At 53.2% G+C, this 61,923-nt stretch overlaps 2 protein-coding genes across 4 annotated transcripts; both read right to left on the reverse strand.

Annotated features, from left to right (window-relative positions):
* Nucleotides 1-19,106: 19,106 nt before the first annotated feature.
* On the reverse strand, nt 19,107-26,912 carry Lhx3 (LIM homeobox 3). Of its 3 annotated transcripts, none has more exons than XM_020183541.2 (6): nt 26,825-26,912; nt 22,929-23,100; nt 21,657-21,859; nt 20,670-20,821; nt 20,320-20,488; nt 19,107-19,525 (listed from the first exon to the last, which is right to left on the reverse strand). In XM_020183541.2, exons 1-6 carry the CDS (start codon nt 26,910-26,912, stop codon nt 19,107-19,109), a joined length of 1,203 nt encoding a protein of 400 aa, XP_020039130.2. The 3 variants fall into 3 exon arrangements, with proteins under 3 accessions (XP_020039130.2, XP_020039129.2, XP_073908719.1); XM_020183540.2 differs by lacking the exon at nt 26,825-26,912 and adding an exon at nt 25,064-25,157; XM_074052618.1 differs by lacking the exon at nt 26,825-26,912 and adding an exon at nt 24,228-24,234.
* A 1,276-nt stretch (nt 26,913-28,188) lies between these two features.
* Nucleotides 28,189-59,883, reverse strand: Qsox2 (quiescin sulfhydryl oxidase 2). The gene is made up of 12 exons (XM_020183533.2): nt 59,547-59,883; nt 47,930-48,030; nt 46,237-46,285; nt 45,491-45,596; nt 45,155-45,245; nt 43,162-43,307; nt 41,133-41,267; nt 40,828-40,957; nt 38,280-38,402; nt 36,022-36,172; nt 32,076-32,264; nt 28,189-30,869 (listed from the first exon to the last, which is right to left on the reverse strand). The coding sequence occupies exons 1-12, from the start codon at nt 59,842-59,844 to the stop codon at nt 30,322-30,324; spliced, it is 2,067 nt and encodes a 688-aa protein (XP_020039122.2). The 5' UTR covers nt 59,845-59,883; the 3' UTR covers nt 28,189-30,321.
* Nucleotides 59,884-61,923: the final 2,040 nt, after the last annotated feature.

Consider the following 61,923-nt stretch of genomic DNA (forward strand, 5'->3'; position numbering starts at 1 on the left):
TGAGATGAGGTTTGCAGGGGGATTAGGGTGGCTCTACTCTAAGGACAAATGTCCTTAAAGAGATAGGCAGAGGGAGATCTCAGACAAAGGCATGAAGAGAGATGGCTATGAGGTGACAGAGACAGAGGTTGGTGTGATGTGGCCACAAGTCAAGGGATGCTGGAACCACAAGGCACTGGAAGAGGCAGGTAGGACGCTCCCATGGAGCCTCCAAAGAAGCATGGTCCTGCCACAGCTGGATTTCTGACTTCTGACCTCCAGAGCTGTGAGGGTAATTTCCTTTTGTTTTAAACCACAATTGGACTAATCGTGGTGGCTGTTCTGGGTCCTCCTATACAGACCTGAGTGTGATTATGAAGCCCAGAGTTTGTGTTTCTCGTCCTCCTCTGCCCAGCTCTGCCCTGTGACTCACCCAGCTCTGCCTGAACTTCAACCCCCTCCACTGTCCCCAGACTTTTCACTGTGTCCCAGTGGGGCCCAGGATCCACACACAGGCGTGCACCATGCTCAAGCAATTCCAGAAGGTGAGCCACAAGGAAGGGGTCCAGAGAGGTAAGGGCAGGCAGCTGACCCCATGTCAAGGAGGCCTGGGGAAGGAGTCTCTTCAGGTATAAAGGCTGGGGCCTCAAGAAGGAGCCAAGTCACTGGGTAGGAATGAGGGCTGGAGGGACTGGGGCGGAGTGGGTGATGAACAAGAGCTGGTGTTCAGGGAGTGGGAAGTGCACAGCAAGGTACATCTGCTGCCAGCTGCTTGCTAGTTGTGAGTCCTGTGCTGGGTGGCCTGCTCAGATACTGCCCCAGGCAGGCAAGATAACGAGTGTGAACAGGTGCTTGTGAAAGCTAGGGAGGGGCCTTCCTGGGTTGCCTCTCTGAGTGTGTTCCTGGTAGAAGGACCCTCCCTTGTCTGGGCAGCTCAGGGGTGGAGGGGTGCCCTCAGCTTCCCGGAGTCTGAGCCCAAGGACCTCCTGGCCTTTGTCTGGCCTCTTCCTGCCTCCCTTCCCTCCCTGAGCTCAACACAGACTTGGAGAGAGGGCACAGAGGTGTGTCTTTGCTTTGACCGTGTGAGAATTCATGCCAAGATCACCTGTGACAACAAACGTCCTTCAGCCTTTGGTCCCTCCCACATTGGCCCTCCCCATCCCAGGGTGACCCGCGATGGCCCCCAACCATTCGGGAACAAAACTAAAGAGGGTAAATAGATGGAACTTCCGAGGGGCTGCAGGAGGGGCTCTGCTGAATGCAATCAGCCAAAAAGGCCTGAGAGCTTTGGAACCGATTTGACTCATCAGTGTAATGGCTTTGCAACCTGAGTCTGCGGAAGCTGGGGTTCGGGCTTTTGTCTCCTGTGCCAGTGCCTAAGCCCCTGGCCGGCAGGAATGTGGGCTTCGCACCCCAGCCCAATCCCCTGCCTGAAACCGGAGCACCAGGCCGGGCAGTGTTGACTTTGGCTCCTGGACCCAGGCCCCGGCTTCCTCAGAACGCGGGACGCGGCTCTGCAGAGCAGTTATCTTGGCACTTTCCCTGGGATCGAGTGTTAACTAGGGCCATAAATCTTTTTGTTCCAAAATGTAGACCTCACGCCTTCTGCTTCCTGACACTGATTTGCACTTCTGAGATGAGAGGGGCCCAGTGTTGAGTTTAAAATCCTAAACGATTTTGTGAAAGTGCTGTTGTGCTTGCGTTGCCTCACCAGTGGCACTGTCTACGGAAAGCCGGCAAATGGTCCCGCCAGACATGGGCTTTCCTTGCTCATAGAGGGCATCAGGTGATACCCACTGCCCAGGACAGCTTGGCCAGGAGTGGGGCTGGAAGGGAGACCAGGAGCCTGGAAATTGCATCCGGTCTTCTCTGTTCTCTGTAGGTTCTGATGTCCTTAGGTCCTTGCTTCAGAGTTTGTCCACAGCAGCCAAGCGCTAACTGCACTGGTGGCACCGTGCCAGCTCCCTGAGTGGAGCGTCTTTGTTTCAGAGATTAAGAACTGAGGATCTGAGAGCAGCCGGGGGGTCCCACTCACAACATATGCCACTTTCTGATGCAGTCTTGAGGCTACCCCACAGCAGGGCCTCACCAGCACAGTTCTGGCCACTGCCCTTTACTATGGTATGTCTGAAGCTTCTGAACAAGAGCCAAAATGTCCACGGGTGATGAAGGATCTGGAGTGGACCAAGGACCTGTCTGAGGAGCAGGTCATCACAGAGGGTCCAACTCTGTGCAGAAGACAGGTGTCCTCTCTGCCCTTGGCCGCTTGACCTTCCCAAAGACACCAGCAAGCCAGCCTGCTGCTTGCAGCAGGAAGGCAGCTGGTGGGGGCGCACCCCAGGGCCTGGCTGGCCCCTACCTCTGCTTCCCAGCCACTCGTTTTGCACAAACAGTGACCTAAAGTTGAGCCAAGATCTCCAACCTTTTCATGGAGAAAGATTTAATTTATTGGGAGCACAGAGCCACAAATCATAGGCCTGGAGATTTATCGCCTCCAGGGGTGGAACTGACCCCGGAGAGAAGGCAGCCTTCCTGAGCAAGACCCACTCCTTTAATAAAGTTGAAAATGTGAAATACGCCCATCCCACGCTGGGCAGGCGCCATGGGCAGCAGGAAGGGGTGTGTGGAGGAAAGAACAGGACAGAACTCGTCATCTCATTAGAGGGAGAGAGAGGCAGCAGGTGGCTCCCAGGCCACAGCCCTGCATTTGGGATTGAAGAGCCCTGAGTTCTCGGCAGCTGAAGCTGTGGGGGGGCAGGGAGGTGGGGAGTGCTGGTACAGCAGAGCTTCCCAACCTCAACTTCAAGGGGGCCTCTGCCCAGCCTGGGGCAGTGGCAGAGCTCAGACAGCAGCCACCCACCAGCAAAACACCTGGAAACACTCCCAGGGAGGAGGTGACAATGAGAGAAGGTGAGGGGTGGAATCTCGTGTTCAGGTGGCAGTGGAGGAACAGGAATAAGGATAAAGGGTGCAGTTTTCACAGTTACTGAGGTTGGTATTGACTGTCTTCACACAACCAACCAGGCCCTGCACTAGGCTCTTCACCCATGTTTTGCCCTTCCTGTCCTGCCAGATTGCAGGGGGAGGAGGGAGGGAGGGGGCGGGTTGTGTTCTCCTACACTTCTTTTTATAGACAAGGAAGGAGTCCCAGGTTTGGAACTGCGACCCAGGTCACCTGAGGGTGACTCCAAGCCTGCAAGCTTGTGCCTTGCCTGCCTTCCTGGGTCCCTGCAGGTGCCACAATGCAGCTTAAAACTATCTAGCAGGCTCACTCACCTATGGGTCAGCCCTGACCACTGAGGGCCAGGCTTTTCTCACGTCCAGGAAAGCCTGATGCCTTGGAGAGAGGCGAGATAGCTGGTGGGTGGTGGAGGCCTCTATATGGGGAGGAGGGACCCCCCTTCCTGGGCATGACAGAGAGTGCAGGGGTTGTGCTTGTGATCTACCCCTGTTGGACACTTGCGCTGGGTCCCAGGGGAAACAGCAATGCCCAGAAGACAGGTACAAGCCGGGCCTGAGCTGACATTTTCTCAAACCACAGATGGAACTGAGCAGCTGAGGCAGAGCTGCCCACCTCCATTCCAGGCTTGACCCTCCCTCCCCCCTACCCCACGGACTGCCCTCTGAGGAGCTCCAGACTTGGAGGGATCCTTCAGCTGTTTCTACCACTGTCCATGGCAGTCTGGGGAAGATGATATACTTCAGAAGAAAAACCAGTCCCTGCCCTGGTCAGCCCGTAGCTCACCGCTCGGAAAATGTTGGCCTTAGACCCAGGCAGAAAACAGCAGTTCTGGTGAGGGGCCTGCATGTGTATTTCCCGGCAGAATCTTGAGGGATCAGGGCAGTGTCTGAGCTGACCCCTTGGGAGGTTCCAGAATCAGAGACTGGGCCTGGAGTCCAGGTTCTCAGACAGTCAGGAACAGAGGACAAATAGTGAAACCTCTTCAGTTGTACCTGGGGAAACTGATCCAGATGGGGGAAGTTGAGGGTCTACCAATGGCCCCAGCCAGTTTCCAACAGACAGAACCCTTGCTGACTGGGAAGGCCCAAGTATCCTGAAGAGACCCTCTGGGGCCCTGGACATGGCCTCCTGGTTCTCTCTCACCCACCCTGCTGTGAGGACTGCAGGCTGCTGTGGGACTTGCAGTCTGGTCTTTGTCCTACTCTCTAGGTGGGATGTTTGCTGCTTGCTGTGGCATCAGAGCTGACAGTAAGGCTCTTTCCACAGTCTGAGCCAATTTCCACATGACAGTCTCTTGCCCCATGACCCCAGAGTGCTTTCTTGCAAGTTTATCTAACCAACAGCTTTGACGGCATCTCTCGGACATCCCAGGACGGGGCCACCGTGAGCCGCTCTAGAGTGGACATTCAGGCAAGACATTCTCCAGTAGGAAAATGGAAGGAATGTTTCCAGGAGAAAGGGAGCCAAGGGAAGGCTGGAGAGGAGCAGGAGGTATGCGTGTAATTGCCAGCGAGTACATGTGCACACGTGTATGTGTGTGACTGGGCACGATGGGACTGTGTACATGTGTGCCCACCCTGTGTGGGCAGCTCCTTGAGTGGGTGGGTGTATGTGTGCAAGGACACACACAGGTGTGCTCGCCTTCTGGGGTCTGCTGTGTCAGGCCTAGTGCTCTGGGAGTCCAGAGTTCAGAGTCCCTGGGAAGGATATAACTTGGCAGCTCCGTCCCAAGTCATCTGCTGGCCCCTGGCCCAGACCAGCTCTCTCTAGGCCTACTTTGCTCCTACCCGCAGCTGTTCAGGCCCTGGCAGAGCAGGCTCCCTGGCCCCTGACTTCCTCCCTCTCCCCTGGGCCTGCCTACCCCCAGCAGAGGCTGCTCTCCCTATAGCTCTGGGACCACCCACTTGTCCAGCCCTTACCCCCCCCAACCACTCTACTTAATGTCTTTCTCATCAGGAGTTTTAAATTATAAGCCTAAATGAGGTCTATAAATTTGACTTCATAAAATCCCACGCACGTCATTTTCCAACAGAAACGGCTCTCTAAGAAATATTTTCCTTGCGACCCCCTCCGCCCCCCCTCCCATGCAATATAACATTTACCCTAATATTAAAATGGCAGGTGTTCTATAAATCGTGAGTCTTCGCAGTCTTCATTGATTTCCTGCAGCCTCCGGCCCAGCGTGGAAGCCATGTGTGAATATCAGTCTATTCGATTGAGATTCATACCCTATTTGGGGGTCAAAGAGCGAGACCTTCTGAGCTTGAACTTCTATCAGCCCAAAGCTGATCGATACATGGAGATATATTGGGAGCCGCCTGCTCACACAGATTAAGTGGCCATAAGTACAAGACGCGGGGCCACCCGTACCTGCTGGGAGTGGGGATCTAATACTAACACCTGGTCAGGGTCTGGGGCTCTCCTGGGGCCCTGAAGGGAGAGAGAGGTGTGGGCCAAAACACAGGACAAGATTGACTGAGGACCTGGATTCAGCCAATGAGGGGCTTCCTGTTCCCCTTGTCCTGCTGGAGGGCATGGAAATAGGAAGGACAGCTACCAAAGACTGGGGAAGTGGCAAACATACAGGAAAGGTGCAACATTTAGTCACAAAGGACGATTTAAATTCTAGCTAGGGTCCTCTGTCTTGGGTTTCAGGATCCCTGAGGCCTGTCCTGCTGTCTGTCGGGCTACCTACTTCCTGAGCCTTTGCCTCTCACTGGGCGCTCTTCCCCAGGGCTGCAACCTGCACTCCTCCTTCTAGATCCATTCTAGATCCATCCAAAACCTCCAGCCTGGTTGCTCCCAAAGGTTGCTGGCCCCTAGGGGTGAGGAAAGGTCTCTTCTGGTCCTACTTGGTTCCAGCTCATTCTGTCTGGCCCCCCAGCACCTGGGGGCAGCCCAGGGCTTCTCCTCCCCCCACACACATCCTTCACCCAGCATTTCCTGAGCACCTACTATTTCCAGGCCTGGGCAGGAAGTCTGCAGAAGCCAGGCCCTGAGCTTGACAGAGGCTGAAGCAGCAGCTCCCCCACCCCGACCCCAGAAAGCTCCTATTCCCATCCCAAATCTTATGAAGAGCACCAGAGGGTCAGAGCTCATGGACCCCTGCCTCTCTTGGCACGTGTGTCGGGGTCCCTACTTCTGCAGGCGTGTCCTTGCTGCGCCCTTGTGGTGGCCCCCACTCCCCGCTCCTCATAGATCACTGCCCGCCCCTGCACGAGGCCCTGCTGGTCTGCCGGCCTCTGACGCGTAATGCATGTGCTCTGTTAAGTTATTAGGGAGATAAATAATTTGAACTCTGGCCTTTTACCTTTTCCCCCAGCAGGCGGCCGCCCACCCAGCCCACCTCGGCCGCCCCACTGGAGTCATTTCATTAGGCATCCGTGGCAGCTGGCAGAGGCCAGCCTGAGGAGCCGGGGAACAGAATTTCTTTATGGAGATGGGAAGCAGGAATATGAAAATTTAAGCCGGAGCGGATGTAATTTAACTTTGCATTATTTATCGGGGACACAAATCCTTTCTAATATTGTCGGATTTGGAGGCCGGGGCAGGGTCGCTGGGCATATAGGGTGACCGAAGGCTTGGGTCTTACCGCATCAGCCCATGGAGAGCCGATGGAAAGGCCGGGGCTCTGCTGGGCATGGGGGTGCTGCAGACAACCCCCCAGACTGTGAGGCCAGAGGGGGATATCCATCCCCCGGCTGGAGGGGAAGGTTGTCAGGTTTCAGGGACAGAGGGACCCCAGCCCTGGGCTCGCCCTGCCCTCAGCTGGCTGGCTCAGGATCACTGATTCTGCCGTCCTGTGTGCCGGCACAAAGCGTCCCTGTCTACCATACTGGCTGGGCCCCCTGTGGCCCAGTTATCTCCGGTTAGGGGCCACCCGTCTGGAGTGTCCTGGGGCCATCGTAAGTATCACAAACTCACAGCTTAAAGAACTCAAGAGCATTCTTGGTCCCAGAGACCACAGGTCTGGATCAGCTGTGCCAGGCTGGTTCCTCCAAGGGCTCAGAGGGAGAATCAGTCCAAGCGTCTGCCAGCTTCAGGAGCTGTAGCAATCCTGGTGTGGACCACCCCACCTCTGCCTCCGTGGCCACATGGTCTTCCTGGCATGACCCCAGATTTCCCTCCTCCCAGGAAACCATCACTGGATTAGGTCTGCCCCACCCAGGACGGCCTCAACTTACCTCTGTAGATAGGCACGGCCCCATTTGCAAAGTCCTGTTTGTGGGAAGCAGAATTAGGACTTGAACATACCCTTGGGTGTGGCTGTGCGGATGGGGATACAGTTCAGCCCACGATAGGAGGGACAGGGGAGGAAAAGCTGCCTCTCATACCCATGGGATACTCAGAGCACAAAGCTGCGAAACTATAGGTTAATTTGGCAACTGTCAGTATTCTATGCTCTTTTATATTAAAAAAGATTATTCAGCACAGTTAGCTTGGTATTTGAAATAACCAATTAAAATTCTAAGGTATCGCACACCTACAGTCTTAGCACTCAGGAGGCTGACAGGAGGATTTTGAATTTGAGGACAGTATGGACTATGTAGCAAGATCCTGTCTCAAAAACAAACAAACCAAAAATATAAACCCAACCATCCAAAAGGAAAAAGAAAAAAAAAACCTTCTGGATGTTTGCTAAGCTCTTAAGCTTCATTTACAAAGTACGATAAATTTAGCAGATTTTAAGAACAATGTTAAGCAGGCACCTGTAATCCTCACTACTTGGGAGGCTGAGATCCGGAGGATCGAGGTTCGAGGCCAGCCTGGGCAAATAGTTCATGACACTCCATGTCCAAGATAAACAAAATGGACTGAAGGCATGGCTTAAGCGCTAGAGCACCTGCTTTGTGAGTTCGAAGCCTTGAGATCAAACCTCAGTCTCACAAAAATAAATTAAAAAAAAAATAAAAACATGTTAAGGAAATTTTACAAGTCAATTCAATTCCTTTAAACATATAAGCTTAATATTTTGTTTCCTTTTAAATTACTTCAGTTGTTAGACTTAACAAAGAAAAAGTCCCAAAAAGGTATGGTGAGCTACTCAGAAGGTCAAATCGACCCTTTCACTAACCACTTAACTGGAATCGCAATGGGCAACTGACATGAACCCAGGCCCACCAGAAAAGAGCAAATAAGCAGATTTCTTTAACACAAAATTGGTTCTAAATTTTTAAAAATTCTCTTTTAGTTAAATTATACCTGCTCTGAAAGAAAGTTGCTTGGGTGTTACTTTTCTAAAATATTATTATGGGGGGGCTTCTCATGATGGAGACTAGGAGGGACTGACCACCAGGCCAGGTACCATAGAGGCAGTCCATGGGAGGTCCGGCTGCCCCTCTAATACCTTCTCCTCATCCCTGACCTCTACCGATGCTGTCCCTCACTGGAGAGCCATGGCTTACTCCATCCTGGATTTCCTCAGGTCCTCTAACCACAGGAAAGTGCTCATGACTTCTGACAGCAGTTCACAGGTAGCAGAGACCCAGGTGGCAGTGTGATGGGCTCAGGAGGAGCCTGGAGACAGCTGAGGGCTCCCTGGGGCATGGGAGGATGAGGGCAGCAGGCCCTCTGCCATCTCAGCCTCCTGCCCTCCACAGCTGCCCCCCTGGACCCCAGGCCCATTAACCCTCCTCCCTCCTAACCTGCTTGAGACAGCTCCGTTTAAACATTCCTCAGGGGGTTTGTCAGGACCAGGACAGGAGGCGGGCCTGGCCAGGCTTGGGGGGCGGGCTGACCCTCCTAGACCCTCCTGCTGCTTCCACCCGCCTGTGGCCTACACACAAAGAGCCAGATGGATGGCCAGATGCAGAATGGAGGATGCAGTGGAGTAGTGGGATGGGTGTGGGGATGCACACACAGGCCAGGCAACTGATCAGTGCCTGCTCCTCAGCACAGGGACTGGCCACAGCTCTGCAGGCTAGCCAGGCCTCACCTGCCTCACAGGTGACTGAGCCCACCCCTAGAGTCAGCTCCCTAGATCATTGAGTGCCCCCACTTGCCCATTGCCTCATGGGCACAAAGGGGCAGCCATGTGCCTGGGTCCTGGGCTGAGGGACCCAATAGTGGGCACCATCCAGGGCGTCCTATAAGGGCAGTGTTCAGGTCCTCTCTGGGGTAGAGGTGAGATCTGGCTGGCCAGAGGACAAGTGGGCATCATCGCCAAGAGATGGGGACAATGATCGATGAACGTTAGCTGCTGCGCTCTGAGCAGTTATGGTGAGACGTGGTTTGGGAGTCAGTATTACCAAAGTTCCTGAGGATCTGGGATGCCTCATGGTCTTCTTCTTTTGTCCTGAACTCCACCTTTTGTGAGTCTCCCTCCTCCCTCCCACTGCCTTCCAGTGTCCCCAGCCCCACATGTAGCTTTAAAATGTGATCACGTGGTAATACCACGTTCAAAATTGCCTACTAACCCCACATCCAGGCCCACACCACAACCACACAGTTCTCCACCTCCATGCCTGCCCCCAGGCCCCAGCTATCATCGCTCACAGCTAACAGCTGGCTTCCTCCTCCTGCTCGCGCTGGGACAGTTCACTCCCCACAGTGCTGGGCATGGCTGTCTGCCGTGAGACCCTGGGAGCCTTACCCACTGGCACAAGCATCCAGCCCCTCACTCAGCATCAGACAGGCCGACCTGGGCCCCCTGCCCTCCCAAGCTGCTTCCCCTAGGCCCTCAGCCTGGGCTATGCTGCACCTGAGCTCCCAGAAGGAAACCTCTTCCAGATGGAGCCTGGCTGGTTCCTTCTCGCCACTCCAGTGCAGTCCTTCTGGAGTAGCCCCTGGGTCACTCCAGCTCCACCTCTGATCCTTGAAGGGACTCAGTGGCCTTGTTTGAGATCACATCCAGGGCTGAGAAATGCATTTGTCCACAGAACCTACCAGCAGACGACAGGAGAGTTCTATGCTTCTCCGGTCTCACAAGCATTTCCATGTGATCTCTTCGAAGATCTGCATCCTGCAGCCTTTCCTCCTTTGTCCTAAGAATCCCCGGACAGCATTCGTTTCCTAACCTTTTCTTGTGAGAAACGCAAAGTCTACGGAGAAGCTGGTGGGAGGGTGAGCAGCCCGCCGGCCCTGGTTCTCTTTATTTCAGTCTGTGCCTGTCTTTTCAACAGATGTCTCTGGACAGTAAGAGGATCTTCCTTGACCACACCAGCAAGGCCATCAACAGACAGCTTGTGCTCAGAGCTGATGTCCAGCCCCCTTCAAGCTCTCCTGAGCTTCGGGAGCCCCCGGTGGTAGCCTCAGACCAGAGGGTCTTGGTGTGGGGTCCTGATCCTGCCCTCAGTTTCTATCTCTTCAGGTGGTCCCTGAGCTCCTTGGGGAAGCCAGCTGGACTCAGACCACATCATCCCACAGGGCCTTGCAGGGCCAGGACCCCTGTGAGGAGTCCCTGACCTGTAGTTTGAGAAATCCTGAGTCACCCACCGGGAATGGGCAGGGGCAGGAAGGATGACTGGGCTGGGAGCCAGTAAGATGCCATGGACAGGGTCTCCAGCCTGCCCAGATGCCCCATCAGAGGTAAGAGTCGTGTACTAGGGTTGAGGAGTCACTTTGGCAAGGGAACATTCTAGCAAGGCAGAGAAAGGCTACCTGAAGAAGGCCCTCTTCTGAGGATTTTTCTTTTGGTGCGGAAGGTGCCATGGGGAGAGAGATGCTGATCTTTTGGGGTTTGGGGGTGAGGCGTGTCCTGTACTCCAGACTGTGGGAAAGGGACACCATCTTGACCAGCTGACCCATCCTGGCCAGCTCGGACTTGGTCCATGTCTGCCAGGAGCCAGGAACTGACAGGCACCTCTGGAGGGCCACTCATGGCCCCAAGGAAATATGGTCACACTGGAGGGAGGAAGCAGGTCTCAGATAAACCTAACCTGTGTGAAGCGAGCAGTCCGGACTGACCACAGAACCCTAGAAGGTCTGTGAAGAATGTCAAGTGCATGGGAAGGAGCTGATTACTTTTGTAACAAATGAAGCCCATGGGTGTGAATTACAAAGCCTGAGCATGGCCTCCCTCTTCTGTCTGGGCCAAGATGGCAGTGACCAGGCCAGCCAGCCCCCTACACCCTGACACGGGGACATGGGACTGGAAGGGTGGGAACCCCAGGGGGAGGTTTCTATCCTGAGTCCCCTAGAGAGTTGGGGGGGTAAAGAGGTAGAAGAACCATCACCTACCCACTAACTTTCAAATGCCTGGTGGGGCCTGGGGGTTCAGTGACCCTACCAGCCAGTGACCTCATCTTTCAGCTTGGATGTCGCCCCTCCCCCGCAGCCTTGCCAACAGGTGGCTCCACCCCTCCCTTCCACCAGGCAGCCCCTGAAGGACACAGGTTATGACCCATGACAGCCCAGGCTTGGGGGAAAGGTGCCCACAGTAAAGCTCGCTGTTATCCATCTCTGCCTGTGCCTGTGGCCATATATCCTGATCCCACCCCACCCACTCCATTTTAACTAATAGGACACTTAGTTTAATGAGGCGAGTTTGCATAAGAGAACCCTGCTAATTAAATTTTAAACCTTGTCATTCCCAGGATTAGCTTGAGCTCGGAACAAAGTATTTGAGGGTGGGAGAAGCAGCCAACCACCTCCCCCTCAAAGGCCTGCATCACCTGGCAAGGGTCCACCTGGCTCCTATCAGACCTGCTGGGGGTCTTGGGTACAAGCCTCTAGTGGAGGGATGGCGAAGTGGCTTAGGCGGTAAAGCCTTTGCCTAGCAAGTGTGAAGCCTTCAGTTCAAACCCCATGTACTGCAAAAAGATAAATAAATTATGATATACTTTACAGGCCTGTTTCCAGGGCCCTGCCCCGAAGCCAGGATAGTCAAGAGGGGAGCTCACTACATCCCAAGCCCCGTGCCCAGATCAGCCAGCCGCTGACTCCTTCTACGGAGCTACAGCCCTGGCCTGGAGAGTTTGTAAGAGGAACGAGGGCCTGGCAAGGAGCAGGATTGTGGGGGCCAGGAAAGCTCCGCTGCCCTTCCTGCCCCCCACCCCGCTCAGAGCAGGTGGCCGCCAAGCTGAGTCTCCAGAGGGTGGGTGTGTACACTGGGGCATGGAGGACACAGCTCTGGCTTCAGGCAGACTGAAGCAGCCTTGTTCCTCAGGAAAAGAAAGAGGGCAGGGAGGGAGACCGAAGAGAGACCGAAGAGGGCGTGTGTCAGTTTCACCATCCCCCCAACATCATAGGTCTCAACCTCTGACCTTTCTGGGGTCAAACGAGGCTGGTGGCCAGGGTGGGCCAGCCTGGAGACAATGGCCAGAGGCTTCTTGTAGAGTCTTTATGGGAACAGTACAGAGCCACTTTACAGATGACCACCAGGCCCTGGGGACCAATGGGTCCTGGGGCTTGGAAGCACATCCTGCCCTGTTCCCCAGGGCGGCCTCTCCCCTGCCCAAGCACCAGTTCGGGGCCACCGTGAGACAGCTATTCACGTCCCTTCTATGCTCAGCAAGAGAGGAGTCCTTGGGGCTCAGGCACCCTGCCATCTCCCCAGGCCCCAGGCCAGGCCCCCAAGAGGTCCACCTTGGGAGAGGACAGGGCAGTATCCGTCCTGTTGCCCACCTGGGAACGGAGGCTCCGGGGATCTCTGAGAAGCATCTGGAGCTGACGGGTCAGGACTCTCCCTCAGGCTGCCAGGATCAGTCACATGAGTTCCTGTTTACCCACCTACCCAGCCCTGGGGCAGGCACCCTCCCGGCAGCCGCAGCGGGGAGGGAGTGGGTCCGCCATTTAAAAACAGAGATGGGTGGATGGAGTGGCTCAAGAGGTGTGAGGCCCAGAGTTCAAAATAAATAAGTAAAAATAAAAATAAAAACAGAGATGAAACTTACATAAAATGAACCACTTTAACGTGAATTGACCAGCCACCTCCTCTGTCCTTGGGCCCTCTTGGGTCCCTCCCCACCCTGCTCATCCGTGTCTGTGTGCATGCATTTCCTTTTCTGGACACAGTATGTCTCTGAGTCTTACAATCGGTGCCATTTGCACCTGGTCTTTCCTGCTGCCGCTGGGAGCGCTTCCTCCTGTGTACACCCCCTGTGTGGACCAGCCACCTTCTGCTCATCCATTTATTGATTGATGGTCATGTGCCATTCCCACCTTTTAGCTACAGTGGGCAATTCAGCGTGAGCATTCATGTACAGGGAGGTATGTGCTCCGGGTGTCTGCTCTCAGGTTTTTTGTTTTGTTTTGTTTTTGTGCCTGCCTGGGAGTAGAATTTGGATCAGATGGTAATTCTTTGTCTCTGTTTTTAAGGAACCTCTACACCGTGCCCTCCACCTCCCATCCCCGCCTCACAGCACCGTTTCACATTCCCAGCAAGGTTTCCAATTTCTCCACATTGTCTCTAGCTTGTGGGATTTGAAAAATTTATTGCGTTCACTTGGTTTTGTTTTGCAAGTGCAAACGCCACTGAGCTATCCCCAGCCGGACTGACGCTGGAGTTTTTAACGACAGCTGTCCCCTGTGTATGGAGGGTGTCCTCAGGGTGTGGTTCTGATTTGCATTTCTCTTTCATGTGCCTTTGCTCAGGATTGATTCTCTGCTACAGATGAGGAAAATGAAGCTCAGAGGTGCTGAGTGACTGCCGGGTCTCACAGCTGGACAAAGGTGAACTGGGATTGGACACAACAGCCAGACCACTGTGGGGCGTGGGAGGGTGAACAGAGTTTTCTCCCTCCAGCCCTGAGGTTCTAGAAGGATGTCTCACCCAACAACACACCCTACGTTCTCCATGGCCTTCATCTTCTACCCTCCTCCCCAAGGGAAAGACGGCAGAGGGCATGGCCCATCTCTGAGTACCGGGCTTCCCCACCCATGACCACTGGGTCATACACAACCTAGACTGGAATGCTCCACTCAGAATCCCCAACCACGCCAGCACCTGCAGAGTGTGACAGAAGTTAATTAGGAAGGAAGCCCTGGGCCCAGAAAGCTCACGCTCGTGCACCTGCACCTGCGGTCCTGGGAGAGTATGGGTGGTATGTGTGACGTGTTTGACCTCGATGAGTGCACACGTGAAAGTGTGCTTGTGTTCATGACCCATTCTGGAGCTGTGCCCCAGCATGCCCTGCCCCATCCTGCCACTGTAACTCTGTTTTTTTTGTTTTTTTGCGGTACTGGGGTTTGAACTCAGAGCCTACAACTTGAGCCACTCCATCAGCCCTTTTTTGTGATGGGTTTTTTTCGAGATAGGGTCTCACAAACTGTTTGCCTGGTCTGGCTTTGAACCTCGATCCTTCTGATCTCCTGAGTAGTTAGGATTACAGGCGTGAGCCACCAGTGCCAGCACCCCTGAACTCTGGAAAAGAAATTGTACTTGCTGCTCTTTGACAGCTCGGAGAGGCTGAATCACTCGCCACCTTTCCAAGGTCACACAGGGCAGCCAGTAAACAACGTGGGTGGGTGAGAAGGTATTGGGTCAATTGACCTCAATCTTGTGCACCCCTCTCCCCGGTGCCTGGCTCTACCGGGTCCCTAATAACAGACTTGTGGCATCAGTGGGGGCTGCCCACCCATCTCCTGGGCTTTCCAGATTCCATCCAGCCCCAGCTCCAAAGATGCCTGTGGCACATACGTCCTGCAGCCGTGAAGAGATGCCTCACCAGGATGGTTGTGGGAAATACACAGAACTGAATGGCTATGCCAGAGTCCTCCAGGGGCAGCTGCGCTCCTGCTGTGCACACTCCCACGTGGATGGCTGACTCTGGGGACCACAGAATCCGGAGTTTTCTCCCAGGTTTGGCCGTGGATTCCACCCTTACGTCCCGAATGCACAGCTGGCTCTTGATAGCCTGCCTACCTTTGAATGCCAAGAGGAGTCTCCGCTGGTCAGGAGGGAATATTTTTATGGTAAAAAATGAGCTGCAGTTGCGTTGGCTCCAGAGGGTGGGAGCCGTCACCCGAGGTCCCCAGGCAGACTGATGAAAGTTCTGCTTATGAAGTCGCTGCTCCCCCATTAATTAGGGGGGAGGGGGCCTCCTACACCACTGCGCACCTCACCCACGGCCAAAAGCTTGTCAACATTTTCCACAAAGAATGAAAATGTAAATAACTTTCAGATTATTCAATGTCACCAAGGTATGGAAAAAGGTCGCCACACTCAGTTGCCATTTATCTCGTTGTGGATTCAGAGAGCTTTTTTCTATTAAATTTCTTTAAATTAATGTTTTATGTTGCTCAGAGTAATTTGAACAATTATGGGCTTAAAGAATTGATCATTACAGCCTCTGGGATTTCGTGCTCCAGACTGATACTTTGAAAGACCCACTGATTTATCAGGCTTGCTGCTGCGTGCGTCAGGCAAGCCCGGCCTTTGGACCCCCAGCACCTCCAGTGCAGCCTGTGGGGGAGGAAAGCTGGTCCTGTGCAGATGGTGAGGAGGGAGACCAGCAGGAGGGGAGGCTTGCGTCCCCAGGCAGCCCCTGACTGGCGGTGGGGGGTTCCTATGCCACAGAAACCCCCATGTGAATTTTACATATAAGAGAAAAAGAGCCCTTTTGTGTGTTTGTCATGATTCGTTTTTATCTTTTGGATACTTTCATTTAATGATGTCATACAGTCCTAGACTCAAAGGTAACAAGTTACATGCTCCACGTTCCTCTGAGCTTCCTACCCCAGAGTCCGAGGTCGCCCTTGCTGGCCCCAGCAGGTGGTACAGGGCTGACCCTTGCCACTCCTGGGTGGGAAAACAAGGGCTGGGACAAACGCCCCCTGACCAGTACCTGCACCGCAGCTCCTCACTCCCCGCTTCCCGGAGCTCAGCTGCCTTGGCTAGCAGCAGCACTGGCCAGCAGGGCCCCCTACTGGGTTGTCCTCCCCAGGGGTGGCCCCTCCCCCAGCAGGGTCAGAGGCCCAGAGACCCCCGGCTGCCACACACTCCCGCAGTAAGTCATCCCATGTGATCCCTGGAGACTGTGAACCCAGAACCACGGGGCGCCAATCTTCCCCCTCCCCTTCACCTCTCCCCATCCTGAGGTCTGAAGGCAGCTCACAGCTCGAGGTCTCTTTCCGCAGAAGTCTGGAGCTTCACTGGAGTTGGAGCTGCATTCCAGGAACTGAGACTGGGTTCAGGCCATCAGACTGACCTGAGTCCAAAGAGGTCAGGACTGGAGTTTCAGATCTGAGCTGAGTCTCAGTCGCCAGCCTCCTTTAAGGAGAACGCAAGATTGGTTCCTCTCTGTTTGTATAGGGAAACTGAGGCCAGTGAGGTTATGCAAACAAGCACTCTCAGGGTGGTTGAGGATCTGACATAGGTGGAGCCTGGGGGGCCAGGCTGGTCACCCTCACTGAGCCCCAGACAGGGTCTAGGATGCCGCTCACCTCCAGCCTTTTGCTACTCCCACTCTCTCAGGTTATCGATAAAGCCAGCAGGAGCAAGCTGGCCCAGCACTGCAGACAGGCAAAGAGTCCTGAGGGGACACTTAGCACTTCATTAACCTGTCAGTGCCTAAAAGGTCCCTGGCAGCCTGGGGGAGGGGGAACGGCCAGCCACAGGGTCGTGGCTTGAGGATTTGTTCCTCCTTGGGAGCTACACACAGACCAGCCTGCACCCACCCGTGGATCCTCCTGCTCCTTCACCAAATCCTGAATTCGACTCAGGCTCCAAGATGCTTTCCCCTTGGCCACCCATCACCTTAGTAAAGAATTTGAAGTCATCCCTTCAGAATCCCCTCTGCACACACACCCCAGCCCCCCAACCCCCGCCAATCCAGGACGACCACCTTGCCCAGTTCAATGCCAGAGGCTTCCACTTCTGTGCCGCACTGCACCGCCCATCCCTGGGTACCTCTCTCCTTGGAGACCCACTGGCCCTTACTTCTTCCAGGGTGGCCTTGGTAAGCTACCCTCTCCAATTCTGGGGCTGCCCCAAGGGTCTTGAGTGACACCAGAGACTGCACTGGCCTAGGGGCTATGTGCACTACCTTCTTTCCAGCCATGCGCTGGGGAGGGGGGCTGGGCGTAACTCCCTCTTCCTTCGCCCCAGAACAAACTGTTTCCCTCTCTGGGCCTCAGTCTCTCTCTAAGACACCAAGGTGTCTTGCTCAGTCAGCATAGCCTGGACATCAGCCTTTCTCTGAGACATCTCTCAGCGCTTTGGCTAATTCCATCACTGCCAGGACCCAGGGCTCCCTCCCCCAGCCTGGATGGACTGGGACCTTCCCGCCTGTCCTTCTCCTCTCCTTTCTGGGATCTTGGCACTCTCGTGTGTAGGAGGGGAGGGGAGGGGAGGGGAGTCAAGGCAGCTGTGGGTCTCAGACAACGGTGGGCCTGACAGCACACTCCCTCCTGGCCACAGCTAGTCCCAACCAACCTCCCTCCCTACAAAGACCGCAGGCCCTGGGGACACTTGGGGCAGAGAAGGCGGAAGGCCAGTCCCAGGCAGTTTCCCTTGGCTACACCCTGCAAGGCTCCCCACTCTCTCTATAGGGGAACAGAGGCCATGAAGATCTCCTGTGAAATCCCCTTGCCTATCCCTCCCACCAGCCAACCCTGCCTCCTCCTCAACAGAGAATCAGGAACCCCTCACTCTGCACCAGAGAAACTCTCAGAAACCCAGCCCTCCCTCTGAAGGGGAAGACTGAGGAAGGGGAGGGTCTGGCTTACCTGTTCCTCCACAGAGCGGAGCGGAGCGCTCACTTGGGGTAAGAGGGAGTACGCCTGACCCTTGCTTTAGGTCTCTCCTTCAAGGGAGCCAACACCCATCTTCTCTTTGCAGTGAAGAAGGGAGGAAAGCAGGGCAGAGGGCTGAGTCCCTGTCCCTGGGGCTGCAGGTTACCAAGCCAGCTAGGACTGGGATCCAAGTTAGAAAGACCACATGCCAGGACTGCTACCTAGCTGATGCAAGAGCTCCAGTTCTGGCCCTCCTCTGTCCACTCCTTGCCCAGCTGGGCAGCTCTCTAGACATCACAGGAACAGAGGGCAGAGGCCCCAGCACACCCCCTCTATGCATGGATGGTCTGTCCCTACTCCTCCTTTCAGGGCTCAGGAGATTGGCCAAGACCAGGGTGAAGGGAGCCCAAATTCTCATTCACGCCGGGTGCCAGTCCTGGCAATGAATAGCAGCCCCTCCAAGCAAAGCCTCTCAGAAAGTTTTCCAACCCCCTACCCACTGCAATGCCCTGGATACAACACCCCCCCACAGCTTCACTGAAGACACAGGCCTTCCAGCAACTGTAACGGACAAATTTATTGAAGTCACCAGAGAATAAATAAAAGTCACAGGACATTCACAGAACCAACAAGTAGCCAGATCCCAGTTTTCGGAATGACTCTGACTTACAGCCTGCCCTTGTGTCTGGGGCCCGCTGCAGGATCCTCCAGGTCCAGAGCCTGGAGGAAGAAGAGCCCTGCCTGCCCAGCCTCTGGTGGGGAGACTTCTCCCTCCGTCCTCCCCTCAGCACTGAAGGACAGGCTGTGGGCGTGGCCTAGACATACCGGTCTGAGGGAGGCCGTGGGAGGGAGACAATCTGGGGGTGCTGCTCATGGGTTTAAAGACATGACCCTGACCAGCAGTGAAGGGGCCCAGCTTGACCTCCACAGCAGCAGCAGCAGCAAGAACAGAGTGATCCATACCCCCAGGGGAGGGCTACAAGGGTCTCTGGGGAGGAGGAGTTGGTGGCAAGGAGACCCCAGAGCTCTGGGGGGAGGAAAGTTCCAGTCCAGGGTCTTGTCAGTGGCCACAGAGGACACAGACATGGCCCCCACTCTGCAGCCCCCACACAGAGACAATGGTGCCTTGGAAATGAAAGCAGTTATTATTATTAATTTTATGTTTAGACATTAGAGCATTCTCCAACTGATGGCTGGGTGGGCCCTACCCAGGGGGGACATTTCCTGTCTGAAGCAGTAAGTTCTCCGTTAACTGCTCTGCTGGACAGCGGAGAAAACTGCTTACAAAGCACACTGGAGAGTCACGGGCTTGTGGGCAATCATCAGACAGGGCCACCCTTGTCCGAGGAGGAGCCAAGAATCCCTCAACCCCAGGTGGGAGCTGGAGAGTCTGGTTGTGGGAGGCCCTGCAGACACCAACCTTCCCTCGGTGACCTTGTCCTGCTTCCCTCGGAGGTCCTCAGAATGGAGAGTTTGGCCCCCTAGCCGCCCACCTAGGGGCAGTAGCACCAAGGCCCTTCACGTCTGTGCTGGTGGAGCCAGGGGGCCTCGGTCAGAACTGAGGATGGTCCACCTCATCCAGCCAGGAGGCGGGGCTGGCCGGGAAGTCAGGGTAACCACCACTGCTCCCTGTGGATAGGTCAGAGCTGGGTCCGTTTCCAGCTAGCACCCTCATGGGCGGGGGCCCGCCCGGTGGCCCTGAGGGCACAAGGCCCAAGCTGGCGTCTGGGTACACCAAGCTGGAGAGGAGGGGCTGGGGGCCGGGGAGGCTCTGCGGGGCAGCCGGGGAGGGGGGAATGCCATAGGGGCTAGTGGGGCGCAGTTCTCGGTACTGCTCCGGACCTGCCAGGCCTCCGTGCTCCAGTGCAAAGCTGCCCAGGGCTCCTGCAGGCCGGCCCAAGGCTGGGGTGGGCTCCCCCAGGCTGCCGTACAGGCCGTTGGTAGGGCCCATGTCGGTCATGGGTGGCTCATCTGCAATGGGAAGCAGAGAACTCCAATCAGGGCTGCCCTCCACCTGGGGCTTCCCTAGTGTTCCACATCACACAGCACCTTCGGCTCTGCCCCTCCCCCGCCCTCCATCCCAGTGTCTGTTTGCGGGACCCTACTGGGTATCTAAGGGAAGTTCCTGGTGGGATCAGAGCCAGGAATAGTGACCCACAGTCCAGGGTTCCAGGCCAATCCCAAGGACAACCCCAGGAGAGGGCTCCACTTCCATTTTGCAGATGAGGAAGTTTAGTCCCAGAGAGGGTGGAGTAGTTGCCTGAGGTCACAAGGCAGCCCCAAACAGAAGTGGGCACGAAGGGGTGGGGTAGGATGTTTTTGATGTAGAGAGTGAAATAATCAGGTCCCACAGAGGAGGATAGAAGCGTCTCTCCTCTTCCCCAACTTCAAGAAGACTGGACATTTTATTGTTTACCCCCCAAAACGCGCTGCCTTTTTTTCCTAAAAAAAAAAAACCCAAAAAACCCACTGTGCAGTCTGGAAGCCACAAAGCTGACCTAGACCCTCCCAAGAGAGGCAGGTGCCCAGTTTAGAGACCAGAGGGGTTACAGGTGCTCTGTTTTTCCCCCTCCCAGGGAAGAACGATGGCCCAAGCAGCCGACTAGCTTGGGGTGATTGGCCAGGGTTGGCGCTAAGGCTGGAGTCCACTGAGGAGGAAATCCAGATTTTCAGGCTCCCTGCCACCGATGGAACCAAGGGTCTCCCCCAGCCTCTGCTACCCATCTGCAAGCTCCAGTCTGCAAGAGGCGAAGTGACCGCCCTACCGGTGAAGGAGACCTCCGCGTCGCTGTCCTGCCCCTCCTGGATGCTGTCCTTGTCCGACTTGGAGCTGCCCCGGGAGCGCTTCATGTTGCGGAAATACTGTCCCCAGCGCTGCCGGCCCGCGTCCTTCTTCAGCCTCTTTTCCTTCGCCCGGCGGTTCTGGAACCAAACCTGGTGGGAGGGGTGGGGCGGGGTGGTGAAGGGCCGCCCTGAACAGGGGCTCTTGGACACCCGAGGCTTCCCCGCTCTACAAAAGCAGCTCAGGTCCCAGGGCCCGGGGGCGGGTGCGCTGCGGGGCCGGGACGCGGACGGGGGCTGGATGCAGAGCGAGTTCGGCTGGCGGGGCGCTGACCTGCACGACGCGCATGTCCAGGCCGGTCTCGGAGGACAGCTGCTCACGCACGTGGCGCGCGGGCTTGGGCGAGGTGTTGTAGGCGCTCTTCAGCGTTTCCAGCTGCTTGGCGGTGATGGTTGTGCGCGGTCGCTTGGCGGTGGCCTCGGCTTCTGTGCGGTGAAACGGTGAGGCCGGCTGGCTCGCTCCGGCCGCCCCCGCCCAGCCGTCTGCCGCGCCCCTTGGACGCCCCACCTCGGGCTCGCAGACATCGCCCCCAAACCCCTTCCCCGGGGACTCCGTGCTTCCAGGTCCCGCAGGGCAGCCCGAACCAACGGAGCGGGCGCTGGGAGCGAACTGAGAAAACTGGCGATGGAACCCCAGGCGAGGGGATGCGGGCAAAGGGACTTCTGCTGCAGAGGAGCTCCTGATTGGAGCCCTGCGTCCCATCCCGCGCACCGCCTGCAGCCTCCACGCCTCTCGTCCCGGTCACCCGTTATTCTAAGAGTGTTAGTAAAGCAGGGCGCCACACCTGTCATCCTAGCTACTTTGGAGGCTGAGATGGAAAGATCGTGGTTTGAGCCCGGGGAAATACTTCGAGAGAGACCCCTTCTTCAAAATAACAAGAGCAAAAAGGACTGGAAGTGTGGCTCAAACGAGAGGACACCTGCATTGTAAGCACGAAGCCCTGAGTTCAAACCTCATTCCCCTCCCCCCAAAAAATGTGTGAGTAAGGTCGGGCCGGTCTTCATGGTCAAGGATGTAGGTCGATAATCCAGAGCGTGCTGATAACCGACATAATTCAGACAACCCCCCTGCTCTCCCCCCTGCTCTCTCAAACAAGGCAGTTGCTAAAACCGCCGTCTCGGTCCTGCTAGCATCCCCATCACAAATGGCTTAAGTTCATTGCCCACGGGCCACTAATCGGTGAGTGCTTGGTAAGGTCTTGGAGGTGAGGATCCACCCCCCACAAGGCCAGCCCCAAGACCGTCATGCCGGCCCACTGACCTCGCTGCTTGGCTGTCTCATAGTCCGCTTTGCACACGAGCCGGCTGTCTTCCATGAGGTAGAACTCGTCTCCCGTGGCCAGCTGCCGCTTGCACACGACGCAGGCGAAGCAATGCAGGTGGTATACGAAGTCCTGGGCGCGGCGCACCACCTGCGTGGGCGGTATGCCCAGCTGGCATGCGGCACACTTGGTCCCGAAGCGCCTGCGGGACGCACAGGGCGCAGCTCAGCGCGGCGGCGGGGCCGGCAGCGCCTTCGCCCAGAGCGGGTTGAGAGCCGCGAGCGGCGCGCACAGAGATTGGCTGCACCCGCCCTGCCCCTCGGTGGGCCAGCAGCCTGGGCAGAGCCTCAGGAACTACCCCGAAGGAAACCTCAACGTCTGGGTCCTTAGCTGCTGTCTGGAAGACCCGGGGGTGCCAGGGCCTGCTCCTTGCTGGGCAGGGAAGATGAATGTGGAGGGACAGGGGCCCCCTCAGGCCCTTAGACCTAAGCTAGCTCCATCCTCAGTATTGAGAACAAACACAAGCATAATTTAAGAGAGAGTCTGATCAAGTTTTAGGAATTCGGGTTTATCTTTTTTTTTTTAACAACTGCTTTCATAATTTACAAAACAAATTATTTTTTTTGGCTTTTGGTTTGAACTTCATGCTTGCTAGGCAGGCACTCCACTCTTGAGCTACACTTTCAGCCCTTTTTGTTCTGGTTATTTTTAAGATAGGGTCTCCCTTTTTGCCCGCTGACCTGGACTGCCCTATTTATGCTTCCCACAGAACCCACCACCATTCCCAGCTGTTGGTTGAGACAAAGTCCCTCCAACTTTTTGCCCAGAATGGTCTCAAACTTCGATCCTCCTGATCTCAGCCTCCTGAGTAGCTAGGATTGCAGTTGTGAGGCACCAGGTATCCAGAACAAATTACTTTTAAAAATACTATTTGCTTAATATCCCAGGCAGGCCCATCCAGGGAATGCCCGCAGCCTGTGTGGCTCAAGCGGGAGAGCACCTGCAAATGCGAAGCCCTGAGTTCAAACCTCAAATCAGAAGAAAAAAGAAAAGAAAAACAAAAAACTCTGCATAGCAGAGCGCACCCACGGAGAAGCCCCACTCTGAACTCCGTTGGACCCAGAATGCCCTGCCTCAGGTGGCAAGAGGAGCTGGAATGTTCCTGGAGAACAGGCTTCCAGGGCCTGGGTCTCCCAGCCTCTTTTCTGTGAGCACGTTGTGCCCCCGCCCCTTCCCTCCTCTTCCCATCCGGAAGCAGCAGCCAGGCTCACTTGAAGAAGTCGTCCTTGCAGTACACACTCTCCCCTCGGCTGAAGCAGCGCTCGGCCAGTGGCGTGTGGCAGTCGCTGCATTTGAGGCACTTGCTGTGCCAGTGGCGGTCCAGAGCCTTGAGGATGAAGCGGTCCAGGATATGTTGGTCACAGCCAGCACACAGCGGAATCTCTGTGGGCATAGGAATGGCCAGGGTCCCTAGGCAGCTCACGGATGGAAGGTGATAAAATTACCTTCCATCTGGAACTGGAACTCCAGGGCCCCGGGGCTGGAGCTCCTTCCCCTGCCGGCTTGATCTGGGAGTGAGAGGGGAACGGAATCCTCCATGGTCTGACACAGCTAGGGAAGACTGAAACGGGTGTGGAAATGTGTGTGCAGCGGGAGGGTGGCTAGGCTGTCCCAGGAGGGCTCATAAGTCAATTGCAAGATGTTCCCTATCCCGAGGACTTGGGAAACAGGTCCTTACTATCACCAAAAGGGCACACACAGGACACGGGGCTATGAGGCATCTCCAGCTTCTTTCTTTGCAGTTAAGCATCATGGCCTCACTTTCTAGAAGGCCCAGCAAGTCTGGCTGCTCAGCCCTGGGCCCTGTCTGGGGCCTCCGAGGTAAAAACGTACCAACCTTTGGGCAGCGACTGCAGTATTTATGAGTGGACTGGCTAAATTAATCGGAACTTCCCACACTATCATAATTATGCAAATACCTGAATTCTCACCACTTCTGCCCCCCAGAGCCTGCAGGCCTGGGTTGGGGGGCGGGGAGGAATGAGGCTGGAGAAACCAGAAGGTGCCCTGCCACCTTGAGGGCCGATCAGAGTCTCTTCCTGGGAGTTGTGGGATGAGGACTTCTGTTTAGAAAAGGTCTCTGGAAGAGGGGAGAGCCCCACGCAGGAGCTGAGATCTCAGATTTGTCACCCACCCCCCAAGTCCTTACTTCCCTGGCTACAGACCACTAGCTCCGCGATGGGAGGATTCGGGAAAGGACTCCATGATGGCTGGGAGGAAATTTGAAAATCTGCTCCATTTCCTGCCAGCACTGGTCAGGAAACCCGCGATGGAGGCCATCCCGCATTGAGCAAAAACTCGGCCTCCGTGCGACCCGCGACGTGGCAGGGGTCACCATCGCAGGCAGAGATCACAGTGCGGTTAGGACACCGGCACAGAGCGAGTGGCTGGACAGGCCCGAGCAGCGCGGATTCAGCACCGTGGCTGGGACAGCGCCTCGGCCCGCATCGGGCAAAAGTCGTTCCTGCCCGCGCTGCGCTCCCTGCGAAGTCCCCGCGACCCCGGCTTACGCTGCATGGCGACTCCAACCCTTGCGTCGTCGGGCCGGGGGCCTCGGCGTCGCCCGTGAGCTCCAGCAAGCGCTCCCGACCCACCACCGGCCGAACCCGCTTCCTGTCCCTTTCTCTCCTTCCCTCTTCTTTTCTCCCAGCTCCTGCGGCCAAGCCCTCCCAGGAGCCATCGGAAAATAAATAATTAAGCTGGGCACCTGCTCTAACCCTCGGCCTGCATGTAGCCCCTTTCCCGCCTGCTCCGTCCCTCTCCCCATCCTTCCGTCCCACCAGCCCCTGTTCTCTACAGCCAAAGCACTGGAAGGAGACAGGTGTCACTAGGGGCCCCCAGAAGACGGGCTTTTTCCTGTATATGGGTCCAGACCACCAGCCCCGTGGTAAACAGCAGGCGGATGTAGGTACCATGCTAAGATCTGAACTAGGGAAGATCTACCGTCCACCTCGACGACGCTGGCCCCAGCCCCCGACTCCATTCCCCTGGAAAGTGGGGAAGGGTTTGGGCGAGTGTGGCCTTCCTGCTCTGTGGTCAGTGGGCCGCACAACAGCTCCCTGCACCCCCACTGCAAGGAGCCCGGCTCAGGGCTGCTGAGGGTCTCCTAAACCGTTGCGGGACGACCGAGGTCTCCTTGGCCCGAGGACCACGCGCCCGACAACCCAGCGTCAGGGGCCCCCGACACACACGCTCGCAGCTGGGGCGCCCGAGCACAGACGTGCGGGGGCCTCGCACCCATTTCTGCCCAAGTCCCCTGGCTCCCGCTGGCCTCCGCGCCCAAGCCGGGAAAGGCCGGAGGACCTCCGGATCTGGCGGATGGGCAGCCGCTCCGCCGGGCACCCACCTCGTCGCAGGTCAGCCCTCCGCGCCAGCAGCGCCAGCAGCAGGTCGCCGCCCGCCGACTCCCGGGCCGGGTCCAGCTCCCCGCGCGCCTCCATGGGGCCTGGTGCCAGTGCCGCCACCCTCTGACCGTGAACTTCCCCTGGGTCCCGAGAGGCCACGGCCGCAATAGGCCGGAGCTGACGTCCGAGCGACTCGTAGATCTGCTGGGCGCTGCGCCCGCGGGCCGCCTTGGGGCCCGGAGCCTCCAACCGCGCGAAGGGCGGAGCGGCGGGGGGCGGGGCCGCGGCGCGGGGCGGGGCCGGGGGTCGCGGAGCCGCGCCCGAGGCGACTGTGGGCTCTGCGCGCCTTTGCGACGGTGCCCGCGGTGCCCAGACACCACCCTGCGTGCCCATGCCGAGAGCCGGGACGGCAGGGAGAACCTGGATCAAGGCTGCCCACAGGCGCTCGCCCCTGCCCTACCAGCTGGGTTCAAGTGGGCACCGGGAGGGCTGCGGGTCCCGGGAGAAGCAGCAGGGAGGGAGCCTGGTTCTCCTGCCTCTGGTTTGATCTTGGGAGCTCGAGTTGGGAGTCTTCGGGACAACGTCTGGTCCGCAGCAGCGCAGTCCGAAGAAACTCGGAGAGGGTGAGTGTGGCCTCACAGTGCAGCGGCAAAGAGCCAGATGTGACCCCAAACCTCCCGAACTCTGGGTCCCACCTCTGGAATTGCCCACCTGAACAGGCACAAGGAAGGAGCCCAGTGACCTTGGCTTGGACATGCGGCCAAGAGTGGATCCGAAGGGACTGAGCTGGAGGAGCCCCAGGATCCCCTCCTCTCCCCTGCTTCTCTTCCCAGCATTCTAGCTCCACAGAACATTTCCTGCACCTGATTTTCCAGTGTCCTGCCCCAACCTAAGCAGGTGATCCCAACAGAACTCACCCCGTCCTTGCATGTACAGAGACTCCCACCCCTGCTCAGAGGCCCATGGCACTCAGCCACCAGCCAGCACCAGCCCCGTGCATAAACCATAGACAGAACACAGCAGTGTGCACCCTGGCAGCCTGCAGAGACACCAGTGAAGTGTCCGGGAAAGGCAGGTGGATGCATCCTCCAGGTCCCCTACTGGTTCCCTCTGCTTGCGACTTCTGTGAGCATTAAGGTCCCAGGGAGGGAAAGAAGGGTGCAGGAAGAGCACAGCCCTCTCTCCCGGTCCCCAGCACACTGCTGCTCAGCTGTGAGCAGAGCCTGTGTGCTACATTCTGCCCCTTTGCGCTTCTGTTATTCTAGAAGGGCCAGGGCACCCTGGAGCGGAGTCGAGTGGGTGCCGGGGTGTGGGCTGTGTTGAGCGTCAGCTGCTGCAGAGGCGGTGAGGGGAGGGCCATGTGTGGCCGGCTGGGGAAGGGGCGGCCCCATGCTTCTGGGCATCTGGCCGACTGCCAACAATGCCTCCATTATTTCCCAACGTCTGTGGCAATGAAATGGCCCTTGGGGAGGACGGTTCGGGCGGGCGTCTTAGCCTGGGGTCCCCTGCTGCAAGCTGGGGCTACTCTATGGGGCGTAAGTCTTTGAGAGAACTTGGTGGTTCTCACTCTGGACTTCCCTGGCACCTTCCCAGGCCCTCCTGACCACCTCTACATATCCTGCTACCTGTCTCCCTGCATTTTCTTTCCCTGAAGCTGCCCCCTGACTGTCCCTCCGCCAGCGGGCCCCTCTGCCCACCGATGCTACTTCTCTCCTGGTCTTCCTCCTGCTCCAGCTGGAGGCCTCTGGGGACTCGGCTCTTACCCAGAGTCCTGCTGAAGGTACAGAGGGCAGTGGCAGCAGGGGCCCCAGCCCTCTCTCGGTCACAATCGAGCTCTGCTTCCAGCAGCATGGCGATCGCGGGTCGGGGTCCGAGTGGGAGACGACTGGAGTGTTGGAGCTCTCCAAGTCCAAGTTCGGTCAGAGCAGAGCCCAGCGCTGGACCGGCGCTGTCCGCGGTGCTGAAGGAGGCGCCCGCGCGCCGGCCCCTCTGGTGCCCGCCCCCGCCCCTCCCCTGTCCCCGCCCCCCGACCTCGCAGGGGCCTAGGCTGACTGAGGCGGATGCAGACCCCGCGTCCTTCCCTCTGAGTTTGCAGAGTCTGGGCAGGGTCCACTGACCTTTACCCTTCTTTTGACAACGCAGAGAAGACATGCTTCTTGCTCCCTGTCCATCTCTGCCCTGGGATTCAGGCTGTGCTGGGTGGAGCGGCATTTGCAGGAAGCAGGTCCCAGGGACCAGAGGCACTGGACCCTACCCTCCTGGTTCTCAGCCTTCAGGAAGGCAGTGCCCAGGCTGCTGACAGAGTGGACCCTAGGCCCAGAAGCCCCCTCCTGCAGGCACAGATCAGAGAACTTTAACTGCTGCTGCTGGCCTTGAAGAACTTTCTGCATTTGGTCACTCCCTGCCCCTTCTCCACCCCTTGGCAGCCAGAGGAAAAGGCACCTGTGATCAAATCTGCATCCTCCTACATGGCCTCAAACAGGTTGCCCCAGATTCCTCAGCCTGAGCTCTCAGTTTGGATAGAAGGAACCTGCTGGGCCACACTGACCCAGGCTGGCTCACCAGGTCTGCAGGACCTCTTGGTGGGAGAGTCCAGGGAAAAGCTAGGGATGGGGGAACTTACCAGCTTCTGCACTTAATACCGAAATAAGTGGTTCACAGCTCCTAGGGTCAGAGGTTCCCTTAAACAGGGCCACCTCTAGCTAGAACACTCCAAAATAGTGTAATTCTGTGCAGCTCAGCCACCATTTACACCCATTTGTTGTGTAAAGTTAGGGGTGCAGGCTTTGTAGCTGTCTCAGTCCAGATGAGCTCAAGGAGATCATCTATAATCTATTCTCCATCTTTCACTTTCCATCTGACCCCTGGGCTGTCTCCCAAAAAGCTTCTGGTTCAATATTGGAAATTCTAGATTTTCAGATGTCTAGTCTGCAAACTTCAGCTGGAAAGGAAGGGTCCACACTCCACCACGCCATCTCACCATAGAGGCAGCTCGTATTTCAAAAGAACAGTGACCATTTTCTCAAATGTCAGATTTCTTTATTCTTAAAATGTGTACATTATAGTTTACTTAAATACAAAATATTCACTTTCCTTTCTGGTAAGAAATTTCACTGACATTTCCATGTCAATTGGCTTCTTTTTAATCAAAATCTTTCCATTAAAAATAAATAAACATTTAAATTATTGAACGACGTACTTGTTAGTCTTAATACATCTTATAATCCTTACACCTTGCCTAAAGTGGCACCCCTGTCTGAGCAGGCCAGGTGAGGGCTGTAACTGCTCACTGCGGGATAGCCCAACACACCCAGTGGATACTCTGCCTAAATCGCGTCCCTCAGGAAGTGGCAGGCTTGTCCCTAGGGAGTGGGGACCTTTAGCTCAGTATGAGGGAAGCTGACAGGTGGCTTTGTCTAATATAGGTTTCTGCAAAGGTCAGACCCGTAAGGGTGCACTACACAACCTGAAATTACACCAGTAAAACTTCCTTTGGGGAAAAGGCATTTGATACCATGCAGAGGCAGTTTAACTGGGGGTTTGCGTACTTCCTTCAAAGATCAGTAACCCCACACACAAGCAGCTTTGAAGACAAGCTTGTGATTTTCTAAAACCCAGGATTCCAGGGGTTAAAAGCATCAAAGAAGAGCCTCCTGTGGCAGAGAAGTGAAGAAGGAGCGCTGAGCTGAGGCACTGAGGCCATTCCTGCCCTCCAAAGGCTGCCGGCCTCTGTACCCAGTTCTCCCACGTCAGCCCCAAAACACAGCTGACCATCTCTCAAGTGGCAGCAGTGACACTGACATTTTAGGGTCTTAAATGACACGCATGTGACCAACTGTTGTTAGGAAACATGTAACTATAAAACATAGAATAGGCAAAGTGGAAATAGTATTTACAACTATCCTAGTCACCCAGGCACACGCGTCCACACGCGTGCAAAGGCATCTGAGCCTAGTTTATCCAAATAAAAAGAAGCTTGAGGGAAAAACCAATGGCCACAAAGGACCAGGCAGAAATATTCCTGAAACTGTGTGTTTGTTTTGCTTGTGTCTTCAGAGGCAAATTTACTACTAGGTAATTGGGTTTTACAAGCATTGTGTTTAAATTGTTAAATGGTTAAAAAAATTATTCCCAAGGACTGGAAAGGCTGAACTTGTGTGGGACCCTCAAGAGCTTCAGGCCAGGGAACCTGGCCTGTAGTGCCCACTGAGCCCGATGTCCTTAGCCTCCTTTAGGGCTAGACAGGGACACAGAGGACAAAGGGATCCTGTAGGTCTCCTGGGGACTGTGCTCCCCTCCCCTACAGACCAGTTCTTACCCACTCCTCCCTCAGGCAGACCCTGCTCTCACCACTACCCACACACCTGGCCCAGAATTCCCCAGGACTGGGATGGTTCTCACTGATGTCTCTTGTCACCAGTGAAGAAACAAAACGGCACTGCCACCACATTGCCCCTTCTAAGCCTCAAGTTTACTTCCTACAGCCCTGGGGTCTTTCCTTTTTTTTGGCAGCAATGAGGTTTGAACTCAGGGCCTCATGCTTGCTAGGTAGGCACTCTTACCACTTGAGCCACTCCATCAGCCCTTCTTTCTGATGGGTTTTTCAAGATAGGGTCTTGTGAACTATTTCCCCAGGGCTGGCTTCCAACCACAATCCTCCTGATCTCTGCCTCCAAAGTAGCTAGGGTAACAAGCATGGGCCACAGGCACCTGGCTAGGTTATTTCTTGAGATACAAAAAAAGACACAAAATTTGCTGCCCTCTGCATCCTGCAGTCTCCCATTTGGAGTAAAATGTCCTGCAGGCCAAGAGGTGACCAGAGTCTTCTTGCTCTGCTGAAAGGCCAAGCTCCATGGAAACAACCTGCTATCCAAGCAAGAACAGACACAGCCCAAATGCACAAATCTGACTGCTGAGAATGAAGTCTGTCTCAGGGGCTGCCAGGGCATGAAACACCAGGGAAGGCCACTGTGTCTGGGCTCTGCTGTGGCACCGTGGCTGGCCTCAAAGGGAAGACGGTGCCCTGTACCTGCTTGTTCTGACCTAGGAGAGAAAACACACAGAAGTCTTTTGCCACAGGAGCTGGAAAGGTGAGGGTCAGATGCCAGGGAGGCAGATGTTTCCACAAAAGTCACTCATGCTCCTCCAAGGGCCATGTCTGGCACGTTTACAAAATCCCTATCACAAACTTCAGCGCTGTGGGTGGCGGGGAGGATGGCTTCCGAAGGTGTCTGTGCTGTGTGGCGGCCTGGGAGGCGGTCTATACAGCTGGGTGGTGGAGCCGGACTTTCCACCGCTTGGACCTCACACGGAAGAAGCAGCACATGACCATCAGGAACAAGGACGAGGCCACGTACAGCAGCAGGCACAGGCTCATGTCCAGGCTGGAGAAGCCCGCCCCGAGAGAGGGTGCAGCTGCCTCCACCTCCGCCAGGGCCCCAGGCCCAGGAGGACTGTGCAGTCTCAGGCCCAGCCGGTGGCGTAAGCTCTCTGGAAGGTCGGTTCTGGGATCAAGCACGTGGGGCAGATGGAGACCGGCAGCATCCTGTTCTCTCCGGGATTTCCCTGGGGATGTGAGTCCTTTGTCTTCCACCTGTCCCCTGCCCAGGGCTCCTCCGTCACCAGGATCGCCCAGGTTCACAGAATATGTGTCCACAAGATTGTCGCCACTGTAGTGTTGCTTTAGGAAGGTAAGCACATGACCCTCATTCCAGCTGTCTAGGCCCTTAATTTCCTCATGGCAGGCTGGGCAGAGGTCTGGAGTGGGCCACGGAACCTTTGGAAACCTGGGGTCCTCACTCAGATGGCCTAGGAGGGAAAAGGGGAGAGCACAATGGGGAAGACCTTTCACTCACACAAAGCTCCACTGCCAACCCCCGCTCCATCCATGCAGTGGGGAGGATGGCTCCCTGCTCCCGCTGGCCCCAGACCGGTCTCCTAGGCACCCTGTGCATGCCCCCTTCTCTCTGGCAGGCTCCTAAGCCTACCCGCAAAGGAAGGACCCTGTATACTCAGCCCCATCTGCTAGTCACCTGGCCAAGCCCTGCCATGAGCCACCCAGCTCCTTCCCTTCCACAGAATTCTCACCTCTGTGCCCTCCTTCCTTACTATGCACCTGAGGCCCACTGTCCCACAAAGCCCCCGATTACTCTAGCCTAATAATGGGGGCAGCTGACAGCACAGCTCCTGGACAGGGCAAGGCCAGCTGGCATCTTATTCCAGATGCCTCAAAATTGAGTGCCCAGGATGAGCACACAGAGCTCAGTTGGAGGCAGGCTCAGGGGAGGGAGGGGAGGGAGACCTGAGAGGCATCTGGGAGAGGAGAAATCCCTGAGCCAGGGCCACCGTGGCAGCGCCTTGAGATGGCAGCTGACAGGGACAGACACAAAAGGCACCATCAGCTCTTAGTGCAAAGAAAAACCAATTTTCTTTAGTGCTTTAGTTGTAATATGTTTTATAACACAGTGGATTAAGTGAAAACCAATAGTGCAGGGCATTTTCTATTTATCTCTATTAAATTTATTTCTCAGTGGAATTATTTTTAAGCCTAATTTTAATCTGCCATTGATTTTGGAATAGTTTGAATTACTTAACTCTGAGAAAATGCATGTGACCTATTTAGATTTTAAGAGGTTAGACTTATAGTCTGAGAACAGATTTAAAGATAATAAAATTCCTTACCAAAAATTATATCCCAAGTTTTCCAGTGTGCAAATTACTACCCTCCTTCTCCACCACCCCCACTGAGTGGAGGGCCTAGTGGGCTACCAGAGGGAAAGTCAGCTTCCATGAGGGCCAGGAGTTCAAAGCCAGGAAACAAGCTGGACAACCCGGGACACAATGGCCTGGGAGGGATGGCCATGCCACACACAGAGGGTTAGCAGTGTGAGGGGCCTCAGAGATAGTTGTTACTGTGTCCATGCTGACCTCACGCCCCAGGATACACAGATCCACCCCGCCTCCCAACCCCGCGCTGACACCTCCAGGCTGCTCACTTGGCACGGCTCTCCTCACCTGCCAGGCGGCTGTTTACTGCATTATGCTTCTTCCAGAGCCAGAGAACTGCTTGGTCGAGAGTTTTCACTGAGTCCATGGACTCTTTAGCCATCGCCTCGAAATGCTCACCACATTCTTTGCACCCAAAGAAGGTGTGAACATACTTCCTCACAGTCTGCAGCACAGCCTGGGGGTCATCTTCAAAGCCTGTAGGAGGAAGAAGAGTCCTGGTGCTCCCAGCCTCTGGTCACCAAACCCCTGATTTGTCTGTCTGCCCAAGCCATCTGAGAGTGTGGAATGGCCCTATGCCTCATGTAACACAGGCAAAACCAAGAGTCCTCACAGAGGAGACTGTGGACAAAGCCAGGAACCACCATTTCCCCAGATACCCAACACAACTGGAAGGTACAGAGGGCTGCATGAGGACAGCTGACAGGGAATACTTCACTGGCATGAAGACACTGGTTGAGCACTATGACCACGAATACTTAAAAAAAGGACATGCTAACACCCCTCAACCAGGCTCCTGGTTGTCTTTCCTTGGCCTCGTGACCCAGAAAGTGATGTAATCCCAAAGAGGGATTTTTCCTTGGGATTTGTCAGCTGTGTGCAACCTCTCATGACCCATGAGCTACTCCCAAGGATGGCACTGGGCACTGAGGCTGCTCACTTTGAGCCTGAGCTGCCATGTTTTCAAATCCAAGGAAAACACACCAAGAGAGAGTCTGGCCTTGGAGAGCACTTTTCCAGGACAACCTTCCCTGATAGGTGGGCAGCAGCAGTTACCAACTGGCCAGCTGCCAAGTTCCTCTGGGGTGAGTGACAGGGCAACAGGCCGAGAAGGGCCTTCATTCTTTGAAAAGGTTGAGCCTCCGAAAATGTGGTGGTTTTAAAAGAAAACAGTCCAATGGTGACACACACACCTGTAATCCCAGCACTCAGGAGGCTGAGGCAGGATCTCAAGCTCCAGGCCAGCCTAGGCTACGAAGTGAGACCCTGGTCTCAAAAATAAAAATAAAAGACAAAGAAAAGAAAAGAGCCCAGCATCTACGGTCACTGCTCAAGGCTGTGTGCAAAGCAATGCAATGCAAACGGGATGGGCACACAGAGCAGACGCTGAAAAAGAAAACCAAATGGTACTCCAAAAAGCAAAAACACCCCACAGTAGAAGGAAGCAGCCAGAAGCGAAGGAAACCGAAGATGGTGGCACAGGGCTGAGTGTGCAAGCAGATGTGTAAACAAGGGAAGATGGGATCAAAGCCAACTACGAATCAGCACTAAGAGAAGTGCAGCAAAGTGACCGTGAAGACCACCCACGCTCTGGGACGGAGTCTGTGTCTGTCCACAGTGGGCATGCTCAGAGCCTGCCTGTCAACACCAAGAGTCTCCTGGGTCTGAGTCTTTGGATTTACACCAAGTCCTGCACTGATGTCACTCAGAGAGGATGGACTTCAGCATTCCAACTCTCACGGGCTTTGAGCCTGCCTGTGGACACTGAGCAGCACCCAGGGTAAGATGCAGACGCTGGCTGTGACCAGGCCGTCTGGCCTCCTCTTCCCACCAGGAGATCTCCAGACATCTGCCTCACATCACAGTAATCCCCCTCCTCTTCCCCGCCAAGCTGCTGCCCGCTCGGCGATCTAATCTTTAAAGTGGACAAGAATCATAAACCTCTACCTGGAGGAAGATTAGAGTGCGGCTGGCGCTTTAGCAGACGGGGTTTAAACGTGCAATGAGGAACGAAAGCCTCCAAGACTTAATCCTGTGTCTGACCCAGTTCCTCGGCAGGGACCCCTCTGTGGAGATGGCGTCAGGTCATACTGATGGGAGACGAGTACTAGGCTGTTGAGTGTGGGCTGCTATTTGCCGAATGAGGACCGTCTGACATGCCACACCCAGTGTCCCAGGAACTGTGCCGCTGGCCACACTGCTCTGCCTTCAGAGGGTGCCATCTCTTGCGCACACCCTCAGGGCTCTCAGGAGCACCCAGACCAGGAGTACTGTGGGCTGGTGCACACTTCCTCTTCACCAGAACTTTCCCCTCATACCCGCAAGGCGTGGGACTTACAATGGGTCTGAATGGTCTGGTTGCACAAAATCACGCAGTGCTGCTATTCTGGTTTCAGTATCTGTGCAGAAAGCTCCTGAGGTTTCTCACCCAAAACACACTTTTTTCTGATTCCCACAAGAATGTGGAGTTAAGAGCCAATCTCCCCCACTAGACCCTAGGGAACAGTGATCCATGCTGCCCTGAGGAGAGACAGGGAAAGATGGTCCCTAATCTTGGACAGGTGTCTTTTTGCCAATATGACTTTGCTGCTTCTCCTATAAGTAAGTGGAATCTCTTTTCCTAGCCCCGAATTTGGTCTGGACCAACAGGATGTGGCCAAAGGAGACAGTATAACAACTCGCTGAGGCTTGCAGGATCCTTCCTAACCCTGGTACCAGCTGGTGAGAAGACGGAGCTGGGCTGTGGGAGCAAGAACCACTCCCAGGCCCCTGGAAAGAGCAGACAACCATAGTCACAGGAAAGAGCCATGTTCACGAACAGAAAAAGCATCCATCCAGCCTAGACCAAACTGAACCGTGAGCAAATAGCGCAGTAGGCAGCACGTCAGTCTCATAAACCACAGCACTGTGCACTGTGCACTATGGTACGGTAACTACAAGAGTTTTCTTTCTGGCGAATGTGCTGGACTTCATGAATCAAAAGGCTTGCTTTGTTTGGCTTAGTGAAAACATGAGTGGCCCTGAGACTAAAGCTTAGCAGCTAAAATACAAGCACGTATTCTGATGGCTACCAGGGGCTTGCTTGAACAGGGACACACACACAGGAAGTCCAGAGTGGACACAAAGTCCCCCACATACCTTGTGAGGGGAGCAGCTGCTAACTTTGATTCTGGTATTAAACCCAACCTTTGGGCTTTACAGTTTTTAACCTCTAGTGGTGGGCAGCCTCTGAGATGTTCCTATCTCTGCCTCCGAAACTCAGGCCCAGTGTAATCTGCTCTACTCGGGCACGGTGGGCCCAGTGACTGCTTCCTACAGGCAGGGATGGCATAGATGACAGGTGTCACTAAGACACACACCTCCTACAGCTCACTCTCATGAAGCCAGCTGCCACAATACGAACGGCCCCTATGAAATGAATTGAGAGAAGCCTCTGGCCAATATCTAGCAGGGACCTGAGGGCTTAGGGGTGCAACTGGCAAGAAACACCAATAAGGGATCTGGGAAGTGAGTGTTTCCCCAATTGAGCCTCAGATAAAACGTGTTCATCAGACTGAAGTGGAGTTAAGCCACACCCAGACTCTGACCCATAGAAACTGTAAGAAGACAAAGGTGGGCTTTTTTTCTTTCTGGGGTCATGGGGAGGAGATACTGGGATTTGAACTCAAGGTCTTGTACTTTGTGCAAGGCAGGAGCTCAACCAGTTGAGCCACACTCCGGCCTTTTTTGCTTTCAGTATTTTTTAGGTAGGGTTTCCTGGTTTTGCCTGAGGCCAGGTTCAGACCACAATCTTCCTACCTACACCCTCCCTCAGAGCTGGGATGACAGGTGCACACCACCATGCTTGGCTTATTCATTGACAGTGGAATCTCCTTTTTTTTTTGGCAGTACTGGGGTTTGAACTCAGGGCAAGTTACACCCCTTGACTTTCTGCCCAGGCTGGCCTCCATCTCTGTCTCTTTGGTGGCTGGGATTTACAGGTGTGAGCCACCGTCCCTGGCTAGGGTGTGCTGTTAAATTTGGAGATAATGTGTCATGCACGACACGTGTGTGCATTCTGAAAAGACACTCACTACCCTCTTCCTTAGCAAAGGCCTCTGAGCACCTGGATGACACATCTCACAGATATTAAAACAAAAAAATCCTTGCAGGTGCTTGTCGTGACACATGACACGCACCAATGCAGTCAGGGGGTCGGGTAGCCAGTGCCACCTCGGCCAGACAGATGGTGTACCTGTGCCGGCCAGGGCTTCCGGATGGATCGAGGCCTGAACAGTTAGAGTGTGGAACAGCTTCCAGAGGGAACATGGGTAGCCCCTCAGCTCCAGTCGGCTGCCTTGACATCCTACCCACTTCACATGGTTGGTAAGAAAGAGTCCAGAAATCTGGAAAAAAAAGCCACAAAGAACTTAAGATAGCTGTTAAAATTGAAAACAGCTACAAGATGCCCCCCACTCCCGCCTCCGCCTCCCCTGACTGGTGGTAGGTACACTAGCCTACCATTCATCAAAACTTCCTCACTAGGTCTGGCTCAAGTGGTGGAGCACCTGCCTAGTAAATGGGAAGTGTGAGGCCCTGAGTTCAAACCCCAGTACTGCCAAAAAAAAAAAAAAAGAAAAAAAACCCTCCACTGCACAGGGCACTTGAGGTCACACCCAATTCAAAGCAAATATGAGAATAAAAGTCCCAATAAAGGAGTTCTGAGAACTCAGTGAGGCAGCCTGCTCCTGCTCTTGTTCAATATTTGGCCACAAGGGCAGGTCTATCTGTATGTTTTTATTTTATTTATTTTGATTTTTTATGAGCCTATATTAGTTGATCAGGGAGGGTTAGTTTTGATGCACATGTGCTTACAATTTATCTTAATTAGATTCACCCCCTCTATCATTCTCCCCCAACCCCCACACCCCTCTAGCTGTACTTTGACAAGTGAATAATATTAAGCATAAAAGACATCTACCCTTTCTGGTACATTAGGATCAATTATGATGAAAACATCATGAGGAAAAGCAACTAACAGTAAAAACTTCAACTAACAAGGTGCATTCGCTTCTCAAAAGTGAACGGCTGAGCCAGGCGCTGGTGGCACACACCTGTAATCCTAGCTAATCGGAGGCTGAGATCAGAAAGACTGAGGTTCAGGCCAGCCTGAGCCAATAATTCTCGAGACCCTCATCTCCAAAATAATCAGAGCAAAATGGACCAGAAGAGTGGCCCAAGAGGTAGAGCGCCTACTTTGTAAGTGTGAAGCCCTGAGTTCAAATCCCAGTTCCACCAAAAAAAAAAAAAAAGAAAAAAAAAGGAAAAGCAGTGAGCAGGTGGCATGATGCAGGGCAGCGAGCCCAGCAGGCGCAGCAGCTACACCCGCAGACAGGCTGCACCCACCCAGGACAATGTGTGTCACAACAAGCCTCTCCTGCCTCCCGCCAAGAGCTACTGAGCCCACTCCACTCACTCCAGGCACCACAGCACTGCAACCCGAAGTTTAGAGAAAAGGTGGAAGAGAAACCAAGGCAATGCAGCACCATATGTGCCTAAGGTGCAACAGTACGTGACAGCCAGGGCAAGATGGCGGCACAAAGATGCCCCTGACCAGAAGGCCTGGTCAGGCAAAGACGAGGACTGACCATAGGAAGGCTGGATAGTCAGTGAGGGTTACTATTCACTGTCAAACCTCAGCCAGAGAGAAGTCCCAGTCTGGCTGGGGAGGGAGCAGCAGGAGGGAGCTTTGCTACTTGGCAGGATGGTCTGAGAAGGAAGGCCCACACGTGCTGCTGCCCAGCCTCCCAGCCTCCAGCGGCTGCCACACTCACCAAACACATTGCCATTAGGTAGAAACTTTAGAAGAGTTTAGTGAAGCTAAAAAAAAAAAAGGCGGGCAGAGTGGCTTGAGTGGCTCAAGTGGTAAGAGCGCCTGCCTAGGAAGCATGAGCCCCTAAGTTCAAACCCCAGTCATGCCAAAAAAGACCCAAAAACACCAAGCTGGCACACAAGCCTGTAATCCCCATATTAGGGAAACTGAGGCAGAAGAATGAGAGTTTGAGGCCAGCCTGGGCTCATCAACCCCACTGCACCCCCCCAAAAAAACCCAAACCCCAAAAGCCCCAGCTTTGCACTGTTTGAGGGAGCACTCGTTCCCCACCGGATGGATCACAGGGTGCTCTTAGGGGACTGTCCTTAAACGAGGCCTTCAGAGTGACCTGCCAGTCTTGCACAGGTGAGGGAGTGACGTGAAGTTGTCACAGAAATAAGAAAAGTAAAAAAAAAATTACTGAGGTTTTTCCACATAGGGAACAGGGCCTACGCTGTGGGCACCAAAGTATTCACAGCAATGTCAAGGCCAAGACTACTGTCTGCAGGCAAATGTGGTTTTCCTCTTCCTCACTGCAGACTCTGGGTCCTGTGCCCCAGGCAGGTAAGAGAAGTGTTATGTACATGAGAAGAGTGGCAGCCCGTAGGGGCACCCAAGCTGGGCAGGGGTCTGGGGCTCACCCGCATCTTGTTGTTGACCAGGTCGAGGACAGCATTGTAGGGGATCCTGTCCAGGGGGAGGCTTGCCAACCACTCCTGCAGCGTCTCCAACAGCTTCCTGACTGGAGGTCTCCCAGGGAACAGCTGAGTGAGGAAAGACCCAGCTTGAGAGACTGGTCAGGAAAAGCACCACCCACGTCTTGGGGGACCTTGAGTAGGCTGTGACCAGGAGAGGAGGTAGAGCTCCACAGAACAGGACTAAGTCCCACGCCAACATAATCCCTACTCCACACAGCTAACCTAGCTGGGGGCTAACCTAGAATGCAGGGGCTCTCTCAGAACCAAGGTTCCTCTAATGGGAGGCTGGGAAATCCAAGTGGTATAGGGCAGACGTCTAGCCGGCACCACTCTCCACCCCATCCTCTGCATCTTGTCTACCTGTGTCTCTATGCGTGGCTCGTGCCAGGTGGCTACTTCGTGGTGAAAGACCTCTGTCACAGCGTGTGACATTACGAAGTTGTCAAGGGCTCGCTGGTCACTCACTGCCTGCTTACTTATCCTGCTTTTCTCATGACAGTGAGACCGGCAACCCAACAGCCTGGAGCAATAGTGCACTAACAGGAGCCCAGCAATCTTGGACCTCAAGCCTCCCACTTTTGCCTCCCAGTTAACTGGGAGGACAGGAGGATGCTGCACATGTACAGGCAGCATAAGGGATGCTGGGAGAATGCTGGAAACCTGAGCTGCCCTATTACTGACAATGAGGCTAAAATAAGCAGCCAGACCAGAGCGCACATTTAAACACAGCAAAACAACTACCAACTGGCCAATATTAAATGCTTTTAGACACTTAAGGAAGTTCAGAAAAATTATTAACAATAATTTGCTATCTTGATTTAAGGCGCTCCCTCACGCATGAGGCCCTTGCTCTGCACCATGTACGTAAGTCCTCGAGAGTTGTGGCTGACTGCAAGGAGGACCAGGAGGGAAATGTAGAGCCTGCACATCCAGGGAGACAAGGACCTTGCCAATGGGCAACAGCTGTGCACTAGAGCCAATCAGTTGGCTGGCAGCCATCATGGGGCAGCACTACCCAGAGTGACAGGACGGGCAGATTAGCAGGACACTTTCTTAAAGGAATGAGGCCAGCTAAATCTGCCTCAAGTCCAAATGCCACAATGAGGTTAAAAAAAAAATCTCTGAACAATTTTCACTTATTCACCTGAAACCTTACGTGACTCATTTAAATATAAATTCTATTTCCTTTATTTTTCAAAAGTCATACTGTCTGTATAATGCTGACTATTCAAATGGTTTAATATAAATAGTTCTGTTGGGGCCTTCCATTTGGCAAGAGAAGTCCTACAAAACCCAGCTCCCTGTCCTTTAGACGGACCAAGTAATCTGGGGGTCCAGTGCTATGTCTGTGACCACGAGACATAGTTTCTGTGACCAACAGTGGGGTGCATGGATGGGGAGTTTGGGGTCAGGCAGTCCCTGAAGTCAGACATCGGCAGGACCACATCCAGGCCAGACAGTGCTGCTACAGCCAATAGAATGGGGGACTGGGTTTGTCCCAGGGGAAGTGGGATGGCCTCTCTCTCACAGCTCCACTAACATACTGTTTGACCCAGAAAAAGACAACAGCCACTGATCCTGAACCCTGGACCCAGATGTTCTTGGTGGGAACCTGCAATGACATCTCTCATCTCTGCACCCAGCTAACGGGAGCATCTCACCTACCCCATGTACCACTCAAGGTAGACATTGTCTTGTGTGAACAATGGCCATCCTCCTAGGGCATCTGAACACATTGCCCATCTTCTCCCTAAATTCCCACCTGTGCCCTCCCCACCCTTCCTGGCCTGGGCCCTCCTGCCCTGCCCTGAGTCCTGCTTTCTAGGAGGTGTCTGAACCCGCCAGCTCTGCACACTACTCCAACCTGCTCATACAGGGCTGCCTGAGAAGTGTACCTACTACACGAAGTCCACCAGCCCTGCTGAGTCACCAGACCTGGACAGGTCTCCCTCCATCCTCCCCCAAACCTGGCCAGGTCTCCCTTCATCCTCCCCCAGGGCTTGTTTAGTATCGTGTACAGAAGCCTTACACGGCTTCTGGGAGGTCATGGGTGGCCTCAGGTCTTTAGCCTGACCCTTGACACAGCAGGGACCAACTCTCTTCCTATGGTGGGGATAAGGACTCCTCCCTGAACCTGGCATGGGCACAGGTCCCCAGCTCCACTCACACAACACACACCAGCATGTCTTATGGCTCTGTTTAGCCTCCACCCCTTCAAAGCCCACCAAGCTTTCCCCACCCAGGGACTTCGGAGGCTCCTGCCATCCGTCTCCAGACAGGCAGAGCCCAGCCTTTTATACATGCTTAGCTTATGTCCTTGCCTCCCTCAGGCATGCAGTAGGCACTGAAGAAATATCAGCCCAAGGAGTCAAAGCACAGGCTTGACCACTGAAAGAAAGGCAAGAGTATGTAACTTAGGTGGGCTGAGCCCCTCAGCTGACAAACGGCTGAATCCCCACCCTGCTTAGAGCCAGAGCAGAGCCACCCACACCTTGGCAACGACAGTCACAAACTCCCTGAGAGTCTTCAGCTCGGCTCCAGCCAGGGACCTGTGGGCAGCCAGCTCCACCCTCAGCAGGTAGTGCAGACCCGACTCCAGGTCGGCTGTGTACAGCTTGGCCCTGAGATGGAACATGGGAAAATCAGGTACACAAGTTCCCCTCTTGCTCCTGCCCCAGTCCCCAGGGAGGTTTCCTGCAGGACCAGCGTCACAGAGGCATCTGAGAGCCGTGCCCTGCAGGACCACTTCTACTGCACCCCACCCCACCCCGGCTTCTTTGCCACACAAATACTTGCCTGTTGAACTCTCTCCAAACCACCACCTCTGAATTTTCTTCTTTGTTAGGCTTTTCAGGCAAGGAAAGTAGTTTTTTCCTCACATCTGGCAGTGACTTCAAATAAGAGGAGAAAAATGATCGGAGAGGCTTCACGCTGTGAGGGATAAGGGAGGGAGGGAGAAAAGAGAAGAGAAGAGAGAGAGAGAGAGAGAGAGAGAGAGAGATGTGGAGACGCCATGCCAGGAGCCGCTTTTGTGGCCATTCAGCTGAGGTATCTGTCCCATGGGCTGAAGCCACCCACTGTCTGGAGGATGTGATTTACTCTGGGCACGTGTTGGGGGTCTGGGAGGCAGAGGTGGCAGTGGACACTTGGCCACAGCTGGCCTCAGGAGCTGCCCTCCCATGAGAAGAACAGAACATGGAACCCACAGATCATAGACAAATGAAAGCTGCATGGATTACGATTCACTTGAGCCTGGTGGCACTTAAGATGTTTGTAAAGCTGGTCTGAGCACCTGCCAAGATCAGCTTTATCTCAACTGCGATTTCTAACATGCCAAAGACACACCCACAATCTGCTAGCTGGGCAGGCATCTGGAAGCCAAGCCTGACGGGCAGCATCTCCTGAGCTGTCTGCTGGGCTGGCCCCATGGCTCACTCTGGGTACCTGGCAGACGGCACTTAGAATGATTCCACTGTAGCTCAGCTCAGACACATCCAAGGCGTGCAGAAATTATGGTCATTCCCAAAGAGAATGCGGCAGCACTAGCTGTGAAAGTACTGCTGTGATTTTGTGTTAGGAGTTGTACCTATGACACTTGGCACTACACAAACATCAGTCTTTGGAACCCAATGGTAGTTGTGGGGCCATTTGGAGCCCATCTTAAGAAGACTGATGACTTCAGGTACCCTCAGTATCTTTTTTTTCCAGCAGTACTAGGTTTTGAACTCAAGCCACTTGCTAGGCAGGCACTTCATAGCTTAAGTCACACCTCCAACTCTCTGAGTCTATTTTTGCTTTAGTTATTTTTGAGATTGGAGCTCACGTTTTGACACGGGGCTGGCATCAGACCATGATCCTCTTTGCTCTCTTCCACATATCTGGGGTCACAGGTGTGTACCACCACGCCCGGCTTATTGATTGAGACTGGAGTCTTCCTAACTTTTTGCCCAAGCTGCCCTCAAACCATGATCTTCTGTTCTCTACCTCCCAAGTAGCTAGGATTACAGGCATAACCTACCATGCCTCACTATTTTTTCTTTTTAAAAGGATGTATACCTAAGGAACTGTGGTGTGTTGGGGCTTCTGGCAGGACCCTCACTGCCTTGTCAACCTTTGAAGATGCTAAGACAGAGCCCCGTATGGCAGGACATGTGTGCGGGATCCTTTCAGCGTGTTCCCAACACTCAGAGTGGCCTGAGTGTGGTGACCTAGCAGGAACTGCTGGAAAAATGATGCTAAGCACATACCTGCTAGATGGCAAGGTTTGTACTTAGCATACCTAAGAAGGACACAGCCTTCCTGAGGTTGAGGGCCTTTCGACTTTCCTCTTTGCTTGCTTTCTGTATCTTCACTCAAATTTACTTTATTGGGTCTATCAGAACACACAGGCACAGGACAGAGGGACAGAGGGCACATGAGCATTTCTGTTCTCCCCTTGAGGAAAGAGGACCATGAGGGCACAGCCTGGATGACCCTCACCTCTCATTCTGGAGAGAGGGGCACCTGTGCTTACCAGTGAAAGACAAGACACAGATCAGCCATCCTAGAGCTGGGCTCAGGAGTGCACCAATGGACACATGCTGGATTTGGGGTTTGTTCAGAAGTCCATGAAAACACAGTACAGACAACAAGTGCTCTAGAGTCTGGGGCATGGACAGAATAAGCCTATGTGGGCGGCCAGGTCAAAGCCTCCCTGGATTTGAGCCCGCTGGACTCTCCTTGTCCTATGGACTCTTGAGCATTTGCACCATATGGCAAAGAGGCATGAGCTTCCCAAGACCCCACTGAACACTGCAAATATTCCCTATGCCAAACTAGCACTTACACATTAATTAGTCCATGAGACCCATTTGGGTAAATCAAGTAACAGGAAGGAACTGAAGAAATGCCCAGTGACTGCAGGAATGCTTTGTCCCCATCCAGTGCTCTGCTCACCACAATGTTCTCATAAGGAATCAAATCTAAGATCACCTGCAAAAGGAGAAAATCGTGCTACAGTCACTGAGGATGGTGGTTCCCTCAGAGAACACCACAGTGTATACACCTCACACCTCCCAGGCAACCCTTTACCCAAAAGGTGCTAAGCCAAGAGAACAGCTCCCCTAGCACACAGCATGGCAGGCAGCCTTCCTCCCCTGCAAGCAGTGGGCAGCAGGAGATGCAGTTTTGACACCAAGAGCAACATAAGTAACAAAGCACCAAGCTTACGGAAATGAGCAGCAATACTGTTTGCAGTAACTCTGCATTCACGTCCCTACAAGTGAGACCAGTATTTACACCTTAATTTTTATTGCATTTTAAGCAACTCAATGGGTCATATGCCCACGGGTAGAGACCAATCTTATTTAGCAATTTTCCAGCGTTACTGAACTAAAAACCAGGGTAATCAAGTAAGCACCCTCAGCACTTCTTCCTCGGTTTTACCCCATGGCTTTACCCGTTTGTCCATGAGTTGGGCAGTGCATGCCTGTGTCTGGAGGCTGACAGCATAGGGAGCAGTATGGCTGTCAGTTGGACTAGGAGCTGAGCAGCTTTGAGCCACTCCTCCCACAAGTGACTTGTGCCTGTCCAGCTCTACTTAGGCTGAAGGCACAGCAGCAGATCTTGATGGCAAAGGGACCACAGGAGTGGCATGTCAGAGTCTAGAAAAACCCCGTATGCATCCATCACCATGTGCAGGTGGAGTCTGATTCTCTGTGCTTTTAGATGTCAACAAGGCCAGCTACTTCCTGGATGAGACACAGGCTATGGTGAGCTGGGTGTGCACCAAATGCACTGTGGCTCTTCTTGATCCTACTCTTAGGCTACCCCTGGTCACTAGCAGCAGGGCCTGGCTGAACCTGAAGGCACTAACGTGCCAGTGCTGTGGGAAGAGGGTCGTAGGTGAGAAGATGGGCCTGCATCCACCTCCCTTGGGAGGAACCCCTCCTTCTGTCTTGTGTGTGCAGGGGGTGTCATGAGAGCACTGCCTGAGACATCTCAAATACAAGGAAGCCCTGGGCAACAGAGAGAAGTTGGGGAAAACAATGTTCTGGCAGCCCCTTGACAGAATCCTGGCCAACCACGGAGAAGGTGGCATGACATTGCTCCCAAACCTGGCAGTGAGGTGCCAGGACGGCAGCTGAGTGTGACACTAGTGGTCACAGCACTGCTGTCTGTCACCTCCCCCTGCAACTCCAAAGGGTCCAAAGACAAAGCTGGTTCCTCTTCTTCCCAAGCTGCCCAAATGACAAAGTCACCAATCAAGTGGCAGGAGGGGGAGCCCAAAGGTCAGTGCAGAGTGCTCACATGGACCAGGAGAACAACTTCTTGTCGCCAAGGGACTCTTAGTATTAGCTGATCTCTGTTAGCCACCCTGTCTCTGGTTCCCTGGTTTTATTTACACTTGGTGAGCGTCCAAGGCTTCAGAACCATACATGCAATGTCAAAGTGTAACAATGCAGGGCTAGAGGCATGGTTCAAATGACAGAGCACCTGCCTAGTCTTGAGTTCAAGCCCCAGAACCACCAAAAAAAAAAAAATTCTAAAACAATGCTTTACAAAAGAAACAAGGATTTACAGAATCTTGTGGTAAAAATGGAGTTCAGAGTACAGTCAAGAGATAACCTTAGTAATAGTGCACAGAAAGAAGAACGGCCTTAAGGAAAGATACAGACAGGCTCCACTTTCATTCTAGGATCCCCCTAACTAATAAGAACTCGACACAGGAACACACCAATGATGCCCAAGTGGTTGTTACTGCCCATGAACCTGACCACAGCTCCAACCGAAGCCATGTCAGCAACAGAACAGCCCTGGAGCACATGTGGATACAGCACCTCTCGTCCAACATAGGAGCCGTTGCTTTCAAACATGACAGCCATGTATCGGCCACCACGGCTGTCCATGAGGGAAAGGACATCACTGGGCCTTTGGGAGAAAAAAAAAAGAAAAGCTCTCAATGCTTTTGTCCATAATGAGCTGCTGCCAACCCCACCAGTGCCTGCACTTTACACCAATACTTTACAAAATCACATTCACCTTAATGTCTTGCAAATCTGTATGTGTGTGTGTGCCTGGAAACTAAATCAGGGTCTCCCACCTGCTAAGAGTGTGGTCCAAAACTAATCTGCACCCCTGGTACCACAGGCCATCTTTTTAGTGGAGTTACTCACTGAATCGGGTCCAGAGATGGGCAGGATGGGGGACGGGTGCCTTCCGTGTGGTTCTGCAGGAAGTCAATCATCACCTGTCTTACCGTCCGCAGTTCCCTGTCAGGTCCTACAGGAGCAGACCTCGTTCACTGTGCATCTGTTCCCACCAAGTAGCCTGCCCCACCCTAGGACCCAAGGACAGTGTGGTAGGCAGCAGCACCATGCACACTAGTCCTAGCAGATGCATAAAGAGGGCGCAGGGTAAACAGCAGTGGATTCACACAATGGGGGACCACATTGCCATGACAGCCAAGAGTGAGCAGGTTACCAGGACACATGGCACCAGATGAGAGGCCAGGTATGCTGATTCTGTCCACACTGTTAACACAGCAGATCAGCTCTGACGCCAGAGACTGAAGGTGTCTCCCTGGTGACACCCAGCAGGGCCAGTCACGTCCAGGTCTTGGGGTGCTGCTCATTACTAAAAATCTATGAGACATGCATGTGCCATTCATGCGCTTCTCCAAACGTTTCTTCAATTTACCACCACATTTTCCAAGCAAGGAAAAGCACAAAATAAGAAATTCTCACCAAAACTATTAAGATTTGAACTCTTAACAGAAAGGCAACCAGCACAGTGCAGGCGCAAACATGCTGAAGGTGGGGTCGGGAAACACCCACAGGCACTTCACATCCTGGAGCCATTTCCATGCTCACAGGCCTATGAGGTCACCTAAGAGATGAGAACACAATGCTTTTGTCCTTACCTTTAAGAGTTTCTCCAGTTGTGAATTCCTTTGTAAATGCTTTAAAATACTGGAGGAAAAACACACAAGTAAGAAACAGCCTTGGGGAGGGAGAGGTCTGAGCATACACTTACAAGATGACCACCATCTCTACCAGGAGTTTATGGCAAAGTCCTTTAGAAGTTATAGTGACTGAGGACAAACCACACTTCTCCATCCCTGTGGACACCAGTATTCCTGCCAGATGTATAAGCACCAATCAAAATTCCATTATGTGTATTTCTGATCCAACAGGACAAGAGGCAAGACAACTTGACAGGCCAGAATCATAAAAGACAACATTTCCCTCAGTTCTTAATATCAAAGATCCACCTGGATTGGCAGCCATGACAACACAGAATTTATAGGGAAGATGAGTCACTGTCCAGTACCTCTGAAAAGATGAAGAGGATTAGGCTAAATTCAGAACTTTCTTCATCAAAAGGCACATCAAAGCTAGTGGAAGGTCAAGCTGTGAACTGGTTGGAAACATGCCCAATACTCACAAGTGAAAAGAGTATACACAAAGGCTTCTATACATCAGGAAGAAAGTATAAACGGTCCAAGATGAAGATGGACAAATGACACAAGCAGATGTGTCACAACATGGGCATGCCTGCCACTAGTCACCAGGGAAACACAGACACCACCACGGTGTACTTCAGGCTGTGCCTATTCTGTGGGTGGACAGAGCAGCTGTGGGAGAGGCTGGGCCCACTGGGTCTGTGCCCTCATATCCCTGGATCTTCTGGACCAGCCACTTCTTTCTGGGCCCACCAGGGGGAGCCTGTTGCAGGTGTGAGAAGGCTCTCAGTGCTGTTCAAAGTAGCAAAAGCCAGGAAGAGTCTGGGCACCCATCACACAATGTGACTTTACTGGCCACACTCAGAATCATGAATTTTGGTAAAATTATGTTAAGTGAAAGAAAAAAGCTCAGAAGTTTACACACTGCCTAATACAACCTCTGTGTGAAGTGAGAAGCAAAATAAAATAGAAACCTATCTTGGTGTTACAACTAGGACAAGGAAGCAAAAGGGGCAACCCAGGCCTGAGTGGTCAGTGAGGCTGGGCACTGTGCAGCAGTGTGAGGTCGACTGGTGACAGAGTGGCAGACTCCAGTTGATAAACATGGGTGGGGCATGGCCAAGATTCGGGGCTTCAAGAGGTTGGACCACTGGTGAGTTAGGTGTGACCTCCAAAGGCACTGCATGCTTTTGGTGTTTCTGTCAGTATGACGGATTCATGTGCAGGCCTATGGCTGCACATTCCTACACATGCATATACTATGCACTGGGCCTTCAACAGGGTCACAGCCGATATCTCTGCCCCCTAGTGGACGACAGCAAGGTGCTGGGAGGAGGTACAGCAATACCCTGTGACAAGAGACCTGGCAGCACAGCACCCTCTGCACACACACAGACACACAGACACACATACACGGGGGCCGGCCATGCAGGCTGTGGAGGGGGCTATGGGTGTGTGTGGGTATGGGTGTAGGTGTGTGGGTGGGGAGGCTGTGACACCCCCCCCCCCAAACACACACACAGGTTTCTGGGACTTAGGAGGGTGGAACAAAGAGGTAACCTGCTGGGAACATAAATTCCTACTAAAGTTTGAGAAGCCAGACACTGAGGAAAAAGGTAGGACCAGATCATAGAGGTGACTGGCGGCTTACCCTGAAGGTGGGGTAGAAGTGGATGTTGTAAGTACGGCACACTTCCTGGTTCTTTTCTTCTGCACAATCCAGAGCAGCAACTCGGATGGCAGAGGCCCAGTCTGCAACAGTAGTGAGACCTTCAGTGGGGTGACACTGCACCTGAAGCCCAGCACCAAGCCATCCCACTGCAGGAGGCATCCGTGTAGGCAGCAAGAGCATTAAGGAACCAGCCCAAGCGCCAACCTTCATGTTGCCAATGCAGCGCCTTCTGTGCCCAGCTGAGAAAGGGGAATGGCATTTCCCAGCCACAGCTGGACACATCTTCTACCACTGACAACAAAAGCAAACAGATTTTTACCGAACGTGAAAATTGCTCAACAGCTTATCTTGCTGCAGTCTCCTAATTAAAGGAGTCCCTGATGATGGAAATGCACGGAACAGAGCAGCTGTCAGCAGACAATGACTGGTCCCTCACCAGGGACACCAAGTGGCATTTGCAGATTAATCAAATGGGAGACTGGTGAACTAGGATATCCCCATGTGCACACTTGAGTGGAGTAGATGCAGCAGTGCCAGACTGAAGTCTTTCAAGTCAGGACAGTGATGGCAGCAACACTCCAGAAGTAGTTGTTTTTTTTTTTTTTTTTTTTTTTCATTTTTCTTTTATTATTCATATGTGCATACTCCAGAAGTAGTTGTAATGCAACATGTGCCTGGAGATATTTCTGCCATGTTGGCAACAGAAAAGGAGTAGCTTAACTACTTTTTCCTACCTTTGAAGTTTTTATTATGGACAATTTCAAATATATAAATAAAACACATAAAAATGTAACAATCTCCACCTGTCCCTTATCTATCTCAGATCAATTACCAGTCACACAAATCTTGTTTCAGAACTATCTGGAAACAGATAAATACCCTTATGCACCTCTAAAATGCAAGGACTCTTTCCCAACACAACACACGGCCACTATCACAGCAGATCACACACTCCTTGAGGCCATTCAACACCCAGCCAGGCTGTTTCCCAGGAAGGCTGGCTGTGGCTGGGCTGCACACCTTGTGCACACATGCTGAAGAGCGCACACTTCTCCTGCACCTTTCCACTGGCTGCATCCTGACCCTGGATCTGTAAATTGGTGTGGGGTTTGACCCAGGTGCCCACAGGTGCCCTGGGGAACAGAATGGCTACTGCAGTGACCATGTGCTGCCTCCCACTGGAATCCACTTGATTTCTGGAGCCCTCAGCTACTCAGGCACATGCTACTGATGACACTCTTCATGGCCTGTGTTGTGGCCCGCTCCCACTGGCCCACTGGCAATCGAGCTAAAAGTCACATGAAAGAGTTTTCTTTGAGGACCAATCATGCTCTAAAACTTTGGAGGCTGTATGCAATACACAGGCCTGCAGCAGGGGACCAACACCAACATTGGCAGGTGTCACAATTCAGCGACTGCCATTCGTCCACTTAAAATTGTATTTTAATGCTTGCTTACAGTACGGACCTTTCACCTTTCCCCTCTTTAAAAGTAAACAACATCCAGGTGCCTGTGGCTCAATCCTGTAATCCTAGCTACTGTGCAGATTGAGACTGGGGGAGAGCAGAACTTGAAGTTAGAGGCCAGCCCAGGCAATTAACTCTGGAAATGCTTTCTCTAAAATAACCATAGCAAAATGGACTAGAGGCAGAGCACCTGCTTTGTAAGCTTGAAGCCCTGAGTTCAAACTCCAGTCCCACCAAATAAATAAATAAATAAGTAAACAACAAAGACACATGTTTCACAGTGACCAAACACTGTTCCCTCTTATGTCAGCTAAGTGAAGGAAACCTGTGTGCCAAGGTCATTTTCCAATGCATGGGAAAAAAAAAATCACAGTGACCCCCCCAAATCACAGGCCCCATCTTCCCAAAGTCTCAAATTACGCAGAACTAGGGAAGAACAGTTAATACTCTCATCCAATTAGTGGCAGATGGCAGAAAATGCTGAAACAGAACACGTCTCAAGACATGTGACAGCAGTTCGGGCACACCGAGGCTCACCACTGCTCTACAGGTAGACCCTTTCCCACGCCTGCATTTCCGCTCGTGGCCCCTACATCTGACCCAGCACCTCATTCCTGCCACCCTGGCACAGCTCACAGTCCCACATGGCTCATTCCATGACACTCTCTCATTCTACATTTAAAAAAAAACTCCCTTCTACCCAGAAAAAGTGTAAGAAAATGAAAACCTCCGAGAGCCAAAATACACAAGCAACAGAACTGCAGCCTATGAAATAATCATACTAACTGGAAACAGAAACAACAACAAAAAATCAGACAGGAGAAACATCCTGGGGGCTACTGAGGCATGCTTTTCATGGTGGGATTTGGCCCTGTTTCCATTTTCACATTTTCCTTATGCATTCTCATTCATTACCATAAAAAACAAACATGGAGCTGGGCTGTGCTCAGTGGTACAGTGGGTGCCTAGCACACGTGAGGCTGGGCTCATCCTTTGTGCCGTGTGGCCCTGAGCCTTTGCTTTGTGTTTCTTGTCGCTTCTTCCTGGAGCCCACAAGAAGAACATGTACCAGCAAAATGGCATTCCCGAATGCTGTGCAAGAACGCAATGTCAGATAAAATATGAACCAGGGCCAGGAGGTAATGGTTTTTCTTTTTCTTTTTTTGAGTCAGGGTCTTGCTGTGCAGTTCAGGCTGAGCTGGAATTTGTGATCCCTTGCCTCTCAAGTGCTGGATTAGAGGACATGGGCCACTATACCTGGCCAATAGCTCTTCAAATAACCCAATGAATCTACCCAGTGCTGGAGATTGTGGACAAAGCAGCCTCAAGTGTGGCCAGCCCTGCCTTAAACAACCCATGACATATGGAAGGTGAAATCCCAGACAATGGACTCTCTCTCCAACACCTGTACCCTAGCCTTGACACTGCTCCCTAAATTCCTGTGCCCCTACCCCATCCACCCTACTCACTGTAGGGCACTGTCCAAAAATATGTGAGCCACCTCTGCAGCCCTGTGGTCTGCTCAGCACATAATACTTCAAAAACATTTTGATTCACATTGTCCCACTCCAGTGTCCTGTTGAGTCCTGTGATGCGAATTGTCACAGCTCCTACTTTGCAGATAGGAACAAAAACTCCTCTAAGTCCCATAAGACCAGGGGGTGGGGGGGAGCCTCAGACCCAGCTCTCCCAGCAAAGAGGAGGTGTGGTTCTGGGCCTGTCCCACCCTGGACTTTCCACTGGCAAGGAAAGTGGCAGCCTTATTTCCCAGTCTCCACTGGCTGTGCTAAGGGTAACCAACATGTTCAGAGTGCTGTGTTTCCAGCTGCTCTCAGTACAGAGAGGCCCAGTGCTGACAAGTGCCCCATCCTGGTGGGGTGCAGGAAGATTCCTGGCCTGCTAAGGGGACTCAGTCAGACATAGTAGATGTGCTCCCACTAACAAGTGGGTGTGTCCCCGGGGAGCAGGCAGCAGCAAGAAGAGATTGCTTCCATAGTTCTGGGAGTAAGGTCAGACACCATTACAACCACCCTTCCGTGGTCACAGAGTAAGCCCTTCCAATCTCTCATCCGGCTACACGCTTAGTCCCTGGCCCCTCTGTCTGCATCCCCACTATGCTCCCTTGCTGGGCTCATTTCCATTACCTACTAGGTCCCCAAGGGGATGCTACTCACCCTCCTTTGGCTCAGTCCCCATCCCAATGCCCAGCCCTGTCCCTGCACCACAGACCTAAGGCTCAGCGAATGCTCTATGCGTCAAGACGCCATGCTGGAGCCAGACTGTCCAGCTTTGCATCCTGCTCAGCTGTTTAGGGAATTTTGAGAAGCTCTTTGTGTTTCAGCTACTTCTCTGTAAAATGGAGACTCCACATAAGATCTACCACCATGGAGTCGAGAGGATGGGGTGGGTAAGAGCCATGTGCCTACGTGCAGGAACACCTGTGTCTACCACCACAGATGTGATGCTCACCGCAGCCCAGTGCCGGCCAGGCCAGGTGCCAGGAAACAAGGGTACACAGAGCCCTCGTGGCCAGCCATGCAGGGCCAGAAACAGCACACTCATACAAACAAAAGTCAAACAGACTGGCAAGTGCTATGCCAGGAATGGTAACAGCCAGTGACAGCTGACCAGTCCCAAAGTCAGGAGGGGAGGTGGCCAGGTGAGTACTACAGAGGTGGTAGGTCGGACTTGTTCACACCAGGTTGAGGTCAGTCCACAAGAGGATGCAGATCTTAGCATGGACTTGGTTCTTTGTTCCAAATGTCATGGGCAACCACTTATACGCACAGAACTCACAGGCTCTGTGACATTCAAGCACATGCAGGCAAGAACTCTGACAAATAGCATGTCATGTTGGCCAGAGTGAGAGCTGCAGGCTGGTTGCTACTCATTCTCGGAACAGAGTCACTCAGATGACAGGCACACTATGGCGCCCAACAGTGAGCAAGGTTGAGACCGCTACTCATGTCTGGTGCCACAGGTTCCAGGCAAAGAGAACAGTCCTCCCTAAGCAGGCACATGTGGATCATTCCTAACATCTGTGTTTTAACCAATAATGCCTCTGCCTTTGGAGACTTGAAGGAACGGGGCTGCTGAGAGCAGTTTCTACTGTCGTTATCAGGTTCTACCTGACCACTGGCTGAGCAGCAACCTTCCTCTCCATTCCCTGGCATGGGCGTCAGGGCCAGGCTGGGCCATCATGATGCTAACTCCTCTCTCTGGCCTAGGCCTCCCCCAGTCCTGTCCATGTCACTTGGCTGTCCTGGCACCCCTCCCAATCCTCTTCCTGTGCCCCTGTGCCCCATCTGCATACCCTGACAACCAGGGAGACTGCCCTCCTTGGCAGGGTTTTAGGAAAGAGTGACAGGCTACCACTGCCCTAGGCCTGTGTTGCCCATGGAAAGGAGAGGGGTGAGTGACTCCTGCCCCAGGAAATTCATGACTTGGGAAAATTGGAGACAGGCACAAACTCTGTTCAACAGCTTTCCACTTTCTCCCCTTATTAGGTAAGATACCTTAGTAAGTAGCCAACAGGTGGAACCTGCCCTCTGAAATATGTATAGGTGCAACTGCTACCTTAAAAACAAAAGAACCTTGGTTGTCCCCAAATTTCTAACCAGCATGATGCTCTCACCATAGTATTACAAAGAGCCAAAGCTGTAGTCAGCTGACCAGAAGCATCTGCCTGCAGTGAGCAGGTTGCAGGGTGTGAGGAACTCATGCCAGACATCTTTTAATCTCATAACATACGGGATAAAGTTACTAATGAGAGGACGCCTTACTCTGAATTCATTTTATGCCGATGTGAAAGTATAATTTTCAAAGAGCTAAAAGTACGACTCTCTCCAATGCAAAGAGAACCCTGTCAGTGATGTTCTTTGGTGGATTCCCGGCAGAGCTGTCCGAGGAGGCTGGGTGGAGAACACTAGAGAGTCAAGTTATATGGCCCACCAGGGACAGCTCATGGCTAGGAGACAAAGCAGTCTCATACCCCACAGGCTGAGGCAACCAACACCCTTTCCTCCTGGACAGAGGCTGCTTGCATCTCTCGGTAAGGTTGCGAGTTCACGTGTAAGCTCAGCCTTGGCCCATAATTAGTGAATAACAGAGTAAAATGCAGGATGTCCTCAGATGACCATCCCTGTGAAATGATGCACCAGTGTGCCACGGAAAGGATACAAGACACCCCACTTTGGGTCTTCCTTCCAAATGAGTTGTAACTCATATTTCCTTAATAGCAAGGTGCAGAAGGAAACCAACCAGAAGGGGAAGCCTGGCCAGGGCACCCAGGACCAAACACAAAGGGGCCACTTAAATTGCAGTATTAGTGTCATTCCCCATCCTCATCTTTGGTAAGTTTTGGCCCAAATCTATCTGTATAGCTGAATGTAGTGATACACACCTGTAATCCCAGCACTCAGGGGACTAAGGCAGTAAGATCCAGAGTTCAAGGCAAACCTGGGCTACATACTGAGTCTCTGTCTCTAATTAAATAAGTCTATACAATCTAAAGACATAATTCTGCCCTGAGGGTACTCTTGCCTGTTCTGTTCACTGGGAACCTCGGAGCCAATTCCAAAGCCTCTGTGCTGACCTTAGAGGCGTATGTGACTCCCTTCCTCTTCCTAAACCCACTGGCTGCCCCTGCCATGGTGGGAGATGCTGATCCTGCTGACCTCTACCCGGGAGTATGGAGAGCCACCCCTCCTCTGTCATGATTATTCCCCCCTGGCTTCTGGAGACAATGGCCACAAACTTTTAATATAAAAATTAGATCTTTCTACATAAAATTGTTTTGTGTCTTCTTGTCATTCACAAAAAAGACACTGCGTACCAGGCCACAAGCCCCAACCCATTGGAAACCTCCCTATCTGCCACCCATGAGCATAGGGGCTCCTTCAAAGTCCTCTGAGCCTGCTGTCCTGCCTCACTCAGGTCTTTGCACCTGCCATGGCCCTTTACCTGGCAGCACACTGGTAAGTACTGGACCCTGCCCATCAATCCAACTTCTTTCCAATCAGCCAGTTTACTTCTGCTATTACCTTCTCATTTTATTTGTGTCTCTCCTCATTGTCTACTCTGCCCTCTAAAGGACAGGGACCGGTTTTTTGTTCACTGCTGCCCCGCATGTCCACTACAAAGCTGGGGCAGGAGACCATGAGTACACGTTCAAATAGATACATGAATTAACGCAGAGCCCACATGGCTGCATGCAAACACAAACACGCTCTCTTGCAGAGAAGAAAGTCCAGTTCCACCAGTGTGCAAGCCCGCCTGTCCTGTTTGAGATTCCTGTGAATCAACAAGTCACCTGCAGAGCCACACTCAGGATAAAATGCCTCCCACTACAACAGGGGGGTGTCCCAGTGAAGGGGCATGTTGGCATCTCATAAAGTCTTTGTCTCTCTGAAAACCAGCCTGGGCACAAACAACCCAGCAGGTGGGAAGGCTGTAGCAGACGGGAGAATGTCGGTTACACAGACCACAGGCACTGAAGAAGCCAGCCCAGCAGTCACTGTGAGGCCCTGGCAGATGGACTGCATTCACAGCACACAAAAGATATACCGCCTGTTTTACCAAACAAAATGCAGAACACTGAAAAGGGTTAGCTTCAGGGTATGGGCCTCATTCAACAGTTCCTTCTTCTGCCTTTCCCACCTGTCTAGGTCACCACACAAAGAAGGTTGCTCTGAAACTGAATTCAAATTGCCTACTTTTACTGGCCTGGGGACATCCCCCTAAACACTGGGGCTAACGGGTGCCAGGTGGGAGGCGCAGAGGCTATCCCTCCCAGGCAGTCCAGCTGGGCTCCCAAAGGGAGCCAAACCACCTGCAACTTCTCACTTCCACTCAGGAACTTGGCTGCTTTAGTACTACAGGTTTAGAAATATTTGGGAAAAATTAAGTTCCAAATACAGTAGCCTAAAAGTTATTTCAGATTTACTGGCCAAGTAATTCTATTCCTGAAAGTGATGAGATTAAATTTCATTACCTGTCATGTTCTAATGAACAAGTCTATAAAAGTCCCATTTTGGTTAAGCATCAATTAGTTCTAGAAAATGACTACAGTAAAGATTAACTAACCTGGATTTAAAGTCAACGGCAGGGCCATGTTTGAGGTACTGAGCTCCATTCTGGCTCTTCCCCCTCACAAAGAGTCAGGACAGTGGGTACTGCGATCCCACATTCCAGACCCCGAGAACCTTCTCTCTGGGTGCAGGACCCCTCCTGGCAGAGCAACAGTCTTACTGGATGAGCTGCAAGTGGCCTATACAGGTCTAGTAAAAATGAAACCCATGAGTCCACCAGCACAGCCAGTCTCCCAGGGCTGATGTGGGAACCCAGGTGCTCTATTCCAGCCTTGGGAGGGGGGCCTACGTCTCCATCCTCATTATTTGGTTCAGTTCAGTTTTGTTAAACCAAAACAGGATATGGCTGTCAGTACTCAAGGGTGACATTAACAAAAATATCAACTAAATGTTGAAGCATCACACAGGAGAGTCAATAAAGGAAGCACTGTAGAGGTGACTGGGTCCCCACCCAAGTCAGATGTCTATGGCCTGGCCACTCCACCCATGGTATCTAAGCTGTACACGGTGGATAACAGTCCTCTGGACAGTCTGGAAGGCCATGTGAAACATCCTCACATGGCTACTTGAACAAAGTGAGCAGACTCAGTCTCAGACATGCTGCTACCTCAGGAAGACCACTCTATGGAAGCCTGGCTGGCACCTTGTCCTGGGTAACTGTTAAGTGGTCACATGGCTGTGACAGCAGGGCTGTGCTTAGCACTTTCTGGGCCCAAGGTGAGAGGATGCCTCCACCACCTGGCTCTATCTTTCTCTCCACCCCTTCCTGCTTCCTCCAGAGTACAAGTGAGCATCCAGCAGCCTCCAGGCCCTGGGTTCTGCCTCAGCCCCACTGCACCTCAGGCCTCCTGGGTTCTGCTCTACTTTCTTCCAGCAAGCAGAAAAGCCCTGTAGGAACACCAAATGGTCTAATTCATCTCCAAGAAGCTTCTGTCCTAACCAAATGGACAAGAAAACCAAATGTATTAGGTGGAAAAGAGGTGGTGTTGAGGGGTAGCGAGGCAGGCAGGGCAGGCCATGGCCATGAAGGCAGACACAGAGCACTCTGTCCTTCACCCACAACAGGTCTCATGTTCCCCTCTGAGTCCCTCATTGAGAATGCTAGGACCAATGACAGAAGACCTGCCCTGCTTTCCCAGTGTTCTACTCTCCCAAGAGGAGCAAAGGAGAGAAGAAGTGTGAGGTCACAGAGAAACAAAGGACACATGCTCACCTTCAGAAGCCATGCCCACCTTCTCAGGTCTCAGCAGAGACCTTTCAGCACTGAGCAATCAAGGGCGGGCATCCACTTCCATCACAGATTGAGTGACCGTGACAGCCCAAGCTAAATGATTTTCAGCAACACACCTTGCTTTGTTTTGCAAGGGACTGAGAAGTGACAGGCCTACGCCAGATTCACATAAATGCTAGAACAGCCTTTGGCTTCACCAAGCAGTCAATCTTTTGTTTATCAAGCCGCTCTCTTAAGGAAAAACAATTCTTTCCCAAAACTTGAAGTCTGTGAAGAGCTAGAGAAAGGTCACACTAAGTCTTTGAGATGGTGGAAGTGGTCTAAGCTGTAAGCTGAGGGCTGGGGGTCCCACCCTCTGAAGATCACCCCTTTCCTTTCTGCTTACTGTAACAAAGAGATGATAGGAGGGGTGGGCAGGTACAGACCCTCTTCTAGCTCAGGCTCCCCATCCATGACAACCTCCTACCAGAGAGCAGAGACCACAGTGGTATAGAGATGGGAAGAGGGTAGGGGAGAAGGTGTTGTCTGGGGAAGTAGCACCTGGCAGGGTCAATGCAAGGTCTGCAGGCCTTAAGGGGACTGGCTGGATGACCAATTCACAGGTGGCCAATCATGCCACACAGACTGACACCAGACTGACCACCGTGACACCTACAGGGACGTGGTACTCAGCAGAAGCAGGAAGTGTGGCACTTTTCCACATCTGTAGGGAGTTGTGTGCAAGGAACCCCATGAAGGGTCCTGAGGGCAATCCATCTCCTAGGAGGCAAAGGCTCCCATGTGTGAACAACATCACGTGGGAAAGTGCACATGGCATGCCTCTAATCACCTCTGGCCACAAGCCCTTTCTTACAGGTGTCTTACCACATTAGCGTCCCTTAGATCAGTGATCCTCCAACTTTGGGGTATGTGCTAACAGGACACTGGGCCCTACCCAGCAGGCCTGGGCTGTAGCTGACAACATACGTACATTTCTAGAAAATCCCCAAGTGACTCTGCTTTGGGAACCACAGCCCTAAAACAAGCTCTGGGGCCGAGTGGGACAGTCCCCTCGGTCTATGCCCCAACTAAGGTAACCTTGCCACTAGTCTGGCTCTATAGGCGCCTTTTCTTCAGCACCCCATGGTCTCCTCCCTCCTTATCAGGCTCCTGACAGGTCAGGTCAGGTCAGGTCAGAGCCATCTCTTGAGATTCAGAACCATCGGCTTGTCTTGACTTGGCAGTCAGCCAGCCCTTTTAAAGCAAGCTCACTTAGTTAAGTAAATCATAGCATTAGGTATGGGTTTTACTGTCTCACTTTCAAAAGTAACCTCCTCCCAACTTCCAGGGACAATTTTCAGGGTTTTCCTACACACTGGTTAGTACACACCAGTTTGCCATATTTGAATCTGGTTATGAATTTTACATTTTAGATACTAAAAGGAAATGAAAAACCCAATACAAACTACAAAGGCCTTGTCAGGGTTACTACAGTTTCATTTTCACATTCATGTTTGTGCTACTGAGCAACAGCAAGAACAGAAGTCTTCTGTTCATTGAATTTTTTGTTCTAAAAGCAAAATCTTAAAAAAAGAAAAAAAAAGAAAGAAAGAAAAGAAAACCCACTATGAATTTTCTGTCCCTCCAAGTCTCTGGTCGCAGTTCTGCCCTGCATTCATCAGGCACTTAAGAAAATCTGAGATCTAAAAGGACAAACCTATCAGAATCAATATGGGTCTGTAATCCCAGCATCAAGAGGCTAAAACAGGAAGACTGAAAGTCCAAGGCCAGCCTGGACTACAGCCTCAAAAATAAATAAATAATAAATAAATATCAAAATGTCCCCTCCCCACTGAGACGAGAATATATTTTTAAAAGAGTCATCTACAATTGCATATCTGGGGAGGAAAAAGCTTCTTTGTACACGTTTGAGTGAGAGACAAATACAACAGCATTCAGCATAAGACCTAAAACCCAAGACCACCAAAGGTGCGGGAAGGAAGAGTAGCAATTTGTTACAGTTCTTACCCAGAGAGACCTGTAATTAGAGGTTAGCTCAACAGTCGCAAGCCCACCCTGCTGAACCTCAGCCATGCTGGGAAAGGTGATCCCTGCACAACCATTTAACTCCCATTTTACAGGAGCTGCAAATGCTCGGTCCCGCTGTAACTGCCGGCTGTTCATCAGGTGAGTAACTTAGAGATACTGAGTACAACAATTCGTAGGACTAAGAAATTGCTAACCAACAAAAGTGTGGAAAGGATACCAGGATCTTGGTGAAGAGTCGGTCTGTGAACAAGCAATCTTCCAACGACATGCTTTGTAGGTCTTCTTTTGCCTCCACAGATCAGTCTACTTGGGTTCAAAAGTTGTGAGCGCACTGATCTCTACGATCTGGTCAGCTATCCCAACCAGGAAGAGGATGAAGACTGAAAGGGAAGGAGGCGGCTAGGGTTTAGATAGGAATGGGGGAATCCTCAAAGAACGGAGATGCTAAGTTCTGAAGTGGAATTATTTAGCGATGAGGTAGGTCAGTGCGCGTCTCTTAATAGCTGACCAAATGGGTCAGGAAACTAGAGGTGGGTAATGAAGCTCTTGGGGGCTCAAAGAGGTGTTCTGAGAGCGGGGAGCCATCTGCAGAGCTGCCGGTCCCCCTCTGTGGCGGGAAGGACCGGAAAGGGCTCCCTCATTTCGACCAGCTAGCCGGGACGGCCCGGGGACTACCGGAGTCCGTGCGGGCAGCTGGCGCGGCTCGCTCACCGGCAAGGGCCGGGGCAGGGCTGGCCTGTGGCGGGGGGAAGGGACGCGGGCCCGGCGCGCAGGTCCCTCACCTCGCACGTCCTCAGCCAGCGCCCGCCAGGTGGGCGCATAGCCGATGCAGTGGCCGCACCACGAGGAGTAGAACTGCACGAGCCACGCGGCCGAGCTATTGGCCGTGGCCCCGCGCACGCTGCCGCTGTCCAGCATCCACACGGCGTCCTCGCCCGCGTGGTACAGCCGCGCGGCGCCGCCCGCCCCCGGCCCCGCCAGCGCCGCAGCCAGCAGCACCAGCAGCCGAGCGGCCCGAGGCGGGGGCGGGCGTCGCGCTCGGGTTCCCGGGCTGCGCGCAGCCACCCCGGCCGCCGCCATGTTGGGAGTGCCGCCGGCGCGCCGACCTTTCACCTTGGCAACCGCCGTCACGTGGCCGCGCGCGCCGGCCCCGCCCCCATGCGCTTGGTCCCGCCCACGTGCGCTCGGCCCCGCCTCCGTGCGCTCGCCCCGCCCTAATGACTTTGGCCCCGCCCACGCGCGCGGGACTCCGTCCCGGACCAGGTTTGCCAGATTCAGCAAGTGAAAACGGACGAGGCTGGGCTAGATGTGAGTTTCAGATGCATAGCGAGTCAGGGTTTGGGTTTGTTTTATTTTATTAAATCTGAAATGCAAATTTAACAGGACATAATTAGACTTAGAAATGATTTGCCATTTACCTGAAATCCGTGTAACCTGCCTGGGGCTCAGAGGGTCCACGGTGCCAACCTTAGCTTTTTAACTCTTAGCGAATGTAGCAGCCCCTCTCTGCAAAGTCACCTACTAAATTTTAGGACGGAGTTCGGCTGCAAGGTTGATTCTTTCTCCGCAAACCTAGGAAATAAAATCTCACATGGCCTTTGTGTGTGTGTGTGTGTGTGTGTGTGTGCATAATTGGGCACGAGACCTGGCTTTTTTTCCCCTCTATTCTTAAGTTTTAGGTTCTCCAAATTATGACTAAAACCTAAAGGAAAGGACTCAGATGAGAGCTGATCTTGGTCTGCGAAGACCATCCATTGGTCCAAGTTCTCCTCTGCCTTGGCTCATAATGGTGGTTGACTTTTACCTAAGTGAATAAAATACATTTTTCAGATGCAGTCATCTATTTATTCTTTATATTTCTATGGCCCTGTATAAGTTTTGTTTGAGAAAAGGGTCTCACTGATAGCCAAGGTTAGGAAACCCTACAGAAGATGATCCAGACCAGGAACCCCAGTGCGTCTTCCTCTTCATTCTGTTTGCTTATTCCTGCCTTCCTATGCTAACATTTCTATTCTGCACCAAATGCTGGAGACAAAGCAAGGACAAAACTATGCCCTGGTGCCCCTGAGTGTGCAGACCCAAAATAGGACCTAAAAGCCATGCAGAGCGGGGGAGTGGTGGTAAGGGCTGTCGTGCATGGGAAGACAGGGAGGCCTGTCTGAGAAGGTGACTGCGTGAAGAAGGAGTGGAGAGAGGTGACAAGTGGTCCAAGCAGTGTATGCAAAGGCCCCGAGGTGGACGGGTGCTGGCACATTGAAAGGACAGTGAGAAAGCCAAGGTCAGAGCAGAAGAGAGGTAAGTATCCACAATTACATCATGCAGAGGGGCAATGCCTGCCTCCAGTGACTGGACCTGCAGTCACAGATGGTACCCTTGCTCTAGTGGAGCTGGAATTCAGACCCAGGCAGCCGCAGTCCATGGGTTGGCTCTTAGCATCATCAAATATCAACAACCTGGAACTACACAGCCTTGGGGAAAAGCTCCCTGCAGGTGAGCAGCAGGCATGGCCTACTCCCAGTTGTGTTCTTGGAGCAAAGGGAGACACTGGCTGGGGAACAAGGCAGAGAAGCGGTTTGATGTTTCATCATGGCCATAGGGTGAGCAGATAAGAGACCATGGGGTCTGATACGGAAACTGCAGGCTTTTCTCAAGTCCCAGAAGCTGCCTGGGGAACAGGCACAGACCCCGTCCCCATATGTAGAGGGGCTGCCTTCCTGCCTGATTTGGGGCGGGGAGGGGAGGGAATGAACTGGACAGGGCTGTCCTGGGGCAGGAGCGCCTGAGCCACAGAGCTCAATTCCAACCTGAAGGCAGTGGGGCACAGTGCAAGTGGGACGGGGGGCACCGTGCGGGAGGCACAGTCAGGATGGAGGCTGCTGTGGTTCCCGGCATGTGCACCCGTCACCCTTCCTGAATGGCCCTGGTGGCCTTCGTGTGTTTTGTGAGAGTGACCGTTATGGCCTCGCAGGGTGGGAACTCAAGGGCATCATGAAGTCTGTGTGATGATTTGGGATGCGGAAGCCGGAGGCACCCTCGTGGACGTTTTGTGCAGGAGGGACATGGTTAGCATGGTTAGCTGAAAGAGACAGATCACAGGAAAATTAAATGTGGGGTTTAACTGAGAAATAACCATTTTCTATGAAAGATAATGACGTCTCC

The sequence above is a fragment of the Castor canadensis genome, chromosome 13, assembly GCF_047511655.1.
Source record: "Castor canadensis chromosome 13, mCasCan1.hap1v2, whole genome shotgun sequence".
NCBI classification, from domain to species: domain Eukaryota; kingdom Metazoa; phylum Chordata; class Mammalia; order Rodentia; family Castoridae; genus Castor; species Castor canadensis.

Coding starts and splice junctions, on each gene's coding strand:
- Lhx3 (XM_020183540.2), bottom strand. CDS start 25,157: ATGGAGGCGCGCGGGGAGCTGGACCCGGCCCGGGAGTCGGCGGGCGGC. Junction 21,860..22,928: donor TGCAAGGACGACTTCTTCAA/GTGAGCCTGGCT, acceptor TGCGTCCCGCAG/GCGCTTCGGGACCAAGTGTG. Junction 19,526..20,319: donor CGCGGAGGTCTCCTTCACCG/GTAGGGCGGTCA, acceptor TTCCCATTGCAG/ATGAGCCACCCATGACCGAC.
- Qsox2 (XM_020183533.2), bottom strand. CDS start 59,844: ATGGCGGCGGCCGGGGTGGCTGCGCGCAGCCCGGGAACCCGAGCGCGA. Junction 45,597..46,236: donor AACTGGAGAAACTCTTAAAG/GTAAGGACAAAA, acceptor CTGCTCCTGTAG/GACCTGACAGGGAACTGCGG. Junction 32,265..36,021: donor GGAAGCCCTGGCCGGCACAG/GTACACCATCTG, acceptor TTCCTCCTACAG/GCTTTGAAGATGACCCCCAG.